The sequence below is a fragment of the Lissotriton vulgaris genome, chromosome 6 (assembly GCF_964263255.1).
Source record: "Lissotriton vulgaris chromosome 6, aLisVul1.2, whole genome shotgun sequence".
NCBI classification, from domain to species: Eukaryota; Metazoa; Chordata; class Amphibia; order Caudata; family Salamandridae; genus Lissotriton; species Lissotriton vulgaris.
The window spans coordinates 692,037,167-692,109,255 of NC_141694.1; positions in this window are offsets into that span (position 1 = coordinate 692,037,167).

The following is a 72,089-nucleotide window of genomic DNA, read 5'->3' on the forward strand; positions in this document are numbered from 1 at the left end:
CTGTCGCATTCTGTCATTCACGGTTGTCGAAAGTACTACTTACTTTTCAGTAACAATGCATGCAGTAGTGCATGCACTTCCTTTATGTCACTTAATAGATTTATGGTTAGCTTTGTACCCAAAGATTTCTTTATCTTCAATTATTGTTTGTCCATGCTGTGCTTTTTTTTTCTTCTCTCAACAAAACCTACCCAAAAAGAAACCCCCATTCCCATCCATTTTCCAAACCCTAACCCTCTTCCCCTGGGCTGTGTGGTTTTGATTGATGTGTGACTAAATGACATCAATAATTCCACACACTTGCTGGGGAAGATAAGGTCATAGCAACAGGCTGGTGAAGGAATCCGAGGATATATTCTAGACTTACTCAGCTTCAGTACTATTTCTTGTAGTAGTAGCCAATGTCAAAGAAATTCAACGCAAGTACTAGTTATACTTTCAAAACTTTACCATTTGTTAGGCTACATTGTGGCACTGTTCTAGTGTACTGTCACCTGCTATATTCTCTATTGTACCGTTGTAATGCTCCAGTAAGGACAAAGCAGGTTTCATTTTCTTTTTTTCCATAGGCATGCAACTGCCACTGTGTCACACCACTAGTACCACCGCAATGAGGACATTTCATCCACCCAGGATTGCCAACCTTAATCGCCATTTCCCGTGGAGCCAGCCCTGGGCCTATCCCTACTTTCAAACACAAATTACAGGTAAGATAAGCGTTTGGTGGGAGGTAGTATAATGGAGTATTAGGAGAGACGAGAGATTGACGGTAGTACTACTAAAGTCCTAGGACTCTTGAATTCACTTACTCTGTGAGAGGCACTTAGGGGGTCATTATGATGGCGGATTTCCCGCATACTTCGGGCCGGCGGAAGCCACCGCCGGCCCGGAGTATGCGGGGAATCCGCCGAGGAGGCCTGAAAGACCCACCACCAAATTAGGATGGCTGGTGGGTCTCACAATCTGTCCTCCACTTTTCCGCCGCGGTCGGAAGGCGACCACGGCGGAAAAGCACTAACATGGCTGGCGGTGTCTATCAGACACCGCCAGCCATATTAGGATGTACGGAAAGTAATGCTTTTCCGCGGCGGCTTTTCCGCCGTGGAAAAGCATACGGACATTCACTTTGGGGGCCCGTTGTGGGCCCCCTGGGTGAAGTTTGCATGGGGGGTGCACATGGGGGGTACCTATGGTACCCCCCTGCCTTTGCGTGCATGAAGCGGCAGGCACCGCGCGGTGCCTGCCGCTTTGTGCATGAAAATGCACTGCTTTCATTTTTTACATTGCGGCGGGTGCTGCTTCAAGCAGCACCCGCCGCAATGTAAAACATACAGGATGTGACCGCCAGGGTGGCGGTCACATCCTAATTGCCATGGAGGGACCGCCGCTGCCCATTCGGACGGTCCCTCCTACTCAGGGGTGGCGGACGGACGCAAGTCCGTCCGCCATCCTAATCGACCCCTAAGTGTTAAAAACATTTAGCCATTTACACTTAAAGGAAGAAAATGAAACAGACTTAAGTTTCAGGAAAACAAACTTTCTGTTAAACCCCCACCCACCAGACTCAAAAGCAGTAAAAAACAGGTATGCTCAGATAAAGTTTCAAAAAGTATATTTGTGTAGCCCTAACAAAATAATCTCCCGCAAGACCCTCCCTAACCACAACGATTGTCCTTCAAAAGTCCCAAAAACAACCCAACTCCCAATTCCCACCCCTCAAAGGTCTCTAAAAAAGGGGCAAGGGACACTACGGCAGGATGCTGTTTACTTTAGCGGCCAGGGCATCATACTCCTTGCGGAGGGTGGCATGGTCGGAGCGGAGGCCCTCCACCAAGGTCTTATATGTTAGGACCTCCTGCTCCAGGTAGGACACTCTGAGGCATAAGCGGTGCTGGCGTGCCTTGCAACTCCTGTGGGGGGCAGCTGCTGTCTTTGCTGCTCGGCGGTGGCGGTTGGCTTTGGTAGACCGGCTCCGTACCGCTGGAGCACTGCGCTGGCTGGCAGCCCGTGGGGGCACGGAGGAGGATGCAGCTGTCCCAGTGAATGTTGTACCAGTAGACTGCGTGTCCTCCTCCTCCAGGGCCACCAGCCGCCAATATTCGGTGACAGTGGCTTCCAGCCTCCGTTGCCGGGCCATTCGAGCCAGCGCCTTCCTTGTTGGTTTTGTTGATTTGGAAGGAGCAACTATATGAAGAAAGAAAGACATAGTCTGTAACCAATGCTCCTTAAGATTAACACAAAATGATTGAGCAGAAAGTTGTGTCACAGTACAACTAGCAACTTGAAAGCACAGTACATAACTATTGAGGCCAGTATCTATCTAACCTCCCACTTCTTCATCCTTGCTCTAACATTAGTGGGAGTTTAAGGAACAAATTCTACGAGCACTATGGACTTCCATTACAGTCGACTATGACAGTACACCAGTCTTATTCTTCTTCTTCTCTCTTGTTTAGGAAAATTGGCACGTTATCTTATGCAAGCCGGCATAATGCCAGCGCAGTGAACCTGCACCCGAGAAAAACAGACGCACACCATGATGAGTGAGACAGACTTGCGTTACTGTACCGGTCCAGTACATGCAGGTGGTGAAGCTCTTACTTTTCTATTACGGGTGGCACTGAGAATACTCTGTTAAAAGGGCTACTGCTTAATTAATTTAATTTTCACCCTACAGTGCAAATGAGTACTAGAAAAGGAAAATGAAGAAGCTAAATAATCCGATTATCTATCACTTCACATGGGATGTATTTGATTACATATGGGATGACTCTAGGTGCTTTGCTTTTTATTGAGTGAACAGTGATACACCCACACATGAATGACATACTACTACTAAACTAAACTTATTAAGAGAGGTAGGGAGTGTCCACCATAATAACCGGATATATGCTGTGCTTGCAGTTGCAATACAAACTACTGCTACTATTCATGGTAGTATTTGGACAAAATTTCAACTTCTTTTCCTTGCCTTTCCTACACTGGAACGGATGTGCGGGTGCGGTGTTACATGCTCTTCAAAGTTACACTTAGTTCATCCAGTGACCGTCTACTCTCTCTAGATACACATATGCTATCTAAGAGTCAGATAGTACCATGATCCAGGCATCCATCCATTCAAAGTATATGCACACATACAGTTTCTGTTTCACCCACTCAGGCTGTTCTCCTTCCACCCATCCTTGCTTAATCATTCACCCAGCCATGCACCATACCATATTCTTTCCTTCCCAGCCACCTCGGGGACCAAGCAAACACATATCATTCTTCTTTGCCAGTCATCATTACATTTCTCGTCCTTCCACACTTACTTACACCCTTCTTTCGCTTTTCGTTCATCCCATCCATCAAGTTAATCTCAGATCTGATTGGGATTCTTCTCGCCAAAAACTTCACAGCTAAGTCGAAGTACATTTAGAGGAGGCTACTACCTGGTTGATTTATAATACACCCGTGCAGAAAGCACACTCTGCAGTCTTCAATCTCAATAAGTAAGGAATATATAGCTTACCTCTGCCCGCCACCACCGTGTGAACCCTAACAGGCACATTGGTGTCGTCCGGCACTTGCACCGCCTCCTCCCCAGAAGTGTTCTCCTCGTCCAGCACCACCACCTCCGCGCTGGCCCCGCCACCAGATGTTCCACCTACAAAGTACATTTAAGAATGTTAGAATACACCACTCACTCACTACTATTTAATATTTGGTCTAGGAATAAAGAAATGTGAAGAAAACAGAAAACAATGTAAACATTTGTGACTGTCTACTCTAAAGTAAAAATTTCCCTTTTTCCAGGGAAGGCTGTTGTCTTGCTGCACTTTTGGCACAACTGATGAATGCTTGCTTTTTATTTTTAACACGCACCACTTTTTCTCATAACAGACAGAAGCTTGACTTCTAAGAACACGAGCAAGATCAAGTTCTAACCAGGTGAGAGCTCGGCTCGACCACAAGAAATGTGTTCAATTAATCGTCAGCACTAAGCACTTTTCCATTTTCAGTTAAACGTTAAGTTTTATGACAAACTTGATTTTAATAAATGTGTTTACTTTTAATAAAGCTTTTAAACTTAAATAGACTCTGTGGTTTCTGGTCCTCCAGACTAGAGTGGCTGAGCTAAAGGTTTTGAAATTTTTGCAAGCATGAGTCCGTGCCTCTGACACTTCTTGACTCTAACTCCGTACTCTTGTCCTGCGTTGGATAATCATCATTGGGGATCAATCATCGGTGACTTTGGGAGCTAAATGACTCTGCCACACTATCTAGTCAGTAAGGAGATTGGGGGTTCAACTACAAAGTCTGTTATCACTGAGGTATGTGGAAAGTCTAACAGCGCCTATTATAATTGATAAGCTAAGCAATGCATTATTTTGTGTCCATAGTTGTCTTTGTGCAGATTTGTCCCTGCAACAGTAGTAGAATGGATTGTCCTCCTATCCAAACCAAAAGTAAAGTAGTATCCTATTCTTTCTTGGTGGTCATTCACCTTTTTATTGTTGGCAATTGTCAAAGCATAAACATTTAGAAGACTTGAAAAGACATTATGGACAATCTCAGAGGACTGCACTCAGTGCATAGAGCTATTGCTGACTAGAATGGGAGTCCAATGGAATTGCCAAATGTGCAATCTTAGTTAGCTACACAGACAGACTAATAACAATAATCTAGTAATACCAAAGGGAGTCATAGTCGAGGCAGGATAAGAATTTAGATACAGTCTACAAGAAGATCAAAGACGATTTAGAAAAAATCGAATGAGGAACGCTAGGAAAAAATAGGTACTCTATATTAAAATTAAAACTTACCGGGGCCAGCAAAGGAGCCCTCACCTGCCCGATCCTGGCCTGCATCCTGTTGAACAGCAGCCTCCTCCTCCTGTGTCCTCTTGCCCCTGGGGGGAGCTGATGTACAACATGAAAGAAAGAAAGACCAGAAAACATGGATGATATTTGTCAACCAAATCAAACATTTCAAAAGAACAATAACAAAATATTTTGGCGAAATAGCAAATAGACAACTATTCCACGGGATATATTGACTGATCTCATGTGGTCTACTACGTTATTAGTATTGCTTGATTTGCGGACCGTCGACTTGGAAAGTTCTTATGTAACTCACTAAACAAACTACTAAAAAGATTCGCCTAGGACTGGCAGGCAGCAGTCCGCAGCACGCGAAGTGACAGACAAAGTCCATCGTGATTGCAGATCAGCGACAACACTAAAAAGTTTCCTACTACATTAACCAGTCATTAAAATGCTCAAACTATCAATCCACCACCACTATTTCTTCTTATCGCCATGTGTACAAAGGAAGGACTGGACTTGAGTCTGTAGGGGCTGATTTAGAAGCCCCTTGCGGCTCTTTTGCTCCATTGTTGCGTGACTTTTGTGACGCAGCGGCAGAACAAAAGAGGCGCCATGGTGCGGCGTATATTAACAACGTGACGCATATGGGAGATGCATCACGTTGTAAAGCCCTGCGCCATCAGGGGGCGTTCGGGCGCGAGGGAGGGCGTTCCTGCGCAGGAACGCATCCTAAAAGTGGCTGAGGGAAATCTACAAGATTTCAATCAGTCACTTTGAGGACAATGATGCATGACTCAAACCCTACGCCTGCTTGAAGCAGACGTACGGCTTGACGCAGCATTGGGGAGATAGGGCACCCCAGAGCATTGCTGGAGCTGCGCCATCGTTGCGACGCAACTCCAGCATTGCGCCGCCTTTATGGCACAGATGCGTAATGCTTTGGTGACGTTTTGGGCCCATGGTGCGCCGCATTGTAAATACGGCGCCCCATGGGTGGTGGTGGCGTGGCGCACAATTACTGGTGCATCCCTGCTACTTTGCAGGGATGCGCCGGTAATTAAAAATCTGACCCTTAGTGTCTAGCATTACGCAGTTCTTTAAACTACACTCATACATAATTTCACAGGCCAATGAAATGAACACAAAAGTGAAAACAAATAAGCATAGTAGCAACGCTACTGAGAAGGAGAGCAGTGCACCTGAAATGCACAGAACATTTTGAAATATAATTTACCAACAATGTAATCAGCAGCATTAATGCTCTTGGTAAAAAACTAAAATTTGCAATATAATAACACACAGAGCAGGAGAAAACAGAGTAGTAAAGAAATAGCTACAACTACTCACCAAGCCCGGGGATCTCAAGGCAGAGCAGGTCAAGCAGATCGCGTTCCCGGTCCAGGAGATCCGTCCAACGGTGGGTGGCCTGGTTGTAGGTGCGCCGGACCCGAGAGTGTTGGTACATGGCCTGGCACACCTTCTCCCACCGCTTCCGGCGCTCCTGGATCCCGTACCCGCGAGCGATCTTGCCGCCTGCCATGATGGTCCTGGGGAGGTGGCGCTGAACATAAAAAATTAGTGCGGCCACCTCCTCCGGGCGGAAGATCTCCCGGGGTGCGACCTGCTCCACCCTCAAATGCCCGCACGGGAGCCGGGCACGGGGTGCGGGACCCTTCCCCTTCTCGGGATGCTTCCCGGCTCCCTTTACCATGGTCTTGGCAGAAAGGAAGCTAAATAATAAAGAAAATAGAATAGGGAAGAAGAAAAGAAAAGAGTTTAAAAAAGTAGTTTAAAATTAACCAAAAGTAGCAGAAAACACAAAAATATAGAGCTAGAAAAATAGAGGGATAGATAATAAGTAAAACAGATTAAAAAAAACTTCAAACAAGCAAAGGATGGCAGAGATTCAGAGAGGATAGAAAAAGCATGCCCAGAACCATAGCAATGAATGAGAAACAAGATGGCCACGCCCGTTCACGACCGCGTGGGTAAGTTCGTGCGAGATTTTCCTCGCGAACACACGCAAAATTGTACTAGCGAGCCGCACACTTTGCGAGATTACACATCGTGCCCGGAAACGGAAATACGTGATGCAAACAAGATGGCCGCGCCCGTGAACGACCGTGAGGGTAACTTTGCGCCGTTGCGCTACAAGCGGCTCGCTAAAACGCACAAAACCTTGCGAACTAACACGCCGCAAAAAAACAAATCGCATATTCGCACGAATTCGCAGCTTCCGAATTCGATCTCGCGCAAGTTCGCGCCCCGCGAATCCCACGAAATTGCAGAAAAACGAGTTTTGCAAAACTGAAAGCACTCAGCAGGTGCAAAAGTTCAAACTCATCATTAGTAACCATTCCCTGTAGTGCTTCCTGACTGGGGCCCCTCCAGAGTTCAGTTGCTAGTTGCAACAATTGTATGACCCTGCTCTGACCCTCACAGCAGGCTCATAGAATATCTACAAGTAGGCCACAAAGGTCCTGGAAAAAAATTGCACTGCAACAGAAAGCAAATTACAGATAAGGAAGCAGGTGCCAGACTGGAATTTTAAAACAGTGACACATTAATAAATCACCCTCAAATTAATTCATGTCAGTTGTAGCAGGGCAGGTGTGCTTGCTTTTCCCCCCCATAATCTACAGTGATGAACCAGAGGGTGGCATTGATGTACCAGAGGGTGGCATGGGTGAAACAGAGGGTGGCAGTGTTGAAACAGAGGGTGCTGTGAACCTGTGATGATGAACCAGACGTAGAAACAACATAGTCGCGACCGTTGCGTGCCGACAAGTAAGTTCGCAATTGCGAACTGGTACAAAACCCTCGCGAACTGGCAGAAACCCTTCGCGAACACAAAAAAAATAAAAATCTGCAAATTCGTGTGAATTCGCGGATTTTGCTGATGGCGAGTTCGCAAATACGCAAATTTGCGAACGCCAGATTCGCAAAATTCGCCCATGTAGCATTCATGCTATGCATTTGTGCGGCCAGGTTCACTGTACTTTATTTCTCTTTAATAATTTTAGGACAGCTAATTATTATATTAGTTTGCACACTGCACAGCCACTTTCATAAGGACAGTCATTCTGTGCTAGCTTGTCCATATACATTTTGTTGAGATCCTTCAGAGCTCGTATTTCCACAATCCAGAAATCAAGTCTTAGCTTTGGTTAAAGAAAAGTAAAAGAATGAATCACAACATTTCCGTTGCACCTCTGCTGTGTTTTCTTCTGCGTGATGTTAGAAAACTTGAAATGTGTCTTTTTGGCCTCAGATGTATGAATTTCAGTCGAAATATTTTTCACGTAGGTGCTTTTTATATTTTGTTAAATAGATGCTTCCCCAGGCACGTTATGCGACTTTCTGGAAGAAATGATGTTCCTGTTGCAGTGAGCTCAGTCAGTCAGTCAAAATATCTTTATTCGGCTTATTAAAAACCATACAAAGAGATGAACAATAAAATACATTTCATACAAGATTTGCCATAATACAGAAATTTAGCAACAGATTTAAGATTAATAATAAACAGATTAAGAAAAAAAAACATGTTAAGCAATAATAGCTAAACTTGGCAGGCAGCTTTCGCCCTTGAGGCGGCTACCAGGAATTTGGCAACGCAAAAAGTAATGTGAGGGTTTGGTAGTAATTGTAAGTAGAGCAAAGCCGGTCTCAACTGTGTGAAGCCGGCCTTCTTGAGAATTGGCAACAAGAATTTTCTCCTAGGCTCTAAATATAAACCACAAAACATAACAAAATGCATTGTGTCTTGCACTGAGAACTGGTCACAGCTACAGGGCGGGGCTAATTCTGGTTTCTGCCAATTGTTAAAAGAGCCTAAATAATAATGCAACAAATTAAATCTAAATTTGGTTAAAAGAAACCTGTGGAAAGGGAGTGTAACGTAACCAAGGTATGGTGCGAGTGAAGGTGAAGTAAGCAGCAGGCAATGAGCCCTCACTGCCGGCTTTGCTAGTTCACTCTCTTCACGGCACGTCTCCCTCCTCCCCATAAAAGACTTTTTGACTAAATCAAGATCTTGGATCCTAATGGACTCCGGAGAGGTAAAAAGCTCCGGACGACCTAGATCGGAAAAAGCCTTTGCCAGATAGGCCAGCCAGGGAATTCTGTTAGATTTATCAAGGGACAGGACATCGGTCAGGATCTTGTGGTTTAATGGGAGTTCTTCGTTCATCCATATTTTTAACCAAAGAATCAGAGGGGCCATGCTCAACTTATCTGAGAGAAACTGGAGGCCAACTTCTTTATGTATGGAATACGTTGGAGTGGACTGAGGTACAGAGAGCAGGGCTCTGATGAATCCATTCTCTGCTCTCTGTATTGGCTCCACATTTGCGTATCCCCACAGTGCCCAATCTCTTAGCTCTAACCTGTGGTCCCCAAGTCCCTTTCTGATCGAACAATATGCCTAAATAGGGAAATGTGGATACCCTAGAGACCAAGTCCCCCCTACAAGTAAATGTTTTAGTTCTCTTCCTACGACATTCTAGGCCCACCACCATAGTGTGTGACTTGGCTACGTTTATTTTAAGGTCTAATTGGTCCATAAACGTGCCAAAAGCATTCAATAGGCACTGGAGGCCAACTCCCGTGCGGGCGATCAGCACGGCATCATCCGCGTATAGGAGTGCTGGGATCTTTATTGCTCCAACACGCGGGACGTCGGCTTCCTGCCCCTCTAGGTGCGCGCCCAGGCCATTGATGTAGATGGTAAAGAGTAAGGGGGCCAAAATGCAGCCCTGCCGCACGCCCCTTAAGGATCTAAAGAGAACGGTACACCTGCCCTCGTTAGTCACGCGTACACTCGAAAAGAGTTCTTGGTGCAGGGAGGACATAAAGGTGACCAATGCCTCATCTATGCCCATCTCCAACAGGATGGACCACAACTTAGTCCTATTGACTAAGTCAAAAGCCGAGGAGAGGTCCATGAATGCAAGATACAAAGACCCCTCCTTGGCTATAGTGTATTTGGAAATGAGCATATGTAAGTTAATGCACTGTTCAATAGTACCCTTTTTTTCCCTAAATCCATATTGGATTTCGGACAATCCACCACAGCCCTCAACATTCTCCCTCAGCCTAGATAGGAGGACTCAGCCTAAAATTTTTACCGAAGAATCCAGAAGGGATATAGGCCTATAACAGCCTGTATCGTCCCGCTGGCCTTTTTTAAAAATGGGGACAATGGTAGAGGTGTTCCATGATGCAGGTACAAGATTGTCATTCACTGCATTAAACACGTTTGCCAAAACTTCGGCCCACAGTTTTGGGGAGTACATAAAAAAGTCGGCAGGCACGCCGTCAGGGCCAGGTGCCTTGTGCTTAGTGGTGGACATAATGGCTTTCTCCACCTCATCTTGGTTAAAGATAATGGAGCAGGTGACTGATCTTGTCAGCAGGGCGTCTATAGTTGCATCTGCAGTATCCCCGTAAACGTTTTTAAAGTGAGATAGCCATTTTTCGTCAGGAATAACGCAGTCCATGATATCATTATCATCATCTGAGAAGAAGGGCTGTTTAATAATCTCCCAGAATTTTTTGCTATTCTTCAGAACTGCTGCCGAAAGGAGGTCTTCCCATGCTTCTTGTTTAATGGTGTCCTTTCGTTTTTTTATTGCTAATTTGTAAATTTTCCTGAGTCTGGTAATCTCATCATTTGCCCTGGGGATACTTTTTAGAGCTACCAGTAATGATCTATGCGCTTTTGAGCATGTTGAATCGAACCAGCGCTTATTTCCTGGAATTACGTTTTTAGTCTTTACCAAGAGGTCCTGTGATACCTGCACACATATGGCTTCAAAAGCCTCTACGAATTCTTGACCCTGAGCGCAAGAATTTTTACAAACCTCCACCTGCCCCTTAATCTTTGAGAAATTTTTGGCATAAAATATTTCTGGAACCACCTTTGCCCATTTCAAGCGTCTTCCTTGGCCAGTTGTCCTTAAGGGATGAGTGGTTACTTTCAGTGGGGATGGTCCTATATTGCCTCCCCAAGCCACTTCTAACTCTACAGGGTTATGGTCACTAAAGTGTGATTGTGTGGTGCGGTAGGCATTGACCCGAGTAAGAGTGCTTAGGGATACAAATATATAATCAATAATGGTACCATGAGGGGTACCAGTGAAGGTTGGCTGTCTAATGCCACCATCTGGTTCATAGAGGTCAAAATTGGCAAGAAAATCCTCCAACTCCTCTCTCTCAATGGAATGTTCAAAATGGGGCCCCTCAGGCCCATCATCCCCATCAGGACTGCTTCTCCTGCAATTTAAATTGCACGGATGAATGTTAAAATCGCCTAATAAAATATAATCTGTATCAAGCGTGTTATTCTGACTGACCGTGTTTAAAATGCTATCCAAATCACTAATATTACGGCCTCTGTGATCACTGTTTCCTGAATTATAGAAATTTATAAAAATAGTCCTACTAGTGTTTTTAATCACTCTTTCGACCAACAGGATATTGGGAGAGTCAGTGTCGATCTGCCTGCAGCAACCCTTTAAATCTAGGGAAAACAGAAATAAAAGGCCTCCCTTGGCCCTCCCCGTGCGGCTATGGACAGCAGCTTTGGTGAAGCTGATAAAACCGTCCCACCACAGATTGTCAGAAGTGTCCCACGTTTCCTGAAGGGCAATAATGTGGTGGCCTAGGACAAAGCTTGACCAAGATTTATCCTGACGTTTACCATTTAGCCCCGCTATATTCCAGCTCATTAGCCTACAGGAATCCATGGATGTCTCGGATACTAGGCACGGAGCTGATGCCACTTCAGGCTCTCAGGGAGTTTGGATCGGTTCATTAAATCCTACATCCAAAGAACTATGCAGGTTCGCACTACCTCAACCCAGGGTCGGACTGTGGTTGGGCAGTTGAAATATGGATATTGGGTGATCGTTCAGAATTGCGTTATGGCCTTCGTGCACTGACTGGGAATATGTCTGATCCAATTGTTGGGCTATGACATCTAACCCCTGGTTCGTAACGTCTGTATGTCAGTCACAGTCGTTTAGGCCCGACAAAACCCCGTATCTATTTCCCATACCCAGTCCCCAATCAAAGGGAGTTGGCACCTGACCCCATCCGTTTTCTGCTGGATTCCACATAGGCTGGGGAGTGTTAGGTCGTATTGAAAAATGTTCATTCCCTTGCCTAGACATAAACCCATTGCCCTGGCCTCTGTTATCATAGCCTGGAGTATTTAGTCCCCACCTATTTATATTGGGCCAAAATGGCCCTGGTGTTCTTGCCATTGGGAGGTTGTGTTGCCCTAACCCACGACTACTCATGGGGCGAGAATGGTTGTTGTTAAATCTGGGCCTAATTTCCCCACCCCAGTGAGCAATTCTAGCGTTCCTTCTAGGCCTGGAGATATTGGAGGAAGTCACCATCTGGGTCTCAGTGTAAAAGAATTTCAGGGTAAGGGGAATTATGGATCCAGTTCTACGTTGCGGTGGGAGGATGTTAGCAAGAATGTTCGGGAGTTCTTCTGCGCTAGCAAAATTTAATATAACACAGTCCCCATTGAATTTCTTAGTCTTATTCCCAATCCATGATACCCTCCTTGCCATGATGATTTCCCCAGCTAACTGGTCGGCTCCCTGGTCTGCCATACGCATATTATTGGTAAGCCAATATAGAGCTTTGTCCTTGAGTCCTTGGGCGGATTCTTTTTGCTCCTGAGATAAAACAGGGACATTCGCCAATACCAGGACTAATGGTGAGGCTTCCAAAATAAATTGTGAGGAATCATCCCCTAAGTGCAAAGGGGTTGGTGCCATGGGATGTGGCATGGGGGGCTCTCTAGTTGCATCATGGGTGGGCGCAGATGGTAGTAATTGGCCTTCCGGGATGGGCTGTTGTTGAATATCCGTAGGGCCTGGAGCAACACCCTGGTCTTCCTCCACGGCAACTACAGGTTTGCTAACTTCGATGGCTAAGTTCTCCAAATCATTCGCCAACTTATTTTGCAACCCTCCCATCTTTTTTATTTCGGATGTTAATTTGTCAATCTTCCCGATAAGAGGCTTGATGATGGTTTTAATTTTAATGTCTATCATGTCTGAAATCCTATTAAATAGATCATCATCGATGATTTGTTTGAGCATATCAACGTCTTCACGCTCCACATTATTTCCTTTATGTCTAGGGGTGAGGTAATCTTTTTCTTTCCTGGCTGTTTTCCCCCCCTTTTGGCTTGAGCTTTTCTACAATTTCTCATAGGACGCATAACAGGGGAAGAAGATGAGGGAATCTCTGCAACAGTATTTTGCTGCTGGTCAAGGTCAGACACAACGTTTGTTGACTGGTCAGCTAACAAATCAGAGTTTCCGTCATCTGCCTCCAAACTAATTAAGTTAGCATCAGGTATGAGAATTGAAGGGTCAGGCAGTGGGGTATCAGGGGTTTTTGTACTGGGGTCAGGGCTCAATGGAACCAAAATTGGCGATTGACTCAGACCTAAAGATTCCCTTCTGTCATTATTTTTTTTTTTAACCACTTGTACTAGGAAGGAGTCAAGGGTTTTAAGTGGTGCTGGGGTGACAGAGGCCGATTTTTTAGACATAATTACAAGTAAGTGAGGATAGGTTCTGAGGTCACGTACTACACAGGTAGATGATATAGGGTGATAGAAGCAGGCTACAATTCTAGCAAGACAAAAGATAAGACAATATCATACAACATGTACAGTTTAAAAGTTAAATAAACTCAGATCCTAGGTCAATTACAAGAAATGCTAGGGTTCAAACGTGTGATAATCTTAGAGGTAGCCTAAGGATCAATCCCAAACGGTCTCAATGAGCCACCTGCAAGGCAAGATCAATCAACAAACAAAACATCTAGTAAAGACCATGTATTCTAATTATAATCCTATTCTGTAGCGTTTATCCCCCCCTACTAGACCTTGTACCTGGGCGATTCAGTAAGGGCTCGTAAAACCCTACTGATCCCCGTCTGGCAACGAGGAGAAGAATGGAGGTACACTACAGGTAATGGACCAGACAACAGTGTTCAGGGGCAAACAATATCGGAAGTCCACAAATTTTGTATCATATAAACAGTACCTTGGCTAATCCGTAATGTAGTGTGTTAGGGAGTGGGCCCAGCCCGGCCTACTTCGGCCCCGGACGGCCACAGACGGTCCCGCCCTTGTCCCGGGCTTCTCCCGGCGCCCTCCCGCGTGCTCCCGCGCAGCGGGGATGTATATTTCCCTTTGTAGGTATTTGATTGGAGGCCGAGGGGGTGGGGCCGGCAGGGAGAGCAGCCCAGGTGGAGACGGGCGCGCGGGGGCTCCTGGTCCTTGGAGTCCCCCGCTACGAGCTCGCAGCCCTGCCGGTCGTTTTCAGCAGCAACAACCCCCCTCGCAATACTTGACTGGCCGCTGCTGACGGGACCTGCGAAGCGGGTCCGGCGAGGCGTGGCGGCAGCAGCAGGCACTAAGGGCTCCCGCTGGTGTGCTGTAATCCGCGGTCCGCTGGTCAGTTGAAAGGCAGGTCGGTGAGAGAGGCAATCCGCTGATGTAAGGCGCGGCGGTTCTTTAAACTAGTCAGGTGGGGGTGGGGCCGGCAGGGAGAGCAGCCCAGGTGGAGACGGGCGCGCGGGGGCTCCTGGTCCTTGGAGTCCCCCGCTACGAGCTCGCAGCCCTGCCGGTCGTTTTCAGCAGCAACAACCCCCCTCGCAATACTTGACTGGCCGCTGCTGACCGCGAAGCGGGACCCGCGAGGCGGGTCCGGCGAGGCGTGGCGGCAGCAGCAGGCACTAAGGGCTCCCGCTGGTGTGCTGTAATCCGCGGTCCGCTGGTCAGTTGAAAGGCAGGTCGGTGAGAGAGGCAGTGAGCTCAGTCCTCCTCAGCAACCTTCACACACGGCACAAGTGGTTCTGCTTTGTTCTGTTTAAACATCTCATGTAAAATGAGTTACAACAGAAGCAGCATGTTTCTTTCTTGGCAGGACGATTTACCATTAACTGACTAAAGAGACAGCAGGCCTATTACTTAACACAAGAAGTCAGCATGCCTAAGACAAAATAGGAAGGCTATTGTGAGACTTGACTGTTTTCTTTGTGCCTGCTATTCAAAATAAACCTGAACACGACTCTACTGCAGAATAGCTGGCCAGCTGGCCAATTTAGATTAAATGATAATCTGCACATTAGGTCCCCTCTCCTGTGCATAACACAGGTACAAACTGCTTTACTCTCTCCATTCCTGACCTTGTGCCACCCTTCCATTGTAGAGTCCATATATTCATTGCATGGTCAGTTAAAACGAGTTAGGAAAATCTCACTTTTGTTCATGAACTTGCAACCTATTTTAACTTTTTAGGTTTCGCCTGCACTGCACTTACGCTGTGCTTGTGAATTCTATTGTATTTAATATACATCTTAAAAGGGGCTTCCGTAACTTACATTGCACAATTGCTCACCATGCTACAAATTACAACAAAAAACAGCTTATTATTAATCACAAAGGCGAAACCTATTGCATTTACCAATGCATGTTATTACATTGTTTTGGTACATATTGCCAGCGGAATATTTTATGTGATCACTGAAGTGGGGTCTTTGAAAGTACTCATGCATACCTAAAATTTAGACACTAGAGCCTGTATTGCTAATTTACATGTTGTTATTAGAGTGTTGTAGATGAGAAATGACGAATATTGCAAAAATATTAATGCAGTATGTGCTGAGGAGGAAGGACAGAGTACAAAAACAGTACAACCTCAGATACAATCAAATGCAAAAACACTCATAGGCCGAATAATAACGGCCCCCATATTTGTGACGAAGGCCCCTTAATCATGGTGGGAGTCCTGCACTCGGAGCAGGGACTTCTTACTGCAGTTACATATTGCGTAGGTCCCGCCATGAGTGCGGGCCCCTCCACTACGACTGCCCATCAGTGAGGCACCTAACACTGCACACAGTCTGATCCTCTCTACATTCACAGTCATATGTTCCACCTACTTTTCTCACCTTCTATTCAGGAAGACAAAGAGTGCAAACCACCCTGCTGGTTGGATGCTCTTTTCTCACCCAGCAGCTGTAGTTTGCTGCTTGATAGTTTTCATGTGGATACATAGGGCAAAAGCAATTATATATGTGACTTGGAATTAACATCTGTTGATGCATGCGTTATATGTCAAATATCTCATCAATTATAGAACATGACTTAATTATTTCACCACTTGCACTGTTTGCATTCTCATTCCTAATGCTATGGAGTAAAACACTAGAATATTTAAATGCGGGTGCTCATCTTTCTTTGCTCTCTCAATGATTTCCAAAAAGTTCTACTGCTGATTTCAAATCTACCACATTTGATCTTTGGGAAATATCTCAGCTTCCAATGAAAGTAGAGCTCAACCAATAATTGCCACCCCAAGATTCACTGATATCTTCTATTATGTTCATATTTTAGATCAGACCACCACTGACTCAACTTTGCAGTGAATGAGTTAATCTACATCCAAGGTTAGTAAATGAGTAGGTTATTGGCGGTGATTGACTGAGTGAGTTAAATGAGGAGAATCCATAGCACATGATAGTCTCAAAAGGCTAGTTTAGGTTCACCAAATCCAATTCAAAGAGAGGTGGGAGATTTAACAAGCAAAAAAATGTTACCTATCCATTGTTCAAGTGCAACAAAGCTCTTGGTTTTCTGTAGCGTCCACTGCAACATATATTTTAATGTCACAACATGAAATATTATATAGCCCTCCAATGAAGAGCTCAGAGGGAAAAATGGTGTCATTTAACTATTAATCCAAATAGCATTGACCATTTGCTTCCCAATCTTACTAACAAAGGATCTAGAAAGCTATAACCCACATACTGCTCTAATTGAAACTTTGACTCCAGTGACTTAAATGACAAGGTGGCATAGTTGAAAGTGTCAAAGGGCAGTATCAATTCATACCCCAATCCATGATCTATCATGGCCTCACACATTGAGTGAAAGCCTGAGTGAGATATGGATCTTTAAAGAAGACTGATTTTGATCAAACACATTTTTTCAGATTATGGACAAAATACTGATGACCAATGTTTGATAGAACCCCTCACTTTAGGGTGGATTTATTAAGTGATAGATATTTGAGTTTTTTTAAAATAAATGTGTGCCACTTAAAGTAATAATTGAAGATTTTCATTCAAAATGTCTAAATTCAACTCAACCGGATAGTATAACCTGGTTAAGGTTGGATCTACATCATCCTCTTCAGGTTTCATCGGTGGCGGCCTACATTTTACTGGGGGGGGGCATATATGCACACATACACCTCACTCACACCAATTCATTCGCACATGCAACTAGGAGAGTCGCTCTTATGGAAGCAGGGGACTGCATGAAAGTGTTTAACAAATGACAGAGTGTACATATACGAGTCTTGAGAAAGATGGATTTATAAAGCTTTTCCCATCGAAACGCGTCACGCTATATTTTGATACACAATCCGCCCATCGGGCATTGGTGAAAGAAAGCTAATTACGATTGCATATTTCCATGCCTGTGATATTATGCTATGACGGATGCGTAAACTGTTAAGACTTATTTTTTCTGTCTAGCCCTTGTTTTTTCACTCTTTTTATGTTTTCATGCCAATTGTGATTAATCTTTTTAATGCATTGTGTTTTTATTAATTCTTGTAATATCAAGTGTATGGATTGATGGGTTATTCCCGTGTTTTTAATGACACATTTTTCTATGCGAACAATAAATATATGTTATATTTTTTTTTATATAAAGTGTTGAAGTGGTTTTCCCTATTATATATGTTCCAATTTTGGAATGTGTGGATACTGAGGAATGTGAAAAGAATGCACGGGGGTGTGTGATATTTGAGAAAAGGTTCTACTCTATAATGAAAATTTCCCAAGGGGATCTTTCTTTTCTCACTGTAGATGTGTGGTGGACAGGGGTCTGTGGGGGCCCCCGAGTGGATGCCTTTCACGGTCGAGGTAGTATCTTCGGTAGTGACCAATAGGAGATGGTGGGCTGGATGGCGTTGCCGGATGGCAGGCCAGTTGCGGAGTCAGGTGTGTGACAGGTGAAGTTGTCATGGAGGTTTTTGATTTTCGGGTGAAAGTAGGATCCGAGATTGTCTCAGAGGTCCATAGCTTCGCTGGGGTTTTGGTAAATTGCTGGATGAGGCTGAATAGTTCCTTAGAGTTGCTGGAGTTGGCGAGGATTTTGTTGTGGATGAAGGTCCTTTTGGTGGTTTTGATGTGTTGGTGGCATTCAGTCATGGTTTTCTTGTCGGCGGCGTAGTTTTTGGGTGTCTTGTTGTTTCTCCAGTTCGTAGCAAAGTGTCTGCATGTGTGCCTGGCTTCTTGTAGGTCTGTGGTGAACCAGGCGGCTTTCCTGGGGTGTTGTCTGTTGGAGTTGCAAAGAGGGGCGAGTTTGTCTGCGCAGTTGGAGCCCCATGTGTGGAATTCCCTGGCTGCGAGGTTGGTGTCAGTTGCAAAGGTGGGGGTGTTGTGGTTGAGGGTGGAGTTAAGCTGTTCCTCAGTGACTCTCCTTCGCAGGGGGCGCGGAGCAATTTTGGGCAGCTTGGGTTTGTCGACGCTGAAGTGTATGCCGTTGTGGTCAGTCCATGAGGGTTGCGTGGGGTGGCTAAAGTGGACGCTGTTTCCTCCTGCGAAGATGGGGTTGAGGGTGTGTCCTGCCTTGTGCATCCGTGTGGTGATGAGTTGTTTTAGTCCGATGTTGGTGAGGTTGTCTGGTAGGGTGGTGGAGTTGGGGTCGCTGGGGTTGTCAAAGTGAAAGTTCAGGTCACCGATGAGTATCTAATCCATGGGGGTGATGGCGTGGGGTGCGATGAGGTCGGTGATGGAGTTGGCAAAGAGCGGCCGGGTTGTCTGTAGGCGAGGGTGCCGCCGAGTGTGGAGTTGGGGCTGGTCTGGACCTGAAAGTACAGGTATTTGGGGGGTGGAAAAGGTGTTGCTGGTGGTGGAGAGGCAGAGGGAGTTCTTGTGAGCAAAGGCGAAGCCTACTCCTGGGTGGTTGGGTTTCTCCTTCCTCTGGCATTGGTCCAAGTTCCTGTAAAGAAGGTGACGTCGGGTGAGAGGGTGTTCAGGAGGCTGCAGATCTCCATGGCGTATCTGTGCAAGGATTGCACGTTGAGGAAGACACATCTTAGGGTGTCGGCGGGGTTGGAGGCCGGAGCTGTGGTGAAAGTCTGGCGGCAGTGGCAGTAGGAGAATTGGCCGTGGGTCATGTTCAGCGTGGCCTGCTGGCAGTTGTTGTTTCTTTCGGGGTTGATTGCACAGAGGGCACTTGAGTCATAGCGGTGGATGGTAGGAGATCCAGGGTCCCAGGCGCTGATTGCGGTCTAGTTGCGGATGGGCGCAGACTGGCTTGCGCAGCAGCCACCAATAAATAGGGAATGAGGGACGTGCAGCTGGGAGGCGGGTGTGGGAACCAGCAGAAGGGAGGGGCCACAGTTGCAGCAGCAGCGGGCACCGGGAACGGGCAACTGAAACTGAGGGAAAACCTGGCAACAGAAAGAAAAACAAAAATCACGAGTGACAGGCAACCATAAAATAAAGCAGCAAGCAGGCCAACAGAAACAAAAAAAAACAGGCAACAATGGGGAGCAAGTTTAAGGCAGTGCAAGGTGCACACTAAAAACGGCAGAGAGCACGCACAGCGGCCTCGATCACCTAGCAGGTGGAGGCGAGCAAGGTCAGTGGTGAGGCACAGCACAGCGGAGCTGCTGGGGAAGAGCAGATCTCAGACCAGACCTCAGCAGCAGCTCTCTGAGAGGGAAGTCTCAGAGGGCCCAGGAAGATGGAGACTGATGTCTTCCCTCAATTTAGGGATAGCAGCAGTCCCAATCTTGTCACACAGTGGGATTGGGTCAGTGAGACTGCAAAAAAACCAGGCAACAATGGGGAACAAGTTTATGGCAGTGCGAGGTGCACACTACAAACGGCACAGAGCACAGCGGCCTCGATCCCCTAGCAGGTGGAGGTGAGCGGGGTCAGCAGCGAGGCACAGCACAGCGGAGCTGCTGGGAAGAATAGATCTCAGACCAGGCCTCAACAGCAGCTCTGAGGGGGAAGTCTCAGAGGGCCCAGGAAGATGGAGACTGATGCCTTCCCTCAATGAGGGAAGGCAGCAGTCCCAATCTTGTCACACAGTGGGATTGGGTCAGTGAGACTGCTCACCCCACCCCACTTTGTGACAAGTTGTCACTGATTGACACTCGGCCAGGGCACTTCAAAACTTAAAACTTGAGTGCCCAGGTCCAAGGCAATCGGTGTTGCTCCCTTTTGTCATGTAAGGGAGGGCCTCAAGGCACTTTTTCCTGGATGAGGAGGGCATGCCCACAGGGCTGTGAAATCCTTAGCCTGGCAAAAATCAGCTCAGACTGCCAGGAGCCTGTGCATTTAGTGCATGTCTTGTTCCTGGCTGCCTGACCTGAAACAGATGAGTGGCTGTGAGGCTGACCTTTGTTCAGCCTGACAGACGCTCTTCTTTCCTAGAACAAGGTGGGGGCATGGCCCCTCAGCCCGTACAGATGGGCAGCTTCTGGGTTTCATATATAGAAAAAAGGTCAAAGGTCTTTGCAAACAGGTGGTCATGCTTCTCTGGAACCAGGGGTGTGGGGAGAGGGGTGGACTCACCTTCCTCAGAATTCACTATGGATACTGGTGAGTCAATTCAATCAGAATCTTCCACTGACATATTTGACCTTGGTTCAGTCCATGCGCTAATAACATTTACTAAACAATGAAAGAAGTTACAAGATCTTCAAACAACATTTTAGAGGAAATGATGCTCTACCTCAAAACTGACAGAGAATATGATCTTGAATCACTGACAACAGCTATAGAAATAGATTCGATTTTAGTTGTATTCATTAAAACTCCATCTTTCTGAGGCAGTGGCATTATGGAACAGTGAATTTGTTTATGGAAGCTACTTTGATCACCTAGGAATATCCATTTTTCATAATATCACTCCTGATCATTGCTCACATAAATTAGCAACCTGATATTTGTGACATCAATCAGGTTTCAAATGTAATGTAAGCTAAACAATGGGCTTTTGGGTCCTACAAAAAGAAGAAAGCAGCAGATGCAATCTCTTGAATGCAAACTCTGGAATAGAAGCTCCAAGGAGGGGTCCAGAATTCATATGATAGAGATCCTTACTATTTTATAAAGTTGGTCCTATCTTCCATTCCATTGATATCACTGGAGCAGGTAGAGAAAGAGAGAGTTTAAGAACATACTTTCTTTGGATCCATCATCCTTACAACCATCATGAATCATTTGACATGGTTTGCTACAATTGACAACAATCTAGGCATCGCAATAGATATGCTATAGCCTGCTTTCATTACAAGGCACCAAATAGATATATAAGAGCCCCAATTAATACATCAGAACTCGTATCAAAAGTGGATTTTTGATGCTGAACAATATTAGGGTCTGACAACAGAAGATCGCCTAAAAACAGAGCATAACTAGTAGTAATGCCAATACACCCTTAATTAACTGTGGTCCTCTTTCACTTTCTTTGACCCAGGATACAATACGGAAATTTTCAGATGTAACCAAAATAAAAATAGGGACTTTTTTAGAGGGGCCGAGTTTTAAATCTTTTCAGAATGTTATCATAGATAAAGATCCTCATAGGCAATATTATTATTTTATGTGTGCCCAAAAATCAGCCTTACACAATAACATTAATGAGGATATTAATTCCTTTAGGAAGTGGGTGAAGAATTTCCTTAGGGAGGACAGAGTTAACTTTTCACTCTGTTTCTGGTATCAAGAGCAGTCCTCCAGTTCAGATAAAATGTTTGGTGTGATGAGAGCAAATTTGGAATATTGTACTGGGATAGGTGTAGACCAACGATTATGGGAGTGGTGTATTGATCTGTGCCATTCATATTTAAGGGGTGCAAATTTACAACGAATGGCATTATTCAATGGCTGGATGCTATATTTTACACCTCATATCCTGAATAAAATGTTCGGTCTTTAGGCATTGTCCCAAGTATGGACAAGAAAGGGAATGGCTTTACGTGTTCTGATCCTGTGGCACTTTAATGGACTTTTGACTGAGGAATAATTCAAGTGGTTAGCTCGTCAGTCCAAAAGAATATTTCTTCTTCCCTGAGAGTGGCTCTCCTAGTCTTACTAGATAATCTGAACGTAGAAGATCAGCAGGCAGAGAATTTTGGAGCATATTAGCAAGAAAAGGCGATAATTATTGCTAGCCAAGGTTGGCTGCATTTTTTTTATCGCCGTCTTTCGCTGGATTTAATTGCCGCGATAGCACGTTATTAGCAACACTTATCTCTAAGGCGATAAAAAATCCAGTGACAGGGACGTCAAACCAGAAATAGCATGAGAATACCAGCGCTAAATTAACTGCGCTAATTGAAAGCTTGCTAATAAGCAAATGTGTACTTACCCCAACAATCCACCCCCCATTGACAAGATGGCTAAGTCAATTTTTTATCAGACATTAAAATCAAGCAATAATCTCGGTTAGCGAGCCTTTTTTATTGCTTCGCGGGCATTGATAATAGAGGGAAGTTGGGTTTGCTCCTGTTTCCCTTTACTTTTAGTGAGGAACGCCAACTTTGCACGTCATTAGCGATAAATATCACTGACATGCAAAGCAGCAAAAAAACGGGCGCTATTGCCAATAAACTGTCGACAGCTTGCAAATAGGGCAATAAAAATATTGCAGATTTAGCAGAAAAAGTGCCGCTAAAGCGGTGATACAGCCCTTGATATTATGCCCCTTTGTTTTTATAGCAATGTTAATTGCTCAGTCTTTACTAACTACATACTGGAAATCGCCAGCCAGTCTCAGTTCAGGTGAATAGGAAGATATAGAAAGTTAGTCAGTGGGAGGCTTGGTATTATTCTAAGGTGCATAGACAAACTGTTTACCTTATAAAATTGAGAGCCTGGGCTTGGGTGTAGTGATAATTTTTTTCCTTGCTTTTGAAAAGCTGTTTTTTGCATGGTCGCTTTACAATTAGCTTGTAGGTAGCATATGATACGTTTTCCCCTTAGGCTCTAGGGTCTTGTCGTTGTTAAGGCCGAATGCGGTATGGCTAAGCACTTGAGAAAAAGGTGAGCTTTAGCACTTGAACTTGCATGGTAATTATAGATTGACGGTTGCCCCCTGTTAACGGGGTTTGAGGCAGGGCTAAAATTTCATATGTAAGTATATGTTAGAAATGGGGTTACTGGTTTACTGACTGGGGTGTGATCCCTAGATAAACAGCAACCACAATCCTAGTCAAGGTAAGGCATAAAAAACAAAGCTCCAAGTTAACCCTGGCTCAATTGCTCAAACTCTAAATTAACACTTGCTCAGTCCCCTGGTAGCTTTGCACAGAGCAGTTATCCTTAACTTACAGGCAATATGTAAAGTATTCGTTCACCACTTCAAACAGTAAAATAGTGAAAACACCAAACAAAAAGATCCCACACCAGGATAGACAGCATGGAGCAAGATGTAATAAATAAAACAACACCAAAATGAAAACAGTCCAATCAGTAGAACCAGAGTTATGAATTTTGAAAGAATACATTGCAATATACCACCTAAAAGCATAAAGCACTAACCGCGGATATCTGATCGCCTTGCACCTACTCAAAGTCAAAAGTTAAAGTAAACTAAGATGCAGTGTGGGTTAGATACAGTCCCAGATTAGTCCAGCTAAAGGTTTACCTTCTCAAGTTTTGTGCTAGGAGACCTGTTCACATTGGAGAGGATCGCGAGGAGCAAGGAGAGCGTTGCTGGTAGCTGTCAGCGTGGTGCAAGGAGAAGGCCGGGTGTGGCTGAAGGGGGGATGGTGCTTTGCTCCGGCAGTTCCCCATGAGCGGTCAATGCTTCTGTGTTAAGAGACTGGCTGGTGGTAGCTTTCACTGATTTTCTTGTGACCGGCATGCTTCTAGTGCAAATGGGCTCATTCACAGAGCCCAAAAGCTTGAATTAAGAGCAAGCTGAGCCTCTCAAAGGGTCCAGAACCCGACGGGTGCCTCTTGCGGGCCAGGAATTCATTACAGATGGGTCCCGGAGCAGTGGGGAGCCTGTTATGTCCCTGAGGCTCAGTACAGGAAATGAAATGAAAATTAAATGAAATGAAAATGGTACTTAGAAAGCTCATGGCTACCGCCTAGCCCTATGAATCTAGTCTGTGAGTGCACACCTTAACTGGATGGGAATAAGAAAGTCTTGAGCTGCCTACGAAAAGCTAGATGGTCTTCTTCCAACCGAATATAGTCAGGAAGAGTGTTTCACCTTCTGGAGGCAACATAAGAGAATTGTTGGACTCCATTTCTGGTCTTGTGAATTCTCAAAGCAGTAGCCAGGCATTTGTTTCCTGAGTGCAGAGCTCTATTGGGATGATATGGGACAATGATTGACTGTAAAATTGGCAGGCTTTTGGCAGCCATAATCTTGTGGGTGACACATGGGGCTTTAAACTAAATCCTGTCTGCAACAGGCAGCCAGTGCAGCAAAGCTATGGCTGCTCGAGCTGATTCTCTGCAGGGAATATTCAGAAGCAGTCTGGCAGCACACTGGCCTCCTGATCCCTTTGAGTCCTGGTTTCAAAATGGGTTCCCGGTCCAGTTCTTCCGTTCCAGGCAAGAGGACAGCAGGTCAGCACAGCAAAGCAGCAGCTCCTTCAGAGTAGTAGTCCAGCAGAGTGGCAGTCCTTTCAGCATCTCAGTAGTCCTTCCTCGCAGACTCTTCACAGGTCCAGAATTACTGAAGGGGTGGTGTCTGAGGTCCTTATTGTGTACACTAGTGCACTGGTCCTGGAACATTAGAGAAGCTTCTAGTAGACCAGAGGTCTTCAAACATTTGGATGCCGAGGTCCCTCTGTTAAAATTGTCAGGCACATGGACCCCCTCCTGACAAAAATGTCTACAACTTGGTACTCCTCACCATCAACAACCATAAATACTCCCAGTTCCCATGGCAAATCATTTTTATGGTAGGTGAATATTATTAAACAGTGTTTAGCAAATTAAAGATTTGTTGGTGACTGTGGTTCGAAATCAGAGGCGTACTACACAGAACAAACAAAAAGTCTCCAAAAAGAATTGCCCAAAAATGCACAATGTGCTTTATTTTTCCCAAACAAAACATAATTTGACAAAACCTATTTGGATGATAACACATTTCTGTACTAATGTGATGGGTTTGCCTATTTTTCTCCAGAGAGACAGTGAATTTGTGGATGTATTCTTGATACTGCCATCCTCAGTTTGTGATCCACCTCAAGTCTTGAACGGTACATCGTCTTTCACACTGCCAATGCTGAGAACCCAATCTCACATATATATGATGAGCTAAAAGGCAGAAGAGCCTTGACTGCAATTTTTGAAAAAACATTAATTTTCTTCAGACAAAATTCCCCCAATGAGACTTGGCTGAATTGCATCTGAAGAATGTGGTCACTTCGGACTTCAATTAGGTCTTCCTGAAGGTGCCCTGGGAGATGAGTACCTGCATCCAGAAGAAAAGGTTGAAAGACCCAGCCATTGGTATGATCAATATCCTCAGGAATGTCCTTATCTAAACTGCTCCAGAGAGAAGTCATGTAATTTCTTATGACCTCAGCAGCACTTTCATCCTGTGTCTTCAACATCTTTCTGCTAAACACGGAAATGCCTCAAGCAGGCCATCTCGATTTACTGTCCTCCACAACTTCAGCTTCTTCTTGAAAACAGACTCTTTTGTACGTGGTGAAATATGTACTTTCAGCTCATTACAAAGGCACATTCAAGGTATGCTAAAAGCACAAGGCAACGGGGATTACACAGCTGTTCTGCTTTGTATGGGTCCAAATGGAAAAGGAAATGTCGCATTTCGTTTCTCAATTCAAAAATGCGATTCAGAATCTTCCCTCTGGAGAACATTAGGTATTCTGTATGGAAAAGAAAATCATTATGTTCAGCTCTCACTTATGCTCACAAAATTGCAAACAGACAAGCTCTAGTTGAGGGAACCTTCATGATATTAACAATTTTCACAGCAGAATTCAACACATCTCCAAGTTCTCTATCCATGTTTTGGTCTGCAAGGGTTTCCTGGTGTTTCATCCAGTGGGTCCATAGTATATGAGAAGCAACTTTCAACAATTTGGCTTTTAAACCTGCCCTAGGCCAACACATTGAAGAAGCACCATTCGTACAGATCACAACACAGCTGTCCCATTTTAGGTCATTGGAACACAGGAAGCCATTGAGAATATCAAACAGGGCTTATACTGTTGCCTGTCCCTTGATTGGTTTGCAGAATAAAATATCTTCCAATATTACAGTTTTGTGGCAGTATCTGCCTTAAGAAATTAAATGAGCTTCCTTAGATAAGTCAGTCACTTCATCCAATTGCAAAGCAAACTCGAGTTCAAGAGTGCAATGAGTTGTTTGTGGATATCCTCTGACATGTCAGGGATGCACCTGCAAAATGTTGTGTCTGAGAGGGGTACCATTTTCAACTTCTCCACTGCTTTTTTACTAAGCACTGTCCTGGCCATGTCAAGATTTGCTGGAAGAATCTCTTTTCCCCCATCTGTAAAAAACTTTTTGTTTTTGGCAATGTGGTACGCCTCTTGGTAAGATGCGTTTAAAGCATTTGTTGGTGTGGATACCACATTTTTCACAGCATCTTTTTAGTGGATGATATCTTCCAGCTTTCTGGCAAAAAAATCTGTATTATGCAGCGCTTTTCTCACCATCTGTTTCGGCCTTTTGTTTGAGTGATATACCGTCTTTTGGCACTAGGGAATGATCCATGACAAACGTGTGCTTGACTTATGATACAAAATTCCAAAGTTCAATATTAATGACTACCACAGACTTGCTGCTGCATGCAGTATAGTTGTCTTTTTTTAAAAAAACTCTTTGCAGTTCTCAAAATGTATTAAAAATTGTCTTGTCTTCTGTAAAATGCAAATAACACATTAGGTTCCTTCCACATGCTTAAAACAGAAATTGCAGCTGGCTCTAGCTTCCTTGCGTGAGCAAGCACTGTGGGCCAATACTAAGGTTCCTCTTCTCTTGAGCGCATACACATTGATAGCAATAGGTAACTCGAGTGAATGATATGCCTAGAAACCACATCTTATCTACTAATGAGATAAACAAATCTGCTGTTCATTGCAAAATTGATTACTCTAGTGCTCTCTATGGAGACTAGTCCAGCTGATGATCTCCTACCACTTTCATGAAAGACAGGACTACAAGGTGTTTGTCCTTGTTATAATTAATCTCAAAAGGAAGACCACTACTATCCAGCAAAAGCCAGCCTTACAGTGCTAACTTGGAAACTCTGCCAGACAAGTGTTGGCTGTTGTGGTAGACTCTTGGTAACTCAATGATACATTGTATTCCTCTATTGACTTGTTGTCTTTGCTCTCATATTCTTTCTTCTTTTTACATTTAGCCTCTCTTTTTCATCTCTTTTTCTCTTCTCTTGTTTGGAACGAAAGTCTTTACATGCGTAGACAATGGTGGCATTCTGCCATTTTGTTAGAACCTCTGACTCCTCCTATTTGCCCTAAAATAACTCATAATCCATTTGACAACTTTAAGACCACAGGGGTGCTCTGTATGTTTTTGTTTTGCTTTGTCAACAGTGCACAAGGCTCTGCTGGCCTGGAGATGCACTAAGAGCCACTCACACACATAACAGAGGGTGGCCACAGGACTCAAACAAATACTGCCTAAAGGTTTGTTGCCTGATTCAAATGTGGACATGGAGAATGTGTGCAGTATCAATTATGCTTCAGATCTTAAAAGGGATAGCATACAAAACAGATGGCTGTTGCCTCAGTGGGGGTAGGGGTACCATCCAAGATTCCCAATACTTGGAGCAGCCCCTAGGGCTGACAATTCTAACTTCGTATTCTGATTCCCATTTGTTCACTTTCAGTGAAGTGCTCACTTTACAGACATAAGACAAACCTAAAGAGTTTTGATTACCTGACTAGATCTACCTGAAGATAGCTTACTTCTGCTTATGGTTTCTGACCTGTATGGGGCACAGTTCACATTCAGTGGTCATGAAGACTTCCCTGATGTATTCTGATAAGGACTATCTAGCATTCACTAATACCCCACTCAAAGAGTTTATACTGTCTCCCTGGAACTTCACATTTCATTGACAGGTTGGTGCCTGACTATCCTCTCCTTTGTGATTGTCTGAGATGAAAGCCTGTAAAAATTCTCCCCACTTCTGTCACCTATAGGTATGATTTCTGAACCAGGCACCTACTTGACGCTCTCTGGCTTCCGCTAGTGCTACCAAGTGTTGCCTCCCCTCTCACTAATCACTGGAGCTCACTGAGCTATAAGGGATATTGGGAGGAGTGGACAGTTAAGTTTTCTGCATGTGAGTGCAGCATATTTAAGATCTAAAGAAGGGGCCCACATTTGTAAAGCAGGATCGTTTTAAGCTTGTAACGGATGAGCCGTATAGGTGTTTTGCAAGGTATGGGAGACTGCATGCATTTGTGTTTGATGCAAACAATATGTGTGATAATTACTTTACCAGGAAAATCTAATAACTCCAATTCAACTTTCTCTAAGACTACGGGATCATCTATATTCGGACCATAGTAGCCCACAACTGTCAACACTTCACTCGAGAGTCGTAAACTGCAAATCACCCATCTTCCTCTACTATCTACTACACTATTTTCGACTACTATGTCGGATCCTTTCCTTATCAAAATAACTACCCCCTTTGTAACCAGATCTTGAGATGTAAAGATAGCGTTTGCGATCCATTTTTGAGTACTAAATATCTCTTTACTTTCCTTTTGTGTTAAATGTGTTTCTTGCAAGATGATGATCTGTGCGGGTGAGTCTTCTAAATATTTCAGAATCAGCAATCTCCTAGATTTGACTCGAAGCCCATTGACATTCCATGTAAGGAACCTTAACTCCTTATCTCTGACCCTGCTCAACATACTTGTCATACTTGCCATATGCTGTCCATTTTTTCTTTCTGTTTAAGTCACAGCAAGACTGCTCATGAGGAATATTTTTTTTTAATTTTCTCCCTTACCCCTATCCCTCCCCACTCCCTACACTCACTTCCCTCCCTGGAAAACCCAACCATTACTCCCATGGCCTAGGCCTGTGGATGTCTCAGTGGTGGTGTCTCTTAATTTTACAGATTATTATGGCCGATAATCTTATTTCTTTACATTATGAATAACATCCAGAAAAGCATCTACCTCGTCCACAGTACGAAATGTATACATTTTATTGTGCCACATGACTTTTAGAAAGGCGGGAAATTTTAATTGAGCCATGGCTCCTATCTCCCTTAAAGGTGTCAATCGCTTTCCCATCTCCCATTGCCTATTTGCTGTAGCTGGTGACAAGTCCGACCTAATATCAACTGGTACTCCATCTATCACAATAGATTTTTTCTTTAAAGCAAGTGACAGAATTTTTTCTTTTAATGAGTATGTCGCAAAAAATTAATCAAAATTTTCCTTGGCTTAGCCCGGTCTGGATTCAACCTAAAAGGATCTCGATGTATTCGTTGTAAATCACGGGCCAAACTTTCCTCAGTTTCTTCTAGTGCTAACTCTTTCTTCAGTAACTGCACTACAGAAGTCTTTATATCTGTCCCTTCTTTTCCTTCTGGAAGTTTGAGAATTTTTAGGTTATTGCGCCTTTGCATATTTTCCATCCTTTCTAACCTATCTTCCATTTGCCTATCTTGAGAATATAAAGTCTCTATCTCCTTACGATTATCCAGAACTCTTCCCTGCACAATTTTCATCGCGGATTCCATCTCTCCTGCACGTGTCGTTAATTTATCTATCTTATCCTCTAGCAGCGCGCATGTAGCACTAATACGCTCTTGATTCTTTCTAGAGGCTTCAAAACCTAAATGGATATCTTGTTCCAGTTTTCTTAAGAGTTCCATGACAGACACATCTGTTGAGGAAAATCTCTCTTGCTGTCCTGAAGCCAACTCGGCTTTAGAAAACATCGTCTTTTCATTCATAGGGGTTTCCTCTCTCCTTGTAAATATATCTTCTTCCGCCTTCTCTTCCATGGCTACAGTAAGTGAGTTTTCAGCTAACTTATTTAATGTGACTGGTGTATTAGATTGAAATATCTGCTCCGTAGATGCCTCTGCATCACAGCTACCTCCCTTATCCGCCTCCATCTCTGTATCCAAAACCTGAAATGGGTTGGGCGTTGAAAGAGTTGACCAATCCTGTTCGCGTTCTTCCATATATTCTGGTAAATATTCAATTTTTTCCTCAGACTCTACTGCCTTGCCAGCCCTATCTTGAAGCTGAGAGACAGAGTCAGGTTTCAACACCAGTACCTTTGGGACTGGCTTAAAATAAAGGTTAAGTGAGGGAGCTATAGGGGTCTTAAACACAGCCTTTTCTTTCTTTTGTCTTTTTTTCTTTTCTCTCTTTGAAGGTGAGACCTTGGATTTATATGCTGTAGGCTTAGGGAAAGCACTTTCCTTTGTCTCAGCGTTTTTTTTTCTCCACTTGTGTGTTTTCACTTTTATTTAACCCCACAAGAATTTCTTTGTCCAACCTCTTACTCCTTAACTGATATCCTGTAAAATTGCCTCCCTCGTTTCCTCCCTTGCTTACTTGTCCTGCACCGGTCCGTTGCGGTACGCTTTTAGGGTCAAGATTCCTCGTGACAGCTTCCAGCCCTCGACCCCTTCCTCCGCTTGTTGGAGTGCCGATTTTCGCAAGCACTCGGCGGCCTCTGCAGACACCCTGCGCCGCTCGCTCCCAGCTCCCGGCCGGCAAGTAACGTGACTCCGCCCCCTCAGTCTCAGTCTCGGCGGGTTGCTGCACTGTGTTCTCCGCCATCCGCTGTCGCCGCTGCTGGTCACCCGTATCCAGCCGGCAAACGGCCTCCAATATCCTCCGGTAGCTCGCCGTGACTTCCACCAGGTAAGCGCTCACAAAAAAACAAACGCCGACAATCGACCTTACACGCAACCTGACACTATCCCGACATCCGCGACCCGCTGATTAGCCGGCCGCCATGTTTTCCCCCTACTCCTTTTAATACAGTATTAGACGGGAAGCTGGATAGAGCGGGCAACACCAGAGCAATAATGAATAGTAAAATGACTGCCAAAGTTAAGTCAATGATGGGGCAACTTGGACTTTGTGATATTTGGAGATGTAAATTTCCACAACAGTCAGGGTTTACTTTCTATAACAAAAAATATAAACACAACTCACGGATAGATTTTTTTCTGATTGACAATAGATTGAAAGAGAGAGTTACAGGTGCAGATCATTTAGGGGCGCATTTATCAGATCACTCTGGTGTGAGTTTAAATTTGAGTTTGGAAGCAGATGAAATCACTTCTGTTTGGAGATTAGATCGGACAATTTTAGATGATACAGAAGTCCTAGAGATTCTCAAAGTAGAGATACAAGTTTTTCTAGAAGTAAATGTGGGCTCAGCCAAGGATGATACAGTATGGGAAGCGTGTAAGGCGTTTATGAGAGGTAGAATGGGAGCTCAGGGCGCAAAGAGACGAAGATTGTATTATAGTCAGGTCTCAAAGTTAGAAAAAGAGATTCGAGAGTGCGAAATGAATCGGATTCCCCAGGATGCGACTACTTTAGATGGCCCTTGGGAGAAAAAACTTTTAGATTTAAAGGTTCAACTTACTGCGATACTTGCACAACGAGTCAAAGAGAGATGGGAAGCTAGTCAGATGGCACATTTTTCATATGGAGAGGGATGTGGCAAGTTACTAGCCTGGAAAGCCAAGAAAGATGTCATACGGAATCATATTAAAGAGATCAAGAAACCTGGCATAGATCAAATTATAACAGAAAATAAACAGATTGTAAAAGCATTTAAGGAAAACTTCACGAATGTCTATGCAGAAGACCTTTGTCCAGATAGGGATGAGATTGAGACCTGGCTATCTTTAATAAAACCACTGTAAGATGAGGATATGCTTGGGCTTAATAAGGAAATTACTCAAGAAGAGCTGATGAAAGTTATTAAGGATAGCAAAAGAGGGAAAGCCCCTGGACCAGATGGTCTACCCACAGAAGTCTACAAAGCCCTAGATAACACGTTGGTCCCCACTCTTTGTCGTTTATATAATAAAATATTTAGGGGGGAAGCGAAAATTCCAAGCTCTTGGAATGAGGCAAACATTGTTCTAATACTCAAACCAGGGAAATCTCCAAAAAATATGGATGCGTATAGGCCGATTTCACTTTTAAACTGTGATTATAAATTTTTCTCAAAAATTTTGGCTGACAGGCTTAGTAAAATCATTCATAAATTGATACATGAAGATCAAAGAGGTTTTATTAAGATGAGGTACTTAAAAGACCTTACCTACTCTTTGATAGGCATGATAGACTTAGCTTCTAAGTATGAATATCCCTTGGCAGTGATAGCATTAGACGCCGCCAAGGCCTTTGACCGAGTTAATTTTGTATATTTAAAAACTCTTTTGCAATATCTTAATTTAGGAGATAAATTTACGCAATCCATTTTTTCACTATATTGTGCTCCGACTTCACGTGTACTTATAAATGGCACTCTTACATCTCCTATTAGGGTAATGCGGGGCACCCGGCAAGGATGCCCCTTATCACCTTTACTTTTTAATATATATATAGAACCCTTAGCCTGTAAAATTAGGACTTCAGAAGAGATACCCCCTTTTGCTGTGATGGACTGGTCAAGGAAACTAGGTCTATATGCAGACGATATTATTGTTTATTCTACTAGTTTAGCTGGTTCTTTGGAAAACCTAGTAAAGATAACAAAAGATTTTGGTAGGATTTCCGGTTACCAGTTAAACCAAGAAAAGACCGAGATAATGACTTGGAATCTTAACACGAGAGGAGTAAAAACTACAGCAGAAATGAGATATCTTGGTGTTAGGATTACACAGAAGATTGAGGACTTGGCTAAAACTAATCTTGACAGAGTAAAAAAAGAGGTTGGTGATATGCTAAAAGGCTGGATGAACATACCTTTGTCAATATATGGGAGATCTAACCTTGTAAAGATGGTGATTATACCAAAAATTACTTTTTTGTTTGAGGCTATTCCGTTGTGTTTTAAAAAGGAATGGTTGGCGAAAATACAAAGTATGATAACTTCATTTATTTGGGTGTCAAAAACCTCTCGAATCTCATGGAGGAAAATAAGAAGAAGTGTAAATAAAGGAGGATTGGCGGCTCCTGATTTACAAATATATGCATGGGCTTTTTGTTTAAAAAATTGCAGGATGTTATTGGGTTCCCTTGTTCATTCTCAGATCGGCGAACTTTTTGGGATAATGCTGAAGATATCAGGTTATCATAAGTTTGGTTATTTATATAAGTTTGGAGACCCCAAGTTTTTAAAAAAAGTGAAACTCAAGACTCTGAGAGATTTGGCCGAGATTTGATATAAAATAAGAAAAATAACTAAGATCCCTTATTTCAGTTATATGGCTCCGATATGGGAATCGCCGGGAGCTCCTATCTGGACAAGAGATGCGTTAGCTTTTAATTTGATAAAGGAGCCAGCCCTACAAAGATGGAGAGATCTATTTCAAGATGGAAAATTAATTTCCTGGAGTTCATGTCAACAAAACTGGGGCCCAGTTTTTTCAAAATATAAGTACTTACAGATTCAAAGTTGGGCAAACCATGCAGGATTAGGGATTGGACGGGAAAATGATTTTGAACTAAAATTGAAGCTAATGGTTTTTAAGAAGGAAGTTGCTTGCTGGTACTGGCGAATATTGGAAATGCAGGATGGAATATTTGATCTACCAGAGACCCTGTGGAAGAACAGCTTGCCAAGGATTGCTACAGAAGACCAATGGCAAGTAACTATGAGCATGCTATATAGAATTGTTAAACCTGCAAACCTAAGGCGAAATGTTTTATTTACCATTCACAGGGCATACTGGTCCCCGTACAGGCTTTCTAAATTTAAGGATGGAGGATTGGTGGAATGTCCAAAATGTAAAGCTCCAAATGTTGATGATTTACACATGTTCGTATCGTGCCCGAATATCAAACAATTTTGGATTGACGTGAGTAACTCCCTTTCCAAATCATTGAACCAACCCATCGAGGTAAGCCCCGAATTAATTATTTCTGGGAGACATGATTTACAAAATAGAGTTTTGGGTAACAATGTTAGACTTATTTTTTATGCTATGTTATTAGCACGTCGAGAGATATGTAAACTATGGGTCTCACCACTCAGTCCTACCTTATTGGACTGGATCTTAGCCATGAGATATATAGCAAAGTTAGACATGTTAGATTGCTCTAAAAGAAATAGAGGTTTTTGGATACCCTTCCTGCTAAATTTTGGTTAAAGTTATATTTATGTTAAAAGTCCGATGATTAAGCCCGTGCCTGTCTCGCTGGTATTTGGACCCGAGAACGAGGAATAGAGATGGTGGAGGATACACATCTTGGGTCAGGTGGTCAAGAAGGATAGTCGAGAGGGGACCAGACTCAAAAATATGTGTTGTCTACGCCCCATTACTCTAGACCAGCCTAAGAGATAATAACAGCCCAGAGGTGGAATAGAACAAAGTTATGGGCGGCAAGACGGCAAATGAGGATAAAAAAACAAATTAAAAAAAACAATATGTGTGGTACTAGCACAGTAATCAACATTAAAGCAGTCCACCAGACCCTAAAATAGGCCAGCAAGTAGCCAAAAAAGAGCCCACACACTGACCTGACTGCGACCCCCATTGGACACTGCCAGACTGCCCTATAGGCAGGGCTGCTGGAAGCAAGGGAGGACCAAATTATGCAGCAGGGTCGACTAAATTGTATGGTAAGAAAATGTAAATAATGCTATGTGATGCAGCATATTTTGGGATAGTATTGCTTCATTATGTTGACATTTTTTATGCACAGTGCCCTGGACAAGGATTTCACCTTATTAGTGCCAGTTTATAATAAAACTACTGCAATAAACAACAGAAATATGTCTAGTCAACCTTTGTGAAGGGTCTTCTACTCTCCAGGAATACGTGTAGCCACATTTTAGAAACCTTTGATGCGATTGAGCCAGAAACAATGTTGTTGGGTTAGAATCTACAGATTATACAGCAGTATTATGCAAATGAATATCTATGTGGAAAACACAGTGCCAACAATAAAGCATAATTATAGTGCCCCCCCCCCCTTCCTATACCCAGGGAAGTCCAAGCCTAACCACTACTGCTCAAACAGGGCCATTCTCTGTTCCCTACCAAGCCTGCATGCCAATCTACCCTCATCCCACTGCGCAGTGCCCCAATCTTTGGACCCTGCCGTCCTCTTCACACCTTTAAATGAAGCCCCAACTACTCAATGCTACGAGCAAAATTTCAAAATATACATATATCAAAACAAATATAACTGAAAATGTTTGTTTTCACTTTGGCTGTTTGTTTTTTCTGCCTGCAACTACATCCACACACTGATTACAGATCCCATAGCACTGTGGGGACATCAGGGATAACATTAGCTCATTTTTTTGGTCCTTCTAGTGGTGCAGGTGGTAGTGTGACTGCTTCCCTACTCCCCCCGTGAGAGCCTGGGATAGCCTATGTAGGCTTTGCTCAAGCCAGCACAACAAACGGAGGCAGGAGAGTGGCAACAGCTAACAGCAGGGCAGATCAGAGCAGATGAATCCCAAAGACAGCAGTGGGTGTGAAAGTAAAGGTGGTGAGGGTAGCAAAAGAGAGATGGTGGAAATGTAACCAGTGTCATCAGCAGTAGAAAGCTGATTTTTCAAATGAGCTAATCCTCGAGGCGGAAGAAAGTATTGTGGGAAACAGCTTCTGCAAAATATATATAGATAGAAAGGTGTGTGTGTGTTTTGTGTGCATGCATGGATGTTTGTGTGTGTGTGCGAGTTGAGAAGAAGCCAGGGCATGGGGAATGGGGTGGGAGGAAGGGGAAGAAGCAGCTTACTTACAAGCTCTGCAAAGCTTCGGTTGCCTTGGAAACCAGGAAGCAGTGAGGAGATACAGAGGCAGCCATGAGGAAGAAAACTAAACCCAACTCACACCCTTTAATACACTGCTCAGACCATGTATAAGGCATCAACCATGACATGTTAATTGACATTATTGATGACATCGGCGGTGAACGCATTCAGAGGTACTATTACTCTGCTTTTGACTGTGCACAAAGGAAATTAGCAGAAGACCGCACTCTTTGTGTAAAATTGTGTGTGCAACCAGCCCACACTGGCCACTTTGGCCAGGATCTATGGCTAACAGTCTGCAAGCGGCCAAATCCCGCTCTAAACAGCATTCAGCTGTATGCAGCAGTGGCTGTCTGCAGAGTCTTATCTGTAGCTATGCCCGATACCCAACCCTTAATGGGCGACCAAACCCTAGAGCACACAGGTTTTGTTCAAGTGCAGTAAGGTTTGGCCTCAGGGCCTGGCCTTCAGCCGAGCAGCTAACCCTCCATGGGTGATCAAACCCCACTATACACGTCCTTAGGACATGCAAAGCGGGGTCAGATGCAAGACCTTCTTTGAAATGCTCATATGCTCATGTACATGGCCTTCAGACCTGTACAGTAGGGTGAGTCACAGAGCCCCACGTGGAATAGGTACTTAAAAAAAAACATTATAGGCAGCTGATGCCACTGCCTAAAGCTTTCGGCCATGCACAATGGGCCTTGCAGTAAGACCTACCCTTTGTCCTAAGTCCAATCATGTGCCTTCCTTTTGTGACGAATGCTCTATAGATTTGTAAAGTCATAGAGGATCAAGATATTTAAAAAATGTAATCTCTTTATGCCCTAACTAGAACACTTTTTAAATGCTTATTTCTCAGACAATGCCGAACAGAATTACACCAAACCAAGCAAAAACACTTTTGTGTGTAAACATCTATTTACATGGCATTTTGGTGTTATTTCCTTCATCTGTTTCTTTCTATATTGAAGAGCAAAGAATTCTATGGAAGTTAACAAAGGAAATGTGGCTTTTTGAACCTCTCTTATTTCGGACACGATCAGCATGAAATTTGCTTTGAAGACCTGCAGAGCTAATGTTATGTTGATGGAATGACCCATGTAATGGAAAATAAAATGAATGTGCACACTGGAGAGGTTCTGAGAAAAGATCTGACAGTTGTTACTCGACAGCAGACCTGAATGATACTTATCTATGAATGAAGTCAAGTTTCAACAGATAAGAGCACCTTGTGTTTTTTTAAAATATTTTTTTATTGGCATTTCAAAATTGTACAGTTCCACATCATAGGAAATATAAATGATCACTACAATCATAACAAGCAACCTCTGGAATATTAAATGCTGTTAAGGCCATGTGAAACAAATGAAAAATATTAACAAATAAAATAGCAATCTGAACCATTCCAGGCTACCAATGTGCTCAGCTCATTGCAGAGATCTTCATCTAAAGGACACATGTTTCATAGAGTCATTGCAGCAGTTCATCAGACTATGTGAGTCTGTGGTAATGACAGTACTGGAGCCAGGATACTGGTGATAATTATGTTTATTTATAACAAGAAACTACCCCAGGCAGTAAGGCAAAACTGCAGCACCAGCCTCAAGTAACACATAGGAGGGAAAGTTAAAACCGTCTTTGTAGAATCCTGACTTCACACTGCATTCCATAAGCAGAGTCATGATCCTCAAAGTAGTGTCTTGAGTGGGTGTGAAGTCTAGGATACTACATTAGTTTTTAACTTCAACCAAAACAAAGAGGTATAAAAAAAGAGTAGAGAATATATATACGTATAAATGCATCTATATAAAAGTAGAACATAAACTAATCAAATATAATATTACAGACCTTTCCTTAAATTTCTAAACATTCTAGAAATTACCTTGAAAACACTGACTCAATAAAATTAAGGCAGGACAAAATAATGTATGTAACACGTATGATCACAAGAGAGTTTCTGTTATGACATTTTAGATACAGCCAGGAACTTAAACAGCTATAAGAAAGCATGTTGAAGGAGGTGAAAAATTCATCTATACTTGACCGTAATTCTATATTGGCATACAGTTCCCTATATATATAAGGATTCATTCTGAGCAGTTTGGGAACCATCAGGTTCTTTGTCTTTCTGTGCAAAACCATCAAGTACTTTGTTTTTCTGTGCAAGCAAATGTTTTACAGAAGTATCTTGCTGTATATGAGTATATGAATTATACCATTGGAGAAAGACCCTAACCATTTTAGAACAGTTACACAAATGGGCACCTTCTACTCAAACAACTATGCCACAAACTTTGTCTACTTTTACTGGCATTGTAAATGTTGAATCTCCTTTCCCGACATGGGAACTTTTCTTTACTCTCACATGGCCACCCACAAAAAGCAGTTGTGGCCACCACTTTTTTCCTAGTATCATAGTGGAAATTATGTTCACATTGAGAAAAATACACATGCTTCCTCACAAAAGTATCCATATTTTCCACATCAGCTTTTTACTATAACCATTCTGACATCCATGCAGGCCTGAAATCAATAGAAGGTTTCCTACCCTCAAGGAGTTTAAAAGGAGAAACCAAGGTAGAGGACTGAGGTGTAGTACGATAAAACCACAACGTTGTTTGAATGGCCGTACTAAAAATGCACTTGTTCTGTAACGCCCAACGTACACACTCACCCAACACTCTGTTGAAACGCTCAAGAAGGCCAATCATTTGAGGATGGACAATGAGCTTCTAAGATGATTAATACTGCTAGTTTAAAGAAATTCCTGAGCTTCAAAGAGACAAATTGTACTCCATTATCTGAAAATAACCACTCCAGGGAACCCTTCCTCATGCACACATCTTTCAAAAAATGTATTTGTTCTCCAATGCATCTTACTTTTGGTCACTTAGCGACATATGCATCAAACCTGTGTTTTGCGATTATCAAATTGTGGTTTTTATCGAATCACAACTTGCAATGGATCAAAAAATGTGCATAATTTCTGCGATTCAGAAATATTCGTAATTGCTATTTGCAATATAGGTATTTTTAAACTGGCGCAAACAACAGCATGGCTAAAGAAACACCCCTGAAGGAGACAAAAAGGCAAAAGCAGTTCAGTAAAAAGTTACTAATCAAAGAGGTGGTGAGGAGCCATGTTAAATTGTTCAGTCACTGCAAGTCCCTGAGTCAGAACAAAGAGAATTGTGGCTGGCAATGCAAAGGAAAATTAATGCAGTGGGAGTTGCTAAGCGCAGCATTGGAGATTTGCGCAAAAGGTGGTATGACCTGCGTAGTCGTGCCAAAGAAAGGGTTGCGGAAGCAAAAAAAAACTGGAGGTGGCCCATCAACCCAAACATCCCCACAGCCATGGAGGACCTTGTGGAGTCCACCCTGTAGCCGGAGGAACAATAGATTCCTCTGCACCACCCACTACCTCCCATGGTAAGATGTATGCCACTTTATATCCACATTTCAGTGTTAGCAAAAACGCAGTGTAAGTCCGATCTGGCTTGTGCGGGAAATAGTTTTTCAGTCCATGTTTTACTTATAACACACTAATGCATTATGGAAATTGTAGTCAGCAAAATCACGAGGGAAGTCTGGTGGCTAGCAGACAAGATCAGTTCAAATCTAATGTGCCAGGGAAGTCAGTCTACACACATAGTGTATTTCAAAATAACTTTATTGAACAAACATTCTACAAAAATTAAAACATGTCCTAAATGCCAACTAACAATGCACTGTTCCACATCACAGATGCACATGACCAAGAGTCTGAGGACAGTGATGGACATGCACCACCAGAGAGTGAGTCTCAGTCAGAAGAGGACATAGCAGTCTCATCAGCACCCACAACACCAGCTCCAAATAATGCAGGACCACTGTGGCACCATTGCCAGCATTTAAAAAAGGGGATGAGGGGCAACCTGAGCCCACAATAGCACAACCAGTGAATACACCCACATCTAGACCATGTGGACAGCTGCAAAGTGGGAACATGCGAATCAGGAGAAGCAGGGCAGCTGCACTGGTGAGATCTGGCGAAGGTGAGGGTTCTGCATCGCATGATGGTCTAGAGAGCGCCATGTTAAGGGTACAGTGCCTGCAGGTGAAACACATGCGGTTAATGCAGGGAAACTTTTCCACTCTTGCATGCAAAATGGGGGACATGAGTGACAGTATCAAGCAGCTAACAACAGCTGTCGAGGAAGGTTGCAGGGAAAGCAAAGAACAATTTGGAGAGACGACTGTAGCACTCACGGACCTATGCAAAGTTTTGATAGATGATCAGGTGTCCCATAGCAAAAGACACAACCAATTTCTTGGAATCTTGGATGGGTACACTAGGGCCATCAACCGTCTTAGCACTGCAACTGCACAACTATCCCGACATGCAATAGCCATGCAGTTGGACCTAAGCCATTGCTGCGGAGATGTTGCCAGGGGAATGATCCAAGTCACAAATGCTGTGGAGCAGATGCAGACCAATGCTGTTGCTAGCAGTAGCGTCATGGGTGGGGCGGAAAGTGAGGATGCCTCCAGCCACAGAAGCAGCTTGGCACCAGTGACGAATGCAGGAGGCGCAGCACAAGGAATAAGGCAGGATCAGAGAGCTCATTGCTCATTACCCCCAGAACGGTCAATGGGAGAGAGAGGACGCAGGAAATACTGTGGCCTTGTCCACAGCAATAGTTTCTGGTGAAGTAACCAGAAACTAAAGTTTTCTGGACTGAAGTAAAGTACCATGACATACCATTATGTGTAGATATCATTATTTTTAGGCTATGCATGTGTGCATTAACACTACAGTTTACGTTTTTTTAAATAAATCTATTTAGCAAAGTAACAGTGTTGTGTTGGATTTGATTAATACTCACATCAGAAATAATTCTGTGTGATATCTGCACGTTGCGTTCTCCCTTCACCTGCACTCGCTGCACTTCTTGCTTGTTGTGGGTGTATGTTATCCTGGTTATTCCCAGAACAGACCATACAAACTCTTCAAGCCGATCAAACAACAATCGAACAAATTGGCCAAAACATCGAAAGAAAACCCCAAGTCTCTCATCTCACCCAAGGAATTCTCCAAGTTTTTCGCAAACAAAATCAAAACCTTAGGTAACAAACTTAGTTCTGCCTTACTCTCTCTACTGACCCCGACCTTCCGCCTCCTCCCTCCCTGCCTCCACAGTCCTCACCTAAGAATCAAGCACACTGGACCGACTTCTCACTCTACGACGAAGACTCTGTAGCCAAATTCCTTGCCACCTTAACCCCTTCGCTGCTAGGCCTTTTCCCCTCCTGTGCTAAGCCTTTTTTTGGTGATTTGGGGTAGTGTGCGCTTAGGCACCTGTAACTTTTTGACCACATAAGGTATCCACGCCAAATTTGCGTCCTTTTCTTCCAACATCATGTGGATTCTAAAGGTGCCCAGGGTTTTTGGATTCCCTTGTAAGGGTCCCAGAAATTAAGCAAAATACAGTGAAATTTTAGTTTTTTTTTTTTAAAAACGGGAAGAACGGGCTGTAAATGAAAGCCTCTGGGTTTCTCCCTGCAAATGTTATCAAAAAAGGGTTTGTGGGGCTGAAATCTCAATTTTCTCAGCTTTTAGGGAATGACAGTCTTTTGTCAGAGAGCCAACATTTTTCACACAGTTTTGGCATTTTTCTGGGACATAGCCTATTTTTGCTATTTTTAGAGCTTTCAACCTCCTTCCAGTTAATTGTAAAAATGAGTTTGAAAGCAATAATGAATCCTGGACAGCTATACATTTTCAAAACGTAGACAAAATTCTGAATTCAGAAAGGGGTCATTTGTCTAAATCCATGAAGGTTTCTTTATAGAAACTAACAGTTAAATATTGGAATAATTGAAAATTAGTTGGAAAAAACTGCCTTTTGTCTCAACGTTTTCACCTATAACTTCTTGTAATTTTGACAGTTCTTTGAAAACAATATACCGTTACATCCGTTTGACCTTCCTGGTTGTGGGAATATATAGGACTTGTAGTTCACCAAGAACCCGACGAACCCAGAGCCAAAAACTGAGCAGCAACTTGCAATGGTATTTTTTTATTTACTAGGTATAGAGCACTTATTCTTTGAAAATTTATACATGGAAAAATCGGTATGAAAGACACCTATGTATTTCTGAATTGGGTACAAAATATAGAGTTTAGAAACAGTATATATTTGCACATTTTCAAAATTGGGAATACTCATACTAGGATGAGAATTATTGGTCATTTTTCAAAAATATATTTTTTTCACACAATGTCTTTCATTGGGAAGAGAGAAATGCATGAAAACTCAAAAGGTAATAACAGTTGATTTACAAATCTGAATTACCCTAAGTCTCCCGATAAAAATGGTACCTCACTTGTGTGGGTCGGCCTTGTGCCTGTGACAGGAAACGGCACAAAATGCAGCGTGGTCACACCTCAATTTTGCAGTTAAAAATTGACCCTTTTATGGCAAAGTGCCTAGCTGTAGTTTTTGCACCCTAGCTCTGCCGGCACCTAGGGAAACCTAGCAAACCTATACATTTTTAAAAACTAAACTCCCAGGGGAATTCAGGATGGGGTGACACGACTGCCTCCCATCAGGTTCTGTTACCCAGAATCCCTTGCAAAGCTCATAAATTGACAAAAAAACGCATTTTCCTCCCATTTCTGTGATGGAAAGTTCTGGAATCTGCGTGGATCAACAATTTTCTACCCACCCAGCGTTCCCCCAGGTCTCCCAAAAAAAATCGTACCTAACTTGCCTGGGTCTGCCTAGTGCCTGCGACAGGAAACAGCGCAAAACGCAACGTGGTCGCACCTCAATTTCGCGGTGAAAACGTGCCCTTTTTTGGCAAAGAGCCTACCTTTCGTTTTTGAACCCTAGCTCTGCTGGCACTTAAGGAAACCTAGCAAACCTATACATTTTTGAAAACTACACACCCAGGGGAATTCAGGATGGGGTGACTCGACTGCCTCGCACCAGATTCTGATACCCAGAATCCCTTGCAAAGCTCAAAAATTGACAAAAAAATGCATTTTCCTCACATTTCTGTGGTGGAAAGTTCTGGAATCTGCGTGGATCAACAACTTTCCACTGACCCAGTGTTCTCCCAGGTCTCCCAAAAAAAATGGTACCTCACTTGCCTGGGTCTGCCTAGTGCCTGCGACAGGAAACAGCGCAAAACGCAACGTCGTCGCACCTCAATTTCGCAGTGAAAATGTGCCCTTTTTTGGCAAAGAGCCTACCTTTTGTTTTTGAACCCTAGCTCTGCTGGCACCTAGGGAAACCTAGCAAACCTATACATTTTTGAAAACTACACACCCAGGGGATTCAGGATGGGGTGACTCGACTGCCTCCCACCAGGTTCTCTTACCCAGAATCACTTGCTAAGCTCAAAAAGTGACAAAAAAAACGCATTTTCCTCACATTTCTGTGGTGGAACATTCTGGAATCTGCGTGGATCAACAAATTTCCACCCACCCAGCGTTCCCCCAGGTCTCCCGAAAAAAATGGTACCTCACTTGCCTGGGTCTGCCTAGTGCCTGTGACAGGAAACAGCGCAAAACGCAACATGGTTGCACCTCAATTTTGCAGTGGAAAAATGACCTTTTTTGGCAAAGAGCCTACCTTTTGTTTTTGATCCCTAGCTCTGCCGGCACCTAGGGAAACCTAGCAAACCTATACATTTTTGAATACTACACACCAAGGAAAATTCAGGATGGGGTGACTCGACTGCCTCCCACCAGGTTCTGTTACCCAGAATCCCTTGCAATGCTCAAAATTGACAAAAAAAATGCATTTTCCTCACATTTCTGTGGTGGAAAGTTCTGGTATCTGCGTGGATCAACAAATTTCCACCCACCCAGCGTTCCCCCACGTCTCCCTAAAAAAATGGTACCTCACTTGCCTGGGTCTGCCTAGTGCCTGCGTCAGGAAACAGCGCAAAACGCAACGTGGTTGCACCTCAATTTTGCAGTGAAAACGTGCCCTTTTTTGGCAAAGAGCCTACCCTTCGTTTTTGAACCCTAGCTTTGCCGGCACCTAGTGAAACCTAGCAAACCTATACATTTTTTAAACTACACACCCAGGGAAATTCAGGATTGGGTGACACGACTGCCTCCCACCAGGTTCTGTTACCCAGAATCCCTTGCAAAGCTCATAAATTGACAAAAAAAACGCATTTTCCTCACATTTCTGTGGTGGAAAGTTCTGAAATCTGCGTGGATCAACAAATTTCCACGTACCCAGCGTTTCCCCAGGTCTCCCAAAAAAAATGGTACCTCACTTGCCTGGGTCTGCTTAGTGCCTGCGACAGGAAACAGCGCAAAACGTAACGTGGTCGCACCTCAATTTTGCAGTGAAAATGTGCCCTTTTTTGGCAAAGAGCCTACCTTTCGTATTTGAACCCTAGCTCTGCCGGCACCTAGGGAAACCTAGCAAACCTATACATTTTTGAAAACTACACACCCAGGGGAATTCAGGATGGGGTGACTCGACTGCCTGCCACCAGGTTCTGTTACCCAGAATCCCTTGCAAAGAAAAAAAAATTGACAAAAAAAACGCATTTTCCTCACATTTCTGTGGTGGAAAGTTCTGGAATCTGTGTGGAACAACAAATTTCCACCCACCCAGCGTTCCCCCAGGTCTCCCAAAAAAAGGTACCTCACTTGCCTGGGTCTGCCTAGTGCCTGCGACAGGAAACAGCGCAAAACGCAACGTGGTCGCACCTCAATTTTGCAGTGAAAACGTGTCCTTTTTTGGCAAAGAGCCTACCTTTCGTTTTTGAACCCTAGCTCTGCCGACACCTACTGAAACCTAGAAAACCTATACATTTTTGAAAACTACACACCCCGGGGAATTCAGGATGGGGTGACTCAACTGCCTCCCACTAGGTTCTGTTACCCAGAATCCCTTGCAAAGCTAAAATATTGACAAAAAAAACACATTTTCCTCATATTTCTGTGGTGGAAAGTTCTGGAATCTGCGTGGATCAACAAATTTCCACCGACCCCGCATTCCCCCAGGTCTCCCAATAAAAATGGTACTTCACTTGCGTGGGTAGCCATAGTGGCTGCGACAGGAAAAGGTCCAAATCGTACGGTGGAGAAATTTAAATAACCTATAGGAAAATTACCTTCTTTTTTGGGGGGGACCTGAGTTTTTGGCCCAGGGCTCGGCGGGCATCTTTGGAAACTACCAAACCCAAACAGTTCTGAAAACAAGACACCCGTGGGAGTCAAGGGAGGTATGGCATGCGTGAGTCCCCCAACGTCTTCCTACCCAGAATTCCTTGCAAACCTTAAAATTAGGTACAAAAATCACTTTTCCAAAATTTTTTGAGTGGGATCTCTGTGCCGGCAAAAATGTCATATCACCCAGCGTTCCCCTTGTTCTCCCGAGTAAAATGATACCTCACTTGTGTGGGTGCCCCAAAGCAGACCAGGCTAGAAATGAATTTTTTAAAAATGTAGTGCCTAGGATTGACATATTAAGCAACTCTCCTTAAACACAGGCCTTTGGCCCACCCACGCAAGTGAGGTATCATTTTACTCGGGAGAACAAGGGGAACGCTGGGTGGTAGGTAATTTGTGCCGGCACAGAGATCCCACGGAAAAATGTATGGAAAAGTGGTTTTTTAACCTAATTTTAAGGTTCACATGGAATTCTGGATAGGAAGACGTTGGGGGACCCACGCATGCCATACCTCACTGGACTCCCCCGGGTGTCTAGTTTTCAGAACTGTTTGGGTTTGGTACTTTCCAAAGATGCCCACCGAGCCCCGGGCCAAAACGTCATGGGAACCCCCTTGCAAAACCAAATTGTTTTGAATGAATTAAAATTTCAATTTGAGAGCGTGCGATTCTTGGGACAATATTGCATGGAAATTGTGACAGACATTTTCAAGTTTGCAGGAGATTGTAGATAAAAAAAAATAGAATTCACCAGAAAGACATGACCATATACTCAAATGGTTTAACAATAATATCTAAATTTAGTAAGTTATTTATAGCTATAATGTATAGAGTTACTCAAAAGTCAAACATTCAAGCACGGCTATCTATTCCTCTAAGACACACACATACCGGTTGGATTTGGCACGAGGGCGAGTGATGGTTCAGTACATAAAATTTTATTAACAAGATATTTCAACAAAATGAAATGCTCTGTCAATAAATAAATGCATAAAAACCGAACCAGTGACTCGCAACTCGTGAGCTGTAAAGCCACGACAAGGCACCAACCGTTTTACAGGCCATTCACGCACCTTTCATACCTGATAAACACCAGACCATTGACACCATCCGGGAGGAAAAGCAACACATTACAACATTCACAAAAAGGGACAAGGTACACCCTACTTCAGAAAGAGAAAAAAGACAAATATTACTGCACAGCCATCTAATCCGCAAGCACACACACATACTGGTTGGATTTGGCACGAGGGTGAGTGATGATTCAGTACATACAATTGTATTCGCAAGTAATTTCACAAAAATGAAATACCCGGTGTATAATTGAAAGTATGATAAACTGAACCACTGACTCACAGCTCGTGAGCTGTAAAGCCACGTCAAGGCACCAACCTCTTTACAGGCCATTCATACACCTTTCGAACGTGTGACAAATACAAAACATTCACACCGCCAGCCACGGATCCATCACATTACAACACTCACACCAGCAGACAGCGCCGTTCAAGGGCCCATCACTTTCAAACGCCCACATTTCTGACACTGCAACTACACAAAATGATAGACTGCGTGGAGTGTCACTCAACTAGCAGTGTGTGTAGTGACCAACAGAAAGTAACTACTCACACACCGCCAGCAGAGCGCCAGTCCACCCACACCACCATCAAAGCACCAGACCATGCACACCGCCAGCCAAACATCACTCAGCGCACACCGACAGCCAAGTACCACTCCACACACACCACCAGCCAAGCACCACTCCACGCACACCGCAAGCCAAGCACCACTCCACACACACCGCCAGCCAAGCACCACTCCATGCACAGACAGCCAAGTACCACTCCACGCACACCACCAGCCAAGCGCCACTCCACACACTCCACCAGCCAAGCGCCACTCCACGCACACCACCAGCCAAGCACCACTCGGTGCACAGACAGCCAAGTACCACTCCACGCACACCATTCAGCCAAGCGCCAATCCACACACACCGCCAGCCAAGCACCACTCTGTGCACAGACAGCCAAGTACCACTCCACGCACACCATCCAGCCAAGCGCCACTCCACACACACCGCCAGCCAAGCACCACTCCGTGCACAGACAGCCAAGTACCACTCCACGCACACCATCCAGCCAAGCGCCACTCCACACACATGCCAGCCAAGCACCACTCCATGCACAGACAGCCAAGTACCACTCCACGCACACCATCCAGCCAAGCGCCACTCCACACACACCGCCAGCCAAGCTCCAGCCCAGGCACACCACCAGCCAAGCACCAATCCCAACACACCACCAGGCAAGCACAAGACCACGCACACCGCCAACCAAACAACAGACCACGCACACCGCCAGCCAAGCACCAGTCCACAGACACCGCCAGCCAAGCACCAGTCCACAGACACCGCCAGCCAAGCGCCAAACCATGCACACCGTCAGACAATGGACACTACGCGCGAACCAACATCATAATTTAGTTTTTTTAAATACAAATAAAAAACAGAATCAAATTGCAAATTGATACAAATCTACTAACACAACAACTAAATCTAAATACACTACTCAAATGCCAACTTTGAAACTTTGAAACTGAACAATAAGTTTTAAAGAATAGAGACCAGCCTGTTCGCTTTACCACTCATGGATGCTCCCAAAAATTCTTTTGTGTGTGGTACATTCTAAAACAAGCAGGCACACACAGCCCAGGGTTAGAAGGACAGTCAGGGCAGTACATACGAACCTCCTTCTGCAAACCTCTTCGCCAACAGACTCTACATCTCCGACTGGGAAAGTCTGTTGAGGTTGTAGGAGGAATTTGATCAGGAAAGTGGCGATCTTTCAATCTGGCAACATCCTCCACCACTCCAACTCTAGGAACACTTGCCTGTTCCACTAAAACAAGGCTGCCTATTACAGACTCCTGAAACTTTGCAAAAGTTATCTTTGACTGAGGACAAGATTGCATGAACACAACAAAAGCTGCTACCTGACGGAGGAGGACGTTGTACTGCTGGTGGATCCAGGAACCAGGGGATGCCTTAGCTTACTTTATTAAGAGTGCCTAAGCAGAAGGATTAATACCCCTTTCCTTATAACAAGTCAACTACAATAGATAGCCAGACTAAACCTACATTTTCTACTACCCTGGTTCCAGCTCTTTTTGGACCATCATCCATATTTTGATGATATTTACATGTACAATATTGAAATACCTTTCCAAGAGAGTTTTGGCAGTACAGACTACAAATAGATATATACCGCCTAATAATAAGAATGGCTCGGACAGACGAGATTCCTCCACAGAGAACTATTTGTTCAACAGGATGCCCTTTCGAGCATAATAAATCATTATAGACATTTCCACGCACCCTGATAGTCACGGGAGAAGATATAAGGACACTATCCTATCTTTCACTTTGCCCTGAAGAAGTCCCAAGAGGACGAAACGCGTCGGCTGTAGCTCCTGTGTGTGATTTTTCACTTACAACTGAACTCAATAAAATAACTCTTAAAGTACACAAGTAACAACTAATGTGATTATTGCTGTTAACCTCATCAAAGTTATCAGTTCATGTAAATTCTGAAGTGGTGCACCTTGACCTTGTTTAAAGTATTTCATAGTTCATGTTTTGAACCAACATTGTAACGGTGGGTGTTTTTGAAGTGTGCACACATATTGTCCCATGTATTATAGTGTGGGTCTAAACTAATTTTGGGAGAATATTTGACCAGGTGCTGTTCTGTTGGGAATCCTCCACCGTTGTTCTTTTTCCAAAACTCTTCGCCAACAGACTCTACATCTCCGACTGGGAAAGTCTGTTGAGGTTGTAGGAGGAATTTGATCAGGAAAGTGGCGATCTTTCAATCTGGCAACATCCTCCACCACTCCAACTCTAGGAACACTTGCCTGTTCCACTAAAACAAGGCTGCCTATTACAGACTCCTGAAACTTTGCAAAAGTTATCTTTGACTGAGGACAAGATTGCATGAACACAACAAAAGCATTAAAGGTTGCCAAGTGGAAAAGATGGATAGCCAACTTCTTGGACCAAATGTAAGACTTACGAAGAGCAGCATATGGTTCCAACCTCTGATCTACTCTGTCAACACCACCCATGTGCCTATTATAGTCCATAATGCACACAGGTTTGTGCACTTCTGCAACCTGACCCCAAACAGTCAACGCTTCAGTGCTTTCACCATGTATGGAAGTAAACATGTAGACATCTCTCCTGTCTGAAAACTTCACAGCTAAAAGCTCCTCACAACGCAATGCACTGCACTGTCCCCGAGCAAGCTTTTTACAAACAAGTTCTTTTGGGAAACCTTTACGGTTACAGCGGATTGTGCCACAAGCAACAGTGTCCACTTTGGCCAATTCCCTGAACAACCGCACACCAGTGTAGAAGTTATCTACATATAAATGATGGCCTTTGTTAAAAAATCCTCTACCAAGTTCCCACACAATTTTCTCAGTCACTCCAAAAGTGGACAGACAACCGGGGGAGGGGAGGGGGGTTAATCCTGGATTCCTTACCGGTGTACACCCTGTAATTAGAGACATATCCAGTCCGACTGTCACACAGCATATAAATCTTAATTCCATAGCGTGCCCTCTTACTAGGAATGTATTGCCTAAATACCAAGCGGCCCTTGAACAACACCAAAGACTCATCATTGCAAAGATCTCAGAAAATCGATCAACAAAATGATCAAGGATAGGCCGAATCTTAAAAAGACGGTCACAATCAGGGTGATCTTGTGGCAAAGCATCACCATTGTCAACAAAATGCATCATCCGAAGCAGAAGCAAATACCTATCATGACTCATGACTGCCGGAAATATAGCTGCTGCAATCAAGGGACTAGTAGACCAATATGAAGCCATTGATGGTTTCCTAAGCAAGCCCATCAAAAAAGTTAAAGCCAAAAACTATTTCATCTCCTCCAAGTTTGTGGGAGTCCACCGGGTAGCTCGAGTGTGGGGCTTAAGGCTGGCACTGTTCGCCCTCAAAAACGGTTCTACATACAAATTAGTCTGCTCTACAATCTCTGCCAAAAACACATCATCCATAAACAACTTTAAAAAATCAATTGGCAAAAAGTTTTCAGTGTTCACCCTACACCCTGGAACACCAGTAAATTCAGGCAATGCCGGCTGCACCATGCCTGGGGCAACCCAGAGGTCAGAACTTTCATCGACAAATCTTGCAGCCTCAGGCTGCCGCCCAGCTGCCTATTGTCTCGCTACACCAACTGGAAGTCTACCAGCCCCAGGCTGCCGCCCAGCTGCCTCTTGCCGCACTACACCAGCGTGAAGTCTAGCAGCCCCACGCAGCACCCCAGATGCCTCTTGCCGCACTATCGGCACATCAATGTCCTCCTCATCCACACCAAAAATAGCTTCATCAGCACTCAGGGTATCTTCATCATCAGACGATGCCATGCGCAGAGAAAACTCACTACCAGAATCTTCACCTCCCACCTCTGCCTCAGAATCAGAGTCACTCTCAGCACCATGGTCAGAGGAAGAATCAAAAAGCATTCCAACAACTTGCTGAGCGGTAATCCGGCGGCTAGCCATTATCCTTACAAATAAAGGAGTCTGCACAAACAACTCAACAACCCCAACACTGTGCAAAGTAAGTTAAAAAATGTAAGCCTTTATCACAAATATCTATATTTAGAAAAAATATACAGTTCACTTACAAGAGACAACTACACTCACCAGCACCTACTCTGCAAAGACACAGCAAATAGGCAACAATATCCCACTAGAAAGAAGAAAAAAAACTTACATCTATAGAAGTACACATCAAAAACAAATGCAAAACATGTTTTACAATCACAAAAAACAGAAAACAAACATACTCGTATTACTACACACTATGCAAAATAAACAATTACATTACAATTGAACAAAAAAAGGTCTCTTACCCAACACATGCAACTACAGAAACAGCAGAACAACAGAACCACCAGTAACGGAACCGCACACTGCAACAATCTAAAGAGAAAATAAAACAATACACATTAGAATAAACAAAAACAACACACATTACAACAGGCTTTGTCACAGGGTATGTCGCAAATGGGGTGTCTGTCCCCATGGGGGGCAGAATATAAATCATTATAAACGAGGGCCCCCTGGAAGCAACCCTACAGAGGGCAGAGAGGCCAAATGAAGACACGGCAGAACATACTTTTGAAAACAAATGGGCCCAAGGAAGCAACCCTTGGCCAAGGGGTCGCTCCCTATAAAAAAAAAACAATCCCTGGAGTCTAGTGGGCTTTTCTATCCCCCCCCCTGGGTCCAGAAACAGTAAAAAAAAAATAGCCAATCTGCCCCCGAGGGGGGACAGAACAGTCTAAATTTTTACAGTGCCCCCTGAAAGCGACCGTTGCCCAAGGGGTCGCTTCCTTTATAAATATAATATAATCCCTGGTGTCTAGTGGCCTTTTCTGCCCCCCCCCCGGGTCCAGATCACGCTCTAACATGGGCGATCTGCCCCCAGGGGGGGCAGAAAAGTCTATACTAAATTTATATGCCCCTGGAAGCGACCCTTGACCAAGGGGTCGCTTCTTTTGCTAATATAAACACAATCCCTGGTGTCTAGTGGTCTTTTCTGCACCCCCTGGGTCCAGATTCCCCTAAAAAATGGGCAATCTGCCCCCAGGGGGGGGCAGAAAAGTCTAAACTAAAATATTATGCCCCACGAAGCGACCCTTACCCAAGGGGTCGCTTCCTTTACTAATTAAAACACAATCCCTGGTGTCTAGTGGGCTTTTCTACCCTCCCCCCCCCTGGTCCAGATCATGAGCTAACATGGGCGATCTTGCCCGGGGGGGGCAGAAAAGTCTACACTAAATTTTGTATGCCCCTGGAAGTGACCCTTGCCCAAGGGGTCGCTTCCTTTACTAATAAAAACACAATCCCTGGTGTCTAGTGGGCTTTCCTGCCCCCTGGGTCCAGATTCCCGAAACAAAACGGTTGATCTGCCCCCAGGGGGGGGCAGAAAAGTCTAAACAAATAAAAAATGCCCCAGGAAGCGACCCTTACCCAAGGGGTCGCTTCCTTTTATCAAAACAAATATTCCCTGGTGTCCAGTGGGCTTTTCTGCCCCCCCTGGGTCCAGATCGCTTGCTACATCGAGCGATCTGCCCCCAGGGGGGGCAGAAAAGTCTGTAGTACGTAAGTGTGCCCCTGGAAGCGACCCTTGCCCAAGGGTTTGCTTCCTTTTCTGAAAAAAAACATCCCTGGTGTCTAGTGGGGCATTCCTGGTGCAGGATCGCAATGCTGTGCGCGATCCTGAAACTGGAATGCCCTGCATTGAGACATCAGGGGAGAGGAAACCGTGTTTCCTCCCCCCTGATGCATCAAGGCACCGAGAAATGGCCCCCCGCCCCACCGGAGAGCAGGAAACAGACCTACCTGCTCGACGCTCTGGAAGCAAATGGCTTCCAGCGCGTCTAGCACTTCCTGATGACGTCGGTGCGTGCAACAGCGCGCTGACGTCACCAGAAAGTGCGGGGCGGGGGGGCAGCGGAAATTCTTCCGCTGCCACCACCACTACTTTCACCACGATCGGTGCCCCAGGTGGGGAGCGCCAGCGCTCCCCCCGAGGGCTGTACTGATGACGGAGCGGTTCCGTCATCAGCACAGCCCAACCAATGCTGATGACGGAACCGCTCCATCATCAGCATCGAAGGGGTTAAACCCAAACAACCATTTCAAGACCCGCTCTCTTCAAACTGTCTTGCGACTGCCACCCAATCCATTATTCCTAGCTGGACTGCGATAATTAAAGCCTCTCTCTGGCAGGGATCGATCCCTGACTCTCTGAAAGTCGGCCAAGTCCTTCACATTCTGAAAAAGTCGTCGCTGGATCCAGCCTCTCCAGACAATTTCCGACCGCTTTCCAACTTTCCTCTCTTAGCTAAAGTGCTGGAGAAGTGTGTGTAACTGCAGCTAATTCACCACATCAACAACTTCCACCTACTCCATGACTGCCAATCTGGTTTCCGACCTCGACACAGCACTGAAACCACCATGCTCCACATCGTCGAAGATGCCCTACAAGCCCTTGACCAAGACAAAACCTGTCTACTAATCCTCCTAGATCTATCCTCGGCCTTCGACACGGTCAACCACAGGATGCTACTTGAACGCCTCCAATTTAGGATGGGATTAGATGGCCCTGTCCTTGACTGGTTTTGATCCTTCCTCCAAAACCGATCTCAGAGATTCCTAATCAACTGTAACCTGTCCGCTCCCTCCTTGGTCACGGTTGGAGTCCCTCAAGGATCAACGTTGTCGCCCACCCTTTTGAACCTTTATTTAGAACCTCTTGCCAAAGTCCTTCACACCTCAAATATCTCCTACCATATGTACACCGATGACACTCAGATCTACAAAGAAATCTCACCTCTCGAGGAGATTCTTTCTCTGAATGAGGCCCTGAAGCTGACAGCCCAATAGCTCTCCTCCAACCAACTCAAAATCAATGCAAAGAAAACTGAGTTCCTCCTAATTTCCCTGCCTAAAACCAACTCGGAGGTCCAGACATGGATTAAAGCCATCACAGCCTTAAACTGTCACCCGACTATTGTGGACTTGGCAAAATCTCTGGGAATAACCTTGGATTATAACTTGAACATGAGGGACCACATCAACTCAATGGCCAAATCTGACAGATTCCACCTGAGCTACCTATGGAAACGGAAACCCTTTCTTGATGCTCCCGACCTAATACTTGCAGTCCAAGCACAAGTCATTTCTAGACTGGAATATGGCTGTTCCACCCTCTCTGGTTTACCCAAGATCTCCCGAGCACCCTTAAAAGCCTGCCTCAATGCAGCCGCCAGACTACTTACCGGCACAATGAAATTTGATCACATCACTCCTCATCTGAAAAGCTCGAATGGCTTCCTCTCGAGGCCAGAATACAACTCAAGCTGGCATGCATCACGTGCAAGGCCCTACACTCAAACTCCCCTGCGTATCTTGCACAGAAGCTTGTTATATCCGGAGGAAGCAGAAACTCACGATCAGCCAGTGTCCTCCTACTCCAGCCTGCACACTTTCCGGGAAAAAAAAACCACAATCGGGCGTTCGCTGGGTCTGCATCAAGAATATGGAACTCCTTCCCACCCGCCATCAGAAGAATCCCCTCTCTGGCACGCTTCAAAAAGGAGGCTAAATCCTTCCTCATGGGTAAATTCCTTGACTAAAACCCGTTCCACATCCACCACAGAGACTATTGCCCTCCAAGAAACCAGGGGCCTGTCTTCAGCAACTGTAATATTGACTATTCTTGTATACTCTCATCCCTCTTGTATTCAACACCCCGCCTCACTAATTTACAGTTTACTCTTGTGATACCATGCCTCTTGTATGACTTTGACTCTGTAAAGCGCTTTGATAATCTAACGGGTCAAGTTTGCGGTCTATAAAATACTAAAATAAATATTAAATTAATAAATAATAAATATATATTAGTCACAGATATGTTTCACATTAAAATGTAGATATGCATGAGAGAGTGAAATGTGTTTACCAAGCAGGAATCCTTCTCCAAATTCACCTCCAAGAAGACGTGTATGTATGCTGTTGTGCCTAAAGATAAGGAAAACATGCGTACTGCCTGGGTATCTTGCCCCTATGTCCGTGATTATGTACTTCGCATTACATATCACTTGCATGTTCAGTGAATTATATGACTTTCTATTCCTGAAGATATACTCATTCACTGAGGGTGGACATATGACTACATGTGTCCCATCAATGCAACCTATTACATGGGGGATGTTGGCTATCTCATAAAAGTCAATTTTAGTTTCAAACAATTCCGGTGCGATAGTTGGGAATCTGATTTGTTGGTGCATCCACAGCAACATAGCTTCCCTGAATGCGTTGAAGAAACACAAAAGTGAACTTTGTGACACTCCACCAGATGTAGCTATTACCCCTTGGAAGCTACCAGACGCTAGTAGGTGCAGGGAACACAGGACCTGCACATGGGTGGGGATGGCATGTGTCCTGCGAGATTGATTCTGCAGAAGTAGGTCTACATCTGCAATTAGATCATATATCATTGCTGCATTTAATCTATACTTCTCATAGATTTCCTGCTTTGTCTGCCCCAACAGAGTAACGTGCACTCTCAAAATGCGCTCCTGTATCCTCCATCTCCTCTGTGCTGCTGCTCTTAGCCTCATCCTCCTCGCCATGACGTAGAGCGCTGCCATTGTGAAACACTATGAGGCCTTCTGGGACTGTTTAAATACTTTCCAAAATCTTTCCCACCTGTTTTGAGTGTTTTCACCTGGTTACTACCTAGTTTGATTTGGTGGTATTTTGCTAATGCAAAATTGCGATTCCTTATTTTTTCACAATTTACGATTTTTCATTCATAGCTTTGCGACTACGCAATTGCTATTCCCAAATAGGGATTCACAAATTTTAGTAATCACAAAATTGGTAATCACTAGCGAACACGGGGTATTTCTGCAAATTAGGTTGATGCATTGCTCATTGCTATTTTGCAATTGGCAAATGCTAATTTTTTGTGCAATCGCAAAATAGCTTGATGCATCTGGCCCTTAGTGTATTAATCAATGAGCACCAAAGCAAACCTGGAATCAGAAGGAAGAGAATTAAAAGGCTCCACCAAATTAGTCCCAAGTTTTACCCATGGTCCCGAAGGAAGTTCAATGGGAGTTAAGGGAGGAGTGGAAGCTCTCAAAGTTTTATTGCCGGTGGAAGCCACAACACAATATTTGACTAACATGTCAATATTTTTGTTCTTTCGGGGCCACCAAAATGCAGAACATATTCTGCGTTTAGTAAAAGTAGCACCTAAGTGTCCTTAATTGGCATGTTCCAAAATCAACGTTATCATAGTGATAGGGGCCACCAGTATGTCAAGTCTTATGACTAACCCATCTTCTAATGGCAACTCTTCCACAACCCTGCTGAAAGGTTGGATACTTGACACCAGCATTTTTTCATCAGGCCAACCCTCCATGGTAATTTAGAGACTTTTCTCAAAACCTCATCCTCAATTGTGCCCACTTTCCACCTATACTGAGAAAATGGTCCCTCTTTCCCCAGTTCAATTGAGGCTACGAAGCAACTTTCAATCTCATGATTTTTTAGATCAATATCAATGGTGTTAGCTTTACAGGAAAACAAGACAGATAATCAGCTCTTCCATTTTTTCCTCCTGGAATAGGTTCAACATCAAACTGGAATTCTAACAAATGAGCTCAAAATCTCGCAATTCTAGGTGTATCGTTTTTAATAGTATCTCCACCAAGAATGTACACTTATGGCTTGTGATCAGTCTGAAGCATAAACAGAGTTCCCCACAAGTAAGAACAAAACGTCTCAATAACCCACCAACATGGCAACAACTATTTTCTCAAAGACTGAATACTGATATTCCGGTTCACGAAGAACCCTTGGTACACAACCAATGGTATTCTCAACATTTCCTGCTCTTTGGGTAAGAATAGCACCCAGACCAGGGTTGCTAGCATTGACTGCCAGCACACACTTGAGTGTAGGATCATATGGTTTGAGAGTAAAAACACTTGTCAACTGTGACTTTAGCCAGTCAAAAGCAATCACACATTTGCCACACTAAACAAACTCCTGCTCTTTCTTTCAGAAATTCAAGATGGGTCTAACCTTGGATGCAAAATCTTTGATAAATCATGAATAAAACTTGCAGAGCCCCAAGAAACTTTTAACACCACACTTATCCACAGATAGTGGTGCTTGGAAAGTAGCACTGATCAGCCTCAGTTTGGGACTGATCCCAGAACTTGAGATCACATGGCCTAAGTACTCCACATTACTTTCCAAAAATTCACACTTCTCTCTCTTTAATACCACTCCCTGTTAGTAGGATCCTGCAAAAACCTGTCTAAGTGTGTTGTCTTGTGTTTGGCGATCATATACAAATATCAAGACAGCATCCTGGAATATAGCCACATTCTTAACTCTTTGAGCAGTGTCAACATCAAACTCTGGAAAATGGAAGCTACCGATGCCAACCCAAATGGCATTCAGCAGTACTTCTAAGTTCCCCTTGTTGAAACAAATGCAGCCAAATGACTGGATTCTGGCCCCAACTCTATTTCTTGGTAAACTGAAGCTACACCCAGTTTAGAATTTGATTTTGCTCCTACAACCAAAGACAACATCTTGTTGATTTTGGAAATATGATGGAAATCAATCCAAATCTCTTTGCTAAAAGCCCGAAGGTCATTACATACCCTAAAATCTCCATTCATCTTATGTGCAACCACCAATGGAGATAGCCACAGTGAAAACCCCACCTGTTCAATAATTGCCTTTTTAGGCAACATATCTGGTACATTTTCCAGGTCATCATGCACAATAAAAGGCACTCCCTTCAGCATATATTTTACGGGAATAACACCCTCCATTACCTTGATTTGGTGCTTGAACCTTTTGAGATTTCCCAGTTAACCTGAAAAAACTCTGGGGTGATGATTTAACAAATCCTCAACTATATCAGAATTTCTTATGATCACTACTTGTTCTCTAGTTCCAGGCTTCAACACCATATCAAACAACCCTTGGTTAAACCACGCAAAGATATGTAGTTCCTTGACCACCACATAAAGTCTGCACTGTATGCACATTACCTCATAAAAGTATCCGAACAAACCTTCCTTCATAGGATACTGTTGACCAATCAGGAGGTAGTAGGATTTTGTCATCCCAAATAGACTGGAAAAATTCCTTAGTGATCATGGTAATGTGGGCACCTGAGTCAGCCAACAGATGCAACTCTTTATCACCCACCTTAATATATACATAAGGGTAAATGCAATCAGAGGGGTCACCACTTTTCACTTCACTTTGACTAACTGCTAGAACTATATCTTGCATTTCAGAGACAAGATTTTCAGCAACAGTTTCCCCTTCATCAGCCACAGCCACAAATTTAACTTTAGAATGCATGGTAATTTGGCATACCTTAGCAAAATGACCAATTTTATTGCACAATCTGAAGAATATGTTATTGATAGGACATCGTCTTCTTGCATTCTTGTGACTAGAATTACCACAACCAAAATAGTTTTAGATGGATTAAATAATGAATTGGATTGATTCGTGCCATGCGATTGTGCCATTCTTATTTTCCTTATACCAAATAGAATTGTCTTGTTCAACACTGTTATAATCAACCTCCATCACGAACTAAAGGAGGTTCCTACACTGAAATCCTGATACATTCTAAAAGGACAACAGCTTCTGATGTATAGTTTTATGAGTGCACTGACAAAAACACAGGTCCCTAATGAGCTGATGACTGAAATTCTCTAATTCTCAATCAGCTACTAGTTTCCGTAAAGGTGAGATATAATTTGTCCAAGTCCTCAGTTGTTGTCAATGACCTTTTGAAGAACTTATGACTGGAAACCACTAAGCTTGAAGGAACATCAAATCTATTTACTAGTTTATTTTACAGCTTCTTGGAAGTCATCTAGCTCTTCATTATCCTGGACTGGAAGATCTGGTAGATGTTTAGACGTCTATTTACCTTAAAACCCTTGGGAATGAAGCATTAAAAATGTCTTTCTTTTCAGGTCTCAATCTCATAGCACCAATTGCCCCATAAAACTGTTTGTCACCATTAGGAAAAACCTGGTGGTGAGGAATAGAAAAAAATATGAATGACCCTCATGCCCTGGGAGAATACTCCCAGGGTGTGTCGTTCATTAGGTTTTCAGAAGCAAACTCCAGCTTTGTGAGTATATTTCAGAAAAGTAATAAAAGTTAAAAGTTTGGTGAACGGCCTTCAAAACTGATGGTGGGTGTCCACCAACAATCTTGTACCTTTCTGGAAACCACAGTGATGCAGTTCCTTTCAATGTAAATAGATGACTGCTAGGCCAACGGTCAGCCATAAATGTGATGGGTAGAGTTCTATGGGGATGGCAGACTTAATGAACTCTGCCATTGTGATGGATGCTGCTCTGACCGTCAAACAATTCAGGCCTGCAGTGTCTTATACAGCTGAACTTAGTTGATCATGTCTGTTAAGTGAACTAAGTGACTCTCATAAGGGATCAACATAGTGATGCAAGAGATTTGGTACACCAGAAACTACCATAAGCAAGGAGAACCGCATTTTCAAATATTAGCCTCAAAATACAGTGCAGGCTGCCTAATAGGCAGCTTATGCACTTGGGTGAAAGCATATCTAGAATGTAACCTAAAGCAAACTGAAACAAATGTATTGGAAAAATGAAATGACAAACCAATTTTATAACAGAAGTGTAAATAAGTGCTCCTAGCTTAATGGAGGGGCCTTGCAATTAGTTGATATTTCATTAGTATACAGTTTATGGGCGTAGAACAGGTTCTCTATTTCATACAACCAGGCCACTCCAACTTTTAAATGAGGTCAATGTAGGAGCAATATTGATATTTTCTTGTTAAATGTTCCTCTAAGCAGAAAACTCATTGATATGGAGGTTTCTTTTAGGTATGAACTTGCTCGTGACCATCTGGTTCTCTATCTCAAGGGTTCATTGATAGAGGGTTAAGCAGATGGTTTATTCAACAAAAGTAGTGAACTAGTTATTACTAACAACTGGAAGAATGTGTAATGGGGCAAGTCATTAATGCTCCCCAATTATTTAATCTATCTATAATAATACAGCTTCAACGCTGGAGTATTTTACAAAAACCTTGGCTAACCCCTTGCTACTTATGAGAGCTCATAATCCTCTATTTGAGCAATGTAGGAACTTCTTTGTAAACAACGAAACATATGGTTAAAGAAGGATTGTAGAACAAGGTAGTCAAATGTGGGTGCAATACAATTAGGGGGTACTGAAAAAATTAAAGCTTCCAGGACAAATTATAGGCAAGAGTTGCTAGCCGCTGTCAGGTGCAATGATAAAAAAAACATTTTGACACAAAGTATCTCATGATGATTGAATTCTTTCAATGAAACCCGCGGTCCATGTGTAGGCAACTGAATGGGCTATGTTTTTCAATGCCCGGTACAATAATCTGTCAATAAAGGATTCCTTTAATCTCTTAGCCAGATCTTGCTTGGACAAGAGAAAGACTAAATTGGGGGACAGAGTCAATTTTTCCTTGCAGGAACTGGTAATGGCTATTAAAGCTCAGAATAAGGCCAAAGCACCTGGCTTGGAAAGAATACCCTTGGCCATTTGTCTCTCTGATTTGGACATCTGGGTCCTCTACATAAATGCAATTTCTAATGCAAATGCTGCTGGTGCTCCAATCCCAGATGCCTGGAGAGAAGCGGAGATAGTGGATGGAAGGAATGTACTGGTTCACACGATATATTGCGTTTACAAGAAACATGGAGTACTGTAGATGTCCATCTTGAAGGGTATATTGCCTATAATCTGCCATCAATACCATCCTCAACTGGTAGAGCCAAGGGGGGCCTGTTAACTCTATTGAAAAATAATCTCCCAGTGAAAGTCAAGAAAAGTATTAACGTAGGGCATCTTGCACAGTTACTTTGGTTACATCATAGGGTTGGCCGGGATGTATTATTGATTAACTTTTTTAATAATATTTTTAACTCCACCCGCCATAGCATAGTTATAGAATTAAGACAGGAACTAGAAAAAGTGGTAGATATGGATTTATCTAACCTGAACATTGTCGGGTTGGGTGATTTTAATGTGTCTATTTGTCCATTGTTGATGACAAAAGTCTGTGGGCTTCAAACTGATGAAGGTAATGATTATTTACATTTCCCCCAAACCACTTATGGCACCTTAAACGCAGTTATGACAGAATTTGATCTGGATATCCTGCAATGTGCTAAAGATGGGAATGGGAAGGCAATCCCGACTTTCACAAGAAGGTCATCAGAGAGCAGTATAGACCATGTAATCGTCTCTGCTAATATTGTGAACGTATGTACCACCCCAAAGATTGTTGAATTGTCCATGAGTGATCATATTCCAATCATAACGGGACTGCACCTATGGGGGAATAAGACTGTTGAACTGTGTACTATTGTAAATAATATTGACCCGAAACGCCCTAATGGTACTAAAATTAAATGGAAGGGAGCCAATTCAGCAGAACTTTCTAAAGAAATTGTACAGGCCTGTGGTAATGAAATAACAGATAGTTTAATGGTAAGGACCGAACCAACAGAGATCCTGGCCAACTTTACCAGGATCAACGAACGTATTTCTAAACTTTTTACTGAGGCCATATCTAAGAAACTAAAACAGGCAAGGGGTTGGTTTGATCATTCCTGCACGGTCTCCTAAGAATAATTTGAAATTAGCACTATCGAATAAACCAAGGGATAGCCCAGTAGTTCCCGGCCTTAGAATTTAATATAATTCCAACTTAAAATGACGAAAGAAGGAGTTACAACAGGAGGCGTGGGATAACCTTACTCTTGCTGCAGAAACCTCTAACAATAAATTCTTCTGGGACACAGTGAATTGCAAAGTCCTTAAAAATGAAACAGTCCAAGAAATTATGGCTCATGTGCGCTGTGAAGAATGGGTAGACCACTTTTCTAGCATTTTTAACCCAAGCAAAATTCCATCGTTAGAATTATCTACCCTAAGCAATTGACCTATTATCCAGCTAGATATTACCCTGGATGAAGTAATGACAGGTATAAGTAACAGCAAGGGGGGGGAAGCACCAGGTACCGATGGTGTCCCTATAGACGTATATAAATCTATACCAGAACTATGGGGGCCGATACTTACTAGGGTTTTTAATGCCGCAGTAACTGAGGGTTGTCCCTCCTCATGGGGGAATCGGTCATTATCCCTATTTATAAAAAGGGAGAAAAATCGGAAGCAAAAAATTACCGACCCATCTTCTTACTTGGCTCCTCGGTCAAAATAATGAGTAGAGTCCTATTGATAAGACTGGAGGAGTGTGTATCGGATAATAATATTTTAGCTCAATCCCAATATGGTTTTTGAAAAGGCTTAGGTACATTAGAACAGAGCATTAATCTGGAGCTTTTAATAGGAAAATATACGAAAGCCAAACAGGGCCAGCTTTTTTTATGTTTTGTAGATTTAAGCAGCGCATTTGATTTGGTGATTCATGGTGTTTTATGGCCTGTTTTACATAACCTTGGTGCACCCAAACCTATTGTTTATTTTTTAGCTAGGCTGTACGAAAATCTAACAACTAAAGTTCGGTACAGCCACTTGGGACAATGTACCCCCAATTTTAAAGTAAAACGTGGTATCCGCCAAGGCTGTGTGTTGGCCCCATTGCTTTTTACTTTATTTATTAAAAAAGTGGATGCGGCCCTTAAAATGATCCAGGCGGATTCCCCTTTAGTGGAAGGCAAGGAGGCACCAGTTCTGCTTTATGCAGACAACGCCGTGTTGTTATCAAGAACACCAGTGGGCCTCCAGAAGTTAATTGATGGGTTCGCCGCCTTTATCAACAAGAGGATGTTGTTGATAAACAAGACTAAAACCTTTATAATGGTGTGCGGCCCGAAATATAAAAATATAAAAGCCTGAAACCATTTTCCATCGAAGGTAACAAAATACAAAATGTGGAGACCTTTTGTTATCTAGGTATCTCCTTTTCATCAGATGGGGAATGGGACTATGAGAGCTCACATGTTCAGGTTAAACTTAGAAAGAGCATAAACGGTGTTCTTAAATTTGCCATTAATTTAGTGGACCAGCGGATTAAAGATATGATTGACATTTATAAAGCCAGATGCACATCGGTCACACTTTATGGGGTGGGACTTTGGGGCCCCCAACTTAGTGGTAATTTACAACACTTTTTTAAAGAAGCTTTAATGTCTCCCAGCATCAGCAGTGAAGTTGGCCTTAACTATTTGATGGACTTAATTGCCATGAGACCATTGCAGCTATGGAGATTAATATGGTCTAAGGAGGAGACTTTTTTTACGAAGGCCATTATTAATGACTGTTTGAGTTTGGATAACGAACAAAGATACCCTGGCTTAGCTATTTAATTAAATCCTATGGTGACATATTTGACAGATCGATTTTGGGAAATCTTAATGATTTACCACCACTGTCCAAACAGGAGTTGAAAAGAACTTTCCTGTCCCATAGGATTGAAAAGAGGAAGTATTTAGGGGCCCATTAGGATCGCGGACGGATTTGCGTCCGTTCGCGACCCCAGAGTAGGAGGGAACCTCCGCATGGCCTGCGGAGTTCCCTCCTGTGAAATTAGGATGTGACCGCCACCCTGGCGGTCACATCCTCTATTTTTACCATTGCGGCGGGTGCGGCTTGAAGCTGCACCCGCCGCAATGGTAAAAATGCATACATTACATTTGTATGCAGAAAGCGGCAGGCACCATGCGGTGCCTGCCAATTTCTGCATACAAATGCAGGGGGGTACCATAGGTTAAGCAGGGGCGGAAAATCCGTTACGCTGGCGGATTTTGCGGATTTTTGGGAAATTCGCAATCCGCGAGATTTGCGAATTTCCCGCAAAATCCGGAAATTCGCACGCAGCGGATTTTTTTTGCGGCTCGCGTCGTTGGTGATACAATTTTTGCGGCGCGCGGCGCTTATCATCGTTTGCCGAGTTGTTTTTCTCGATATTTTGCGAGTGCTGCGCCATTTTGGATCTTGCTGTGTGATCCCGCGGGAATTTGGCGAGCGCGATTACGTCATCGCGGCTTGCCAACTTGCACAGCGAGACTTTGTCAACGCGAGTACGGCGAGATCACGTCTCGCGGTACTTCGCAATTGCGAGATTTGAGATGCGGCGAGCAGCAACAATCTCGCAGAAGCGAAAATATCAAATATGCAATTCTGCACAAGAAATCCACCAGCAAGCAGCATAAACCTTCTTGAAAAGATGATTTTTATCTGAATAACTCCTTAGGTTGACATTTGCCTGCACTTTTTTAGCGAGGAGTCCATTTTGGGGAGGGGGGGGTGGGAGGAAGGAAGTGCCCCACAGTCTTCAACTTCCTGTTCCTGTCCAGCAGGCTCCTCCCAGTGCTTTGTCCATCTCCTGGTCACTTTTCATTTGGATCTGGAGCTGGAAGGATTACTTTTTGTGGATGCTGCTGGATATTTGGATTTGAGGCCTTTTTGAGGATCACTGTTGGATTAGAAATTTTACAAGTAAGTTTGTTTGGGGCATTACAGTTGCTGCAACTAAAATTTTGGAATTTTCGATTTTTGGGCTGTTTTGGGGCCTTTTGCCCAGGGGTACTCAGTGGTGGGTGGACTGAGTCTTTCTGTGGGTTGTCTTGAACTTAAACATGATGGAGGGCATGGATGGATTGGGATTGTGCTGATTTTTCAGTGATTTTCGTTTTTTGGGACAGTACTTGTGGCCTTTTCACCAGGAGTATTTGAGTCTAGCATGGGCCTAGTCTTTCTGTGGGCTGTCTTGAACTTAAACATCATGGAGGGCATGGGTGGATTGGGATTGTGCTGATTTTTCAGTGATTTTCGTTTTTTGGGCCTGTACTTGTGGCCTTTTCACCAGGGCAGGGTATTTGAGTCTAGCATGGGCCTAGTCTTTCTGTGGGCTGTCTTGAACTTAAACATCATGGAGGCCATGGATGGAATGGGATTGTGCTGATTTTGCAGTGTTTTTCGATTTTTGGGGGTGTTCATGGGGAGGGACAGGCCATGTGACTGGTGGCCATTTTGAGTGCTGCTACAGGCACTGGCCATGTGCTGGGAGAGGCAAGTGGCCATTTTGAATGCAGGCTTTGTTGTTAGGCCTGCAACCATTTTGCCTACTTTTCAACCTTTATGCCCAGGCCAGGGTAGTGAGTCTTGCATGGGCCTAGTCTTTCTGTGGGTTGTCTTGAATTTAAACATCATGGAGGGCATGGATGGATTGGGATTGTGCTGATTTTTCAGTGATTTTCGTTTTTTGGGCCTGTACTTGTGGCCTTTTCACCAGGGGTATTTGAGTCTAGCATGGGCCTAGTCTTTCTGTGGGCTGTCTTGAACTTAAACATCATGGAGGCCATGGATGGAATGGGATTGTGCTGATTTTGCAGTGTTTTTCGATTTTTGGGGGTGTTCATGGGGAGGGACAGGCCATGTGGCTGGTGGCCATTTTGAGTGCTGCTACAGGCACTGGCCATGTGCTGGGAGAGGCAAGTGGCCATTTTGAATGCAGGCTTTGTTGTTAGGCCTGCAACCATTTTGCCTACTTTTCAACCTTTATGCCCAGGCCAGGGTAGTGAGTCTTGCATGGGCCTAGTCTTTCTGTGGGTTGTCTTGAATTTAAACATCATGGAGGGCATGGATGGATTGGGATTGTGCTGATTTTTCAGTGATTTTCGTTTTTTGGGCCTGTACTTGTGGCCTTTTCACCAGGGGTATTTGAGTCTAGCATGGGCCTAGTCTTTCTGTGGGCTGTCTTGAACTTAAACATCATGGAGGCCATGGATGGAATGGGATTGTGCTGATTTTGCAGTGTTTTTCGATTTTTGGGGGTGTTCATGGGGAGGGACAGGCCATGTGGCTGGTGGCCATTTTGAGTGCTGCTACAGGCACTGGCCATGTGCTGGGAGAGGCAAGTGGCCATTTTGAATGCAGGCTTTGTTGTTAGGCCTGCAACCATTTTGCCTACTTTTCAACCTTTATGCCCAGGCCAGGGTAGTGAGTCTTGCATGGGCCTAGTCTTTTTGTGGGTTGTCTTGAATTTAAACATCATGGAGGGCATGGATGGATTGGGATTTTGCTGATTTTTCAGTGATTTTCGTTTTTTGGGCCTGTACTTGTGGCCCTTTTACCAGGGGTATTTGAGTCTAGCATGGGCCTAGTCTTTCTGTGGGCTGTCTTGAACTTAAACATCATGGAGGGCATGGATGGATTGGGATTGTGCTGATTTTTCAGTGATTTTCGTTTTTTGGGCCTGTACTTGTGGCCTTTTCACCAGGGCAGGGTATTTGAGTCTAGCATGGGCCGAGTCTTTCTGTGGGCTGTCTTGAACTTAAACATCATGGAGGCCATGGATGGAATGGGATTGTGCTGATTTGCAGTGTTTTTCGATTTTTGGGGGTGTTCATGGGGAGGGACAGGCCATGTGGCTGGTGGCCATTTTGAGTGCTGCTACAGGCACTGGCCATGTGCTGGGAGAGGCAAGTGGCCATTTTGAATGCAGGCTTTGTTGTTAGGCCTGCAACCATTTTGCCTACTTTTCAACCTTTATGCCCAGGCCAGGGTAGTGAGTCTTGCATGGGCCTAGTCTTTCTGTGGGTTGTCTTGAATTTAAACATCATGGAGGGCATGGATGGATTGGGATTGTGCTGATTTTCATTGATTTTCGTTTTTTGGGCCTGTACTTGTGGCCTTTTCACCAGGGGTATTTGAGTCTAGCATGGGCCTAGTCTTTCTGTGGGCTGTCTTGAACTTAAACATCATGGAGGCCATGGATGGAATGGGATTGTGCTGATTTTGCAGTGTTTTTCGATTTTTGGGGGTGTTCATGGGGAGGGACAGGCCATGTGGCTGGTGGCCATTGTGAGTGCTGCTACAGGCACTGGCCATGTGCTGGGAGAGGCAAGTGGCCATTTTGAATGCAGGCTTTGTTGTTAGGCCTGCAACCATTTTGCCTACTTTTCAACCTTTATGCCCAGGCCAGGGTAGTGAGTCTTGCATGGGCCTAGTCTTTCTGGGGGTTGTCTTGAATTTAAACATCATGGAGGGCATGGATGGATTGGGATTGTGCTGATTTTTCAGTGATTTTCGTTTTTTGGGCCTGTACTTGTGGCCTTTTCACCAGGGGTATTTGAGTCTAGCATGGGCCTAGTCTTTCTGTGGGCTGTCTTGAACTTAAACATCATGGAGGCCATGGATGGAATGGGATTGTGCTGATTTTGCAGTGTTTTTCGATTTTTGGGGGTGTTCATGGGGAGGGACAGGCCATGTGGCTGGTGGCCATTTTGAGTGCTGCTACAGGCACTGGCCATGTGCTGGGAGAGGCAAGTGGCCATTTTGAATGCAGGCTTTGTTGTTAGGCCTGCAACCATTTTGCCTACTTTTCAACCTTTATGCCCAGGCCAGGGTAGTGAGTCTTGCATGGGCCTAGTCTTTCTGTGGGTTGTCTTGAATTTAAACATCATGGAGGGCATGGATGGATTGGGATTGTGCTGATTTTTCAGTGATTTTCGTTTTTTGGGCCTGTACTTGTGGCCTTTTCACCAGGGCAGGGTATTTGAGTCTAGCATGGGCCTAGTCTTTCTGTGGGCTGTCTTGAACTTAAACATCATGGAGGGCATGGATGGAATGGGATTGTGCTGATTTTGCAGTGTTTTTCGATTTTTTTTGTGGTGTATAACTGAACTGATGTTCCTCTGTCTTCCATTGTTTTTAGGTGCACAAGACTCAAGAGAACCACCAGTGCCAGGAAGAAGTCCTGCAGCGGTGTGTGTGTGCAGCATAACGTCACGCGACGTCACGTCTGGCCTCAGACAACTCTACAATTCGTGCAACTGCGGCCTGCTGTCTGACCTGCTCGGAAGAAGATGGCCCCAAAAAAAGTTCTCCGTAGCTCCTCTAGCAAGAAAGTTGCTAGTAAGGAGCAGAAGAAGCAAGTTACCAAGGAGGCTGGTGTGCCACCCGCCACGTTTTTTGGGAGCAAAAGAAAAAGTACGCCTGCAGCAGCAGGATCTGCTGGGGACCAAGCTGGGAGCAGCGTCCCTGCTCCATTGGGTTCAGTGCCTCCACCACCATGCCAACTTAAGTCAAAGCCCTTGAGTGCTTCAGAGGCAGTCAGTGTACTTCTCCAATCACCATCGACCAGTGATGTTGGCTCATCGCAAGAAAGTAGCAGCAATGTCCCTGAATCAACACAGGTTGTTGAAACTCATCTGACAAGTGTTGAACAACCACAGCCGCAACAACAACACCATGTGCAAGTACACGCCCAAGTACATGTGGAAGGAGAGGCAGCAAAAGGAGATGCGCAAGCAAAGGTGCATGGAGGTTCACAAGTGCCCACAATAGTTGTTCCTCCCGAAGTAGGGGCACATCAGGAAATCGACAATGAAGCCGAGGTATTGGAAGCCACTCCTCCTGATAATCATTCATTGTCTTCCACATCCCTAGCAAGGAAAAGATCAAGGGGGGTGTCTACATCTTCTTCAAGCCCACCTCCTTCTGATGCAAGTGATCCGTCTTGGGAACCACAACTGCGGTCTGACAGTGAGGCACACCATGATCTGACAAAGGTACCTAAGCGTAAAAGGAAGGTCGTCGAAAAACTCATACCTATGGAGTGTGATGAGGCTCAACAAGAAGTGACAGATACTGCTGGTGATGAAGCCTCTCACGATGACGACGAGCCAGTCATCACAAAGGTCACTGCAGTCCCACCGGGCATGCAGCAAAGAGACATTTTGACCCTATCCCGAGAAGCTGCTGAGCGTGATGATGATCTTGACGAGGAGGCAATGGAAATGGAAACACAACAATCATTAGATTTGGAGTTAAGTAGTACACCAAAACCTACCGCTTCCATATTTCTTCCTCGCAAGAAGGTACCCACCTCGACCTCAATTCGTGGTGGTGAAAGTGCAAAACGTACTGAAGTTCGGCAATCCACATCCTCCACTTCATCTGGCATTAGCAGCAGGACCACCACCACCAGTATCGCCGCCTCCTCCGGCCCCCAAAGACATTTCAAGTCTCCAGTTTGGGACTTCTTTAGTGTTTGCCCAAAAATGGAAAACGTAGCCATTTGTAGCATTTGTAAGCTTCGAGTTGGTCGTGGTAAGCTTGGTTCTAACTATGGTACCGGAGGCCAGAGAGGTCATCTTAAGAGAGCACACCCTGTCCAATGGTTTCCGCACCTAGAGGCGTTTAAGCAAGCCGGAATTGCACGTAATGAAAACGTTGATTTTTCATCTGATGATGACGAGGAGGAAGAAGACGATTCAAACACTTCACTTACACCCAGTACCCCTGTCAGCAGCACACCCCATGTGAGGCACACTAAGAGTGTGGGAGAGAGTGAGACATCAATGCGGAAAAGTTCATCAGCGAGCGTAACTGGGTCGAAGATATCATCATCATCCCGTAAATCCTTGGTCCAGGGCAACATTAAAAAGATGTTGTTTACAGAAGCGCAATATGAACGCAACCACCCACTGACGCGTCTGTATAACACTAAGCTGGCTAAAATGCTAGCTCTGGACCTTCTCCCTTTTTCTTTTGTAGAAGGGGTTGGTTTTCTAGAATTAGTGGCAGCGCTCTGCCCTAAATGGAAGGTTCCTAGCCGGTTCTATTTTGCCCGAGTTGCGGTTCCAGCACTACATGAAGATGTTCTGAAGGTGATTGGGGCAGCTTTGCAGAAGAGTGCTGTTCACACTATACATCTGACAACAGACATGTGGACCAGTGGCGCAGGCGCTGATTACATGTGCATCACTGCACACTGGGTCTCTTTTTCAGGGGCTAAAGCAAAGCTAAACGCAGGTGTTGACGCGGACATTGTTTTTAAAGCTGCTCGGAAACATGCAACACTAGCAATGTTTGGTTTGAAGAAACGTCACACAGCAGAAAACATTTTGGATGTCTTTAACACAAAGGTCCTTAACTGCCTGTCCCCACTAAAATGCCAGGTTGGTTATGTTTCCACGGACAATGGCGCCAATATAGTTAAGGCCATGAGGGACGGTGACTATTTCAGAGTGCCGTGTTTGGCGCACTGTATAAACCTGGTTGTCCAAAAATTCTTGGGTAATAAAGGCAGTGCAGCGTACAGTGTATTGGACACCTGCCGAAAAATGTGCAAGCATTTCAGCCATTCTTTTAAGGCCCGGAAGCAGCTGAGGAGCCTGCTATATCAACGTCAAATGCCAGTGAAAGCACTCATCCAGGAGGTGGTAACACGTTGGAACTCAACCTTCTACATGCTTGAGCGTCTGTATGAGCAGTATAAGGAACTCGATCAATATTTCCTTACAGAGGGTACAGAGGAGCTGAGGATGGGTGCGGCGCAATGGAACATAGTTCAAAGCCTGACACGCATGCTTCGTCCTTTTGAGTTCTTCACGCGTGCAGTCAGCAAGGAGGACTCTAATTTGGAAAAAGCTATCCCATTGTTGTACATGCTGGAGGACCAACTGAAGGAGGTGTGTTCTGTGTTTGAAAAAGATGACAAAAACCAAGACTCTTTGCTTCTGGCTGAGAAATTATTAGAGCTCCTACAAGGTGATGAACGTCTTAAAAAGATCCACTCAGAAGAGCATTACATTTGTGCTACTATTCTGGATCCACGCTACAAAAAGGCGCTGGCAGGCCAAGCATTCTTTCCTTTTGATGATGAACATGTTCCAAAGTACAAACGTTGGCTAGCCTTGTCAGCCAAGAGGTTTGAAAGAGAACGGCTGAAAATTGAAGGAAATGGCAGTACATCAGCAGGCCATCCCCAGTCAAAACAATCCACTTCTGCACCTGTGGCTGTGGCACAAGTGACCTCTCAGCCGTTAAAGACACCGGCAACCGGATCATCTGCACGAGACACAACAGAAACATTGGAGGCTGAAGAGGATTGGCTAGCTCTGCGTGGGTTTGGTTCTCAAAAGGTCAGAGGCACAGCAAGAGCTAAGCAAAGTGGAGGAACCTTGGATGAGGACCTTGAGTCGATGGTGAAGGACTATCTGAATGACTCAACAGAGGTCTATGTTAATTCTGACCCATTGGCGTATTGGCATGGGAAAAAAGAATTGTGGCCACAGCTCACCAACCTGGCTTTAAACTACTTGTCTTGCCCACTCGCAAGCGTGTCTTCTGAACGGGTTTTCAGTGCTGCTGGTGGCATTGTAACTCCCAAACGGAGCCGCCTCTCGCCCAAAAATGTGGAGAGGTTAACAATTATCAAGATGAATCAGCACCTCATACCACCAGATTTCAGAGTACGAGAAAGCGTGCCGGATGAAGAGGAGGTGGCCAGCAACATAGATGAGGGAATTTCTACTCTGTCAGGTGACACTGAGCTCACCCTGCCTGAATTCGCAGAGTATGATGACGAAGCCTTATTCTTATTCCTGGACCGTGATACCGAGCCCTGAAAATGAGACAACGAATCAATAACTTTCTTTTTCGTCCTTATTCACTTTTATTCCTGTGTGTCTGTCTTTCTTTGTTGTGCACAGTTAATATATTTCAAACTTTAATCAGATAATCACAAAATCAAGCCCATCAGCAGAACTGTCTTCACTGGTTTGCTAATTGATTTGAAGTTGCCGCAGTCTGCATTCCTCAGGTTCACAAGTTCAGAAGAACATGCTCCTCTATCCTCCTCCTCCAGACTCCTATTTCCATCAAACCAGAGGGCTGGTTTACGCCCAATGAAGAAAGACTCAGCACTTGTGGGGGTGTTGTTGTACCTCTTTGCAGGTGAGTTGACGGCTCTGGGACCATTGTTGGGAAGCTCTAATACCGGATAAAAGTGGTTTGGACCAAATCCCAGGTGGAATTTTTTTTGTGTTTTTGATGACTTGCTTGCCTTTTAGGTGCTCTTAGGGAAGGTTCCGTCTGTTTGTGGGTGAGTTTCGTGGTCTGGGAGCACTGCTGGGACACTCTAATCTTGATTGCATTTGCTTTTCAGGAAATCCGTTGTGGCAACCCCGACTTATGGCCTAGCTACGCAGCGCGTTTGGACCGAAGGCCGAGAAATATTGCAAGTATGAGATTTTGCTTTTGGCCTGTTTTGGGGTGTTATGCTTCTTGGCGGGTGGGTTGGCGGGTCTTGGGGCATTCCTGGGAAGGTCTAATACCGGGTAGAAGTGGTTGGGACAAAATCCAGGCCGATTTTTTTTGGCTATTTCTGACATTTTGCTCAATGTAGCGTTTTCGGGGGCCTGTTTGGGGGGCTTCCTGGTGTTTGTGGGTGAGTTTCGTGGTCTGGGAGCACTGCTGGGACACTCTAATCTTGAATGCATTTGCTTTTCAGGAAATCCGTTGTGGCAACCCCGACTTATGGCCTAGCTACGCAGCGCGTGTGGCCCGAAGGCCGAGAAATATTGCAAGTATGAGATTTTGCTTTTGGCCTGTTTGGGGGTGTTATGCTTCTTGGCGGGTGGGTTGGCGGGTCTTGGG